The sequence below is a fragment of the Physella acuta genome, unplaced genomic scaffold (assembly GCF_028476545.2).
Source record: "Physella acuta isolate Inbredline_101_S28 unplaced genomic scaffold, ASM2847654v3 ptg001299l, whole genome shotgun sequence".
In the NCBI taxonomy this organism is placed as follows: domain Eukaryota; kingdom Metazoa; phylum Mollusca; class Gastropoda; family Physidae; genus Physella; species Physella acuta.
The window spans coordinates 55328-116275 of record NW_026732814.1 but is presented as its reverse complement, the minus strand read 5'-3'; the positions used below and the strand labels follow the sequence as shown (position 1 = coordinate 116275).

The window sequence follows — 60948 nt, the reverse complement described above, 5'->3', positions numbered from 1 at the left end:
TCATTCGTGTTTATTTTTATACATTGATAAAAAATATATAATGTTTATTTAGTTGTTTTTTTAAATAGTTTTTAGTAGTTTTCAAAATGAGGTACATCAACTTTGTTGAATGTTTAGATATTATACAAAAGCAGTTCAGTAAGTTCATTGCACGAAGTTTGATTTATATCCGTCAATAGAAGCCCTTATATTTAAAATAGTCACAAAAACCTTATAAAGAAAGATGAAACTAACGTTGAGATACGGCTTTTCCATTAGTTTAGTTTAGTAAGCTTCATACATAATCTGTTTAGGTGGGATTTTTTTAAATAGTAAAGTGAATTACTATAATGATTATTCGAGTATAAAGTATAAGTATAAATACTAGATATAATAACGTAAAACTGAGGCCTGCCGACCAAAAGCTGCATACGCTGAAGTATAAATAAGGGTGTTGGCTAAGCTAACTCTGTCTAGCACTAATGAATAGCCAATTTGTCAGAAGCCTAAACCTAAATAACAGGATCCTATTGGTCGCCTTCCTAAATGACGGGGCCGTTTTGATATATATATATATATATATATATATATATATATATATATATATATATATATATATATATATATATATGTATATATATATATATATATATATATATATATATATATATATATATATATATATATATATATATATATATATATATATATGTATATATATATATATATATGTATATATATATATATATATATATATGGTGTGCTCCAACATAAGAGATGTATGGATAGGAGCCGTCAAGAGAGCTGTATGTTGCTTTGATATACGAGCAAAATTTGAGATACGCGGAACAAAAGGAGCGCGTTTCACAATATGTGAAAAAACCCGCAAAAGTTGTAAATGGTCGTGCATAGTAGCTATTTAATGACTCGCATCATTTCCGAAACATGCTGAACGGAAGGAAGAAGCATGTGTCCTTTGATTGTTGAAGGTGAAGAAAGAGTCGATCGTGATAAAGACCAGTGACGAAAAGGTCAGCTAAATTTAAAATGTTGTACAGAATTACTTAAACTTAATTTGTTCAGTCAAGTTTAACTAGAGTTCCATTCAGTTTATTAGAGATTGTAACAAGGGAGAGATTTAAAGTAAATTAACAGTGAGTGAGCTAACGAAGTGACGTTCCCTCGACGGTAATCTCAGAGTTCAGTATAGCATCGGAAATTATCCGGTAATGTGTGTTGAGTTTCGTAAACATTCGTTACTGTAAACCAAGGTTTATTTGACCTTTAAAATATAAATAAAAACAAGTGCATTAAATTAATGTTTTAACTTAATTTTAAGTTCAATTGACAGAAAATGTGCAACAATTACCTCTAGTAGATCTAATCTAGACCTTGAATTAAATATTATTAGTAATAAAGTCGAGTGCAGTAATTAATATTTTTTTAAGAAATAAAAAACACTTGAAGAAGATTTGCGACAACTAGATTCCTAGATCTAGAGCTAGGCCTAGTAAAACAAGACGATTAGATCTACTAATGTAGTAAGAAGGACAAGATAATGTGTCGTAGCAGCAATAATAAGCACATACACATAAAATAATTAGAAATACAAAACGATTAGCAAAACAGTATTTAAAATGCAACTAAAATAAACCTATGCTCATTTTTAAAACATGATGTATTAAAAATAATATGGCGCCAAATAAAAGATAGGCCTAGCTGACAGTACTTCCAGAGGCGTAGCGACCCTTCCCAGCGCCCGGGGACAAACTTTTCGATTTGCACCCCCCCCCCCCCTCGAGATTTCGATTTGCACCCCCCCCCCCCTCAAACTTTCGATTTGCACCCCCTCAACCTTTCAATTTATTTTTCCAACCCATTTTGGCGCCCCCTAAGGTCGGCGCCCGGGGACATATGCCCCCCCCCCCCGCTCCCCCCCCCCCTCGCTACGCTACTGAGTACTCCCAGTGGTTTCCGGAACGGCGGAATAGAATACGCCATGGTTTTTATGTTGTTTTTTTTACATGCTCTACCACTCCGGAATAATAACCGAAGCTATATCGTTAAAATACCCCCCCCCCTCCATTCACACCTATTCACACGCACACACGTAAACACAAATATTCTTACTCTAACCCGTACATGCACACACACACATACGTATACAGACATACGCACACACACACATACTTACACGTACATGTACACAAGTATTTGGTGCAAACACACTTACGTACATGCACGCGCCAGTGCGTACGTCGCATACATAAACACGTACACGACCTCATATAATAATAAGTAAACGTACACGTGTATGATTATGTACACATACACATTTTCGCTTAATATGCTGGTGAAATCTGCAGTTCATATGTTGATTTTATCTTAACAGCCAGGACCTGTTTAATTTTAGAGACTATCGGCTAGTGACTTTTTGAATGTTGGGTGACTGTATCACTAATATGTATAGATTTACTATGTACTTGTATAAATTTGAATAAATCAATTGCTATGAAAACTGTCCGAATTGCTACAACTACATACTGTAATAGTTTAATAGATTTAAAAAATCAATTGATGGCTACATAACACTGCTTAATATGCCATTTTACGAAAAACTTTTTAATTTGAGTGACTAATTCCTCCTGCTTGTCTATGTATGTGTCAGTGAACACGATAACTTGAATACCGTTTCAGTTATTTTTACAAAATTTTGTATGTAACTATTATATTAGATGTGTAATTGTTTTTTACTTTCTCGTATATACGAAGTATAGAGAAAGTCTTGCAATCGTGCAAAAAAAAAATCGAGATTTTTGCAAATCTCGACGTTTTACACCTCGCTGATACGGAAAAAACATAATTTTGCAATCTTGTCCGTATGTCTGTGTGTCTGTCTGTCTGTCTGTCTGTCTGTCTGTCTGTCTGTCTGTCTGTCTGTCTGTCTGTCTGTCTGTCTGTCTGTCTGTCTGTCTGTCTGTCTGTCTGTCTGTCTGTGTGTCTGTGTGTAAACACGATAACTTGAGTACCGTTACAGCTAGGTTGATGAAATTTCATATATAAGTATTTTATCAAAATCGTAGATCCGTATCAACCGGAAGTGGTACTTTTCCTACTTTGAATTTTTCAAAAGCCTATAACTTGAGTACTATTTCAGATAGATAAATGAAATTTCACATGTAAGTAAAAGATCTAATTCTCTACCTACTGTCAAATTTTGATTAATTTCCGTTGATTGAAAGTACTAATTTACGCTATTTCCGATTTCTCAAAAAAAAAAAAACGAATGTAAATTAATACTAATAATATTCCGCACTATTATGCTCGATTTAATTGGCGTTCACAGGTGTGCAATTCTTTTTCCTACGAGATTTTATTCTATTTTAAAAAGTTTAAAATTCATGTCTATATCCCGAGTTCCCATCCCCTGTTTTTTTATAAAAGAATATTCGAGAAAGTTTAGGGGAGATCGCTCCCGGTTTATTATTTTAAACCAAAGCGCTAGTGGGCCTAGAATCGCACTATTCCTGGGGGACCTTTTAGGAACTCTAACGTGGACAGTTGTTATGATTTTTGTTAACAGGGAAATAATCACACATTTTTAAGAATCCCTAATTACATACCTTTTTTTAAAAAAATCTAATTTTTATCTTTCTTTTTAGAACAGACCGCGCCCATAGAAAGCACCATCTTACTTACAGTAATGTACAGGGAACTGCCAGCATTAACAAATGGCGAGGTCGCAACACCCTCAGTGCCAGCATGGGATGTTGACATAATCCATCCCCCAACACCCGCAGTGCCAACATGGGATGTTGACATAATCCATCCCCCAACACCCGCAGTGCCAGCTTGGGATGTTGACATAATCCATCCCCCAACACCCGCAGTGCCAACATGGGATGTTGACATAATCCATCCCCCAACACCCGCAGTGCCAGCGTGGGATGTTGACATAATCCATCCCCCAACACCCGCAGTGCCAGCGTGGGATGTTGACATAATCCATCCCCCAACACCCGCAGTGCCAACATGGGATGTTGACATAATCCATCCCCCAACACCCGCAGTGCCAACATGGGATGTTGACATAATCCATCCCCCAACATCTGCCACACCACCACTGAACGGTACATTCTTGTCCAATGACTACTTCAGGGAAGAAATGAACTCGGCATTTAATGGTTTCAACTCTCCTCATTTTCTTCCACTGAACGCTGCAACAGCAACTACAGTAGCAAAACAAATCTACAGGGAAATAAACTCGGTATTTAACTCACCTGATTTTCTTCAACCGAACTTAGGCATGTTTCAATCACCAGGGTATGCAGTACCAACCCCAAAAATAGCATCGGTATCGTCTTGTGGCGCTCGTATAAATGAAGAATCAGATTCGGCACATGGGTATTCTAACTCACCGGCTTTTTGTAGACCGAATTATGGTAAGTTCCACTCATAAAATATGAATGACCGTTGATATTCTCAATGGATGCGTTTTTTTTCTGCGATGCACCATGTACCTTGTACTTGGTAATGCCTGATGCCCTCTGCCCCATATATCTTATGTTCCCATTCGATTGTATGCTCAGTTATGATACATATTTTGGTCCACTGTCGATTTCTTTATACCCTCACCCAACCTATTCAATCTGTTACTGTCCTTGTATGGTGCCACAGAACATTTTATAGTCTAACCTGTCTCTCTGTGTTATGAATTGGCCTTTACCATTTTTTTTTTAAATTTCGTTATTTAACTCGATCCACTTCTTTTATACCCCCCCCCCCACGCCCCCCCCCCCCCACTCGATTGGCGTTTATATCGCTGAGATACTCCCCAATCAATCTGTTGTGTACTAATTGTGTTGTGCTGCTATGTGATTGCACAGAGATCATATTCACATAACCCTCCGTTTTGATCAAAGTACTTTGATTTCCATTTGTTCAAAAGCTCGCTAAGACCTGTCCCCTATATAATTGCTTCCTGTACGTTTGTGATATTTATAATCATCCCTCTCCCTTACATTAGGATAATTATAATCACCCCTCTCTCTCTCTTACATTAGGATAATTATAATTGCTTCTCTCCCTTATATTATGATAATTATAACCCTCTCCCTTACATTAGGATAATTAGAATCACTCATATCCCTTACATTAGGATAATTATAATTGCTCCTCTCCCCAACAGTAGGATAATTATAATCACCCCTCTGGCTTACATTAGGATAATTATAATTGCTCCTCTCCCCAACAGTAGGATAATTATAATCACCCCTCTGGCTTACATTAGGATAATTATAATTGCTCCTCTCCCTTACATTAGGATAATTATAATCACCCCTCTCTCCTACATTAGGATAATTATAATTGCTCCTCCCCCTTACATTAGGATAATTATAATTACCCCTCTCCCTTACATTAGGATAATTATAATTACTCCTCTCCCTTACGTTAGGATAATTATAATCACCCATCCCTCCGTCATGAGGATAATTATAATTGCTCTTCTCCCCAACAGTAGGATAATTATAATCAACCCTCTGGCTTACATTAGGATAATTATAATTGCTCCTCTCCCTTACATTAGGATAATTATAATCACCTCTCTCCCTTGCATTAGGATAATTATAATCACCCATCCCTCCGTCATTAGGATAATTATAATTGCTCCTCTTCGTTACATTAGGATAATTATAATTACTCCTCTCCCTTACATTAGGATAATTATGATTGCTCCTCTCCCCAACAAATGAAATTTAAAACCACTTCTCTCACCTCTCTCTTCCCACACAACAAGACAAAAGCCATTTTGTTAAAGCTGGAAACAACAAACTGTTACATAACATTACACCATACCACCGCCGTACTTCACATAACACAATAACATATGTCTATCTTAGACTGTAATTTATAATTTGTTACAGTTACTGATATATTAAATATACTAATATATTGATTTGTTTAAATAAACGTTTGCAGAACAGCATTATACTGAGAGAATGCCACCGTTTCCCAGCAATCAAACGACGTAAGCCATCAGTAGTTATTTGAGTGGTAACTCATTTCATTTGTTTAGTGACTATTTAAGACCAAGTTTTCCCGTTTGGTGTTAATAGCTTGCTTTGTATAGACCTTCAAATGATTCAGATAATTCAGTCACTGGTGTATTTTTCTTCTTTCGTTTCTTTTAGGGAAAATGGTAAATTAAACGTTTTTTAGCAATTGTTTTATAAATAGAAGTTTAATCATCATTAAGCACTGTCAGCCATTTCCCAGGTGTATGGTTGATAAATAATATCTGGTAACTTGACATGCTTGATGAATTGTGGTTTATATAAATAGTAGTAAATAATCTTTTTATTTTGTATTTTAGCGAGATAACTGATGAGACCGAATTGTCCAACGCCATAGGTCAACTAAAGCACCTGTACGGCACTCAACCGACTTTTGAAACATCGTGTGAAGGACCGCCCCACAACAGACTCTACATTTGCCGTGTCACACTACACGGCAGGACGACAGAAGGTACGTGACGTCACGAGCAGGTTGCAAATAGGGAAAGATACAGACGTTATGAGAGTAGTTTCTATAAATAAAAAATGTGTTCTTCAGGAACAGCCAGGACCAGTAAATTGGCCAGCAGAATAGCAGCGGCAAAAATGTTGAAAGTAATGTCACCAGCTAAGGTAGGACTTATTGTCTGATGTCTCTCATCTACGATATCTTACTCTTCTTTCTCTGTAATATTTTAAAGGATTCCTTCCAACACAATTCAGTATTACTGAGTCAAAATGTTATGCGCCCAGTGTTTCTTCCAGGCATCTCTACACGGGGGTGGGGGTGGGGGAGGAGAAGGTACGGGACTCTACCGCCCCCTCCCCCCCCCCGAACGAAATGGAATTTATATAGAAAATATATACTTTTAACAGTGTCCGCCCCCCCCCCCTTCCCGAAAATTTCAAGTGCCCCTCTCGGAGAAAAAAGTTTGGAAGAAAACCAGTATGCGCCAAATTCAGCTTATTTTTCTTTCTAGATTTGCTTTCATAGCCTGTTTTTGTCCACCCTAGAACGATCATGCAAGACAGCAGTTGTTTGATTCTGGAGTTTTCTCTCCTAGATGTGTTGCTGCTGTTCCAGCTCACAAGCCACATCTGCCCGGGGGTCCGAACTGGACTTTTGGAGTCAGCAATGACAGCCTCTCTCGAAAAATTTATTGATTTAAATATTAGATAAGCCCCCCCCCCCTCCAAACCCCGCTCTTGATCTTACTCATGAATAATTTATGAGATAGAGGTAGGGCTAGAGACTAGAGATAGAAAGAGAGGTAGAGAGAGGGAGAGATGGGGAGAGAGAGGGAGAGAGGCTAGAGAGAGATGGAGAGATAGTGAGATAGGGAGAGTTGTTCTATTCCTTGTATTGTTTCAGGTCCCTGACCATACGGGCAGTAAAAGTGGAGCCTACAAGATCAGCTGTGAGCGGACTATAGTGCATGAAAAGTTTACAGTCACTGTGGACACAAGAGAAGAACAAATGGGTAAGGCAACCTTTAGAGCAACCTTTAGGGCAACATTTAGGGCCATCTTTAGCTCGTAATGTTTAAAGTTCTTATTGTTATAAGTTAACTACCTAACGTGAACGGATATACTCAGAGACTTAGAAGCATATTTACTTAGATTTAGAGAAAGACTAAGACTTAGAGATAACTTAGCGACAGATTTAGATTTAGAGATATACTTTGGAGGTAACATTGACACTTAGAGACAGGTTTAGATTTAGAGATAGACTTAGAGGTAATATTGAGACTTAGAGACAGGTTTAGATTTAGAGATAGACTTAGAGGTAATATTGAGACTTAGAGATAGACTGAGAGAGACCAAAGGACTGACTTAAAGACGGACTTGAACTTGGAGACTAGACTTACAGATAACCTTGAGACTTAGAGTCAGACTAACTTAGATTAAGAGACAGACGAAAATGGACTTAGAGATACATTCAAATGTAAAATATAACTGCCTTACTAAAACGTTCTTAATTGTGATAATTGATTTATTCCTTAGAATGTGAATAAGGGAGACAGATCACAAAAGTTCACCTGAATTAAAAATATAACTATATACATTATATATGGTTCACGTTCTATTATTTAATAAATGTTGCTGATCAAAACCACATTGGTGGTTGTGACCACACCCACAGTAGCGGTGTTTATCACACCCACAGTGGAGGTGCTGACCACACCCACAGTGGCGGTTCTGACCACACCCACAGTGGCGGTTCTGACCACACCCACAGCATAGGTACTGACCACACCCACAGCATAGGTGTTGATCACACCCACAGTATAGGTGTTGACCACACACACATTATAGGTGCTGCTCACACCCACAGTGGAGGTGCTGACCACTTCTACAGTATAGGTGTTGATCACACCCACAGCATAGGTGCTGACCACACCCACAGTATAGGTGCTGACCACACCCACAGTGGAGGTGCTGATCACACCCACAGTGGAGGTGCTGACCACACCCACAGTATAGGTGCTGACCACACCCACAGTGGAGGTGCTGATCACACCCACAGTGGAGGTGCTGACCACACCCACAGTGGAGGTGCTGACCACACCCAGAGTGGAGGTGCTGACCACACCCACAGTGGAGGTGTTGACCACACCCGCAGTATAGGTGCTGACCAAACCCACAGTGGAGGTGCTGACCACACCCACAGTATAGGTGTTGACCACACCCACAGTATAGGTGCTGACCACACCCACAGTGGAGGTGCTGACCACACCCACAGTATAGGTGTTGACCACACCCACAGTATAGGTGCTGACCACACCCACAGTGGAGGTGCTGACCAAACCCACAGTGGAGGTGCTGACCACACCCACAGTATAGGTGTTGACCACACCCACAGAATAGGTGTTGATCACACCCACAGTATAGGTGTTGACCACACCCACAGAATAGGTGTTGATCACACCCACAGTATAGGTGCTGACCACACCCACAGTGGAGGTGTTGACCACACCCACAGAATAGGTGTTGATCACACCCACAGTATAGGTGCTGACCACACCCACAGTGGCGGTGCTGACCGCACCCACAGTGGAGGTGTTGACCACACCCACAGAATAGGTGTTGATCACACCCACAGTATAGGTGCTGACCACACCCACAGTGGCGGTGCTGACCGCACCCACAGTGGAGGTGTTGATAACACCCTCTGGCACGCACCCACCCCTCCCACACCTTACCCTCAAATACCTCACAGAAATTACCCCGCCCTCATTCACACCTCGTCATCTCTGACAATAAACCAAAACAAGTTCTTTGAAAAACAGTCCTACCTTGTCAGATTTGGTTTAATATTAACACAGTTGACTTTAGCTGACCACAGGCTTTGTCCAAGTGAGTTGTTGTATGTAAGAACACTATGACACATTGTAACAACCTTGGGCCACTTTAACCTATCGAAGCTTAAATGACCAGGATTTGACCACAGTTTACCACAGTTTTGACCCCGCTGAGTTGTTTTAATACATGATATGCAACCAACAACAACAATCTCGGACCACGGTGACCTATCTTGGCTTAAATGAATAGGATTTGACCCAAGTTAACCACAGTCTTGACCCAAATGAGTAGTTTTCAAAACAAACAACAACAATCTCGGACCACGGTGACCCGCCTTGCGTTGCTTGACCAAAAGTAAATGAAGGCATGTTAGAAATGTTAGCCCACCCAAATCAAAACCATGTAAAACATGAAACTATTAACGGTACACATATCACTGTCTTGTCCCATCATGCACCAGTCTAAGATGTTACTGTAGCGGGCAGTGAACAACATCCACGAGGTAGGGACATACTTGGACCACACCTCTATCCGAGGTTGTCGCATCCGTACTCGTAGAGAAAGCGAGAAACTGGGCTTGTTTCCATTGAAAGCATGGAATCAATGAAGACGGTGGGTGTGGCGCGAGCGATGAACATTAGCGAAAGATGACATCCAGTGGCGTAGCCAGAAATTGGTCATGGGAGGGGTTCAAACATTTTTTCCATATGTATAAAACCATATATATATATATATATATATATATATATATATATATATATATATATATATATATATATATATATATATATATATATATATATATATATATATATAGGGTCATGAGTCCATGGGAGGGGTTATACCCCCTAACCCCCCCCTTGCCTACGCCACTGATGACATCAGTCTCCCCTACAGTGAAGTCACCCGATATTTCGGCGTTTTCTTGTCGGTCTAGATATGAACTGCCAAGCAGAGGCGTAGCGACCCTCCCCGGCGCCCGGGGACAAACTTTTCGATTTGCACCCCCACCCCCCTCGAGATTTTCATTTGCACCCCCCCCCCCTCAAACTTTCGATTTGCACCCCCCTCGAGATTTTGATTTGCACCCCCCCCCCCTCAAACTTTCAATTTGCACCCCCCTCAACCTTTCAATTTATTTTTCCAACCCATTTTGGCACCCCCTAAGCTCGGCGCCCGGGGACATATGTCCCCCTCGCCCCCCACCCTCGCTACGCTACTGCTGCCAAGAAAAACAAAACGCGACATCAATTCTTCTCGATAAAGTGCAATGTGCTGTTTAGATGTATGGTTGAACAGATGCACTGAGATATTAGCGAGCGATTGTACACATGTAATTTAGTTAACCATAAAGTTGTATTCCTTTGACAATAATATTTGTAAATTTTGACTTAATTTTATCATTTATATGTGCAATGTATTTTTTGCGAGATAAACGTCCGTAATTTGCAAAATGGTATAAATTATATTTATGCGACGGCGTGGCCTAGTGGTAGAGAGCTATACTTCTAGCTCGAAAGTCTCGAGTTCAAATTCAAGTCAGTAGAATGTCCCAGTCCACCCAGCTCTCACGTTAGGGAAAACAGAGCCGGCGGGTCATAGTGCTGACCAAACTGTCCCCCATATGTCGAGTTTCTATGAAACAGACGAACTCTACTTCATCTGCCCCTTGAATCTTGGCATGAACGGGAAAAGATGAGATAATGAGTGTTGAAATTTGTGTTTATATGGACCAACTAAAAGGAAACTTGTCACATAAAGTTGTATTGTTTGTACCATAATTTTTAACACTTAGATCTAGCAGGTTTTTTTTTTTAAATTATAATAAAACTATATATGTGTGTACATAACCCATGTGGTAAAACCACAGCTATGGACAAATCTCAGCGGTCAAGCACCTATGATCAAAGCTCTGCTGTGGTCAAACTGTATGGTCATAATACCTTGTTAACGACATTTGAAAACAAAATAAACGTAACTATTATAATGTATACATTATTGTCTGTTTATTCAGATTGTATGCATTTTCTTTTAATCCATTGATCTTAAAATAGCCAATACAAGATTTGAAGAGTTTGGTAGTTGTTTTCTAAATGAGGCATTTCAACTTTGTTGAATGTTTCAATTGTATATAACATCAGTTCGGTAAGTTCATTGAACAAAGGTTGATTTTTATGTCTCAGTAGACAAAACACTGTATAAAATAAGTTGGTATTTTTTTAATAGCTAATTGAATTTCTTGAAAGTACTTATTGAAACAATGATTTGGGTATAAATTCAGAGCCACCTGACAAAAGCTATTGTATGTTGTTGGCACATATAAGCTAACTGTTTCTTGTGGACTAGTATTTGTGATAGTTAACCGCATTTGTGGACTGTAAATACATGAGAGATAACTCAACTAGCATGGGAGGCAATAACTTCAATGAACTCAGTGGCAACATTACACAAGAAACATTTATTGGAAGACAGTAAAGTTAAAATTAAGCATCAGTTCAACATATTTTAACAAATGTCTTTAAAATTTGACATACAATGAAAGTAGCAGATAGACACTAGTACACAGGTAGGGCTGTCACAATCTTCTCCACATGATGAAAGTACCAGGTAGACACAGGTAGGGCTGTCACAATCTTCTCCACATGATGAAAGTACCAGGTAGACAGGAAAGGTGGTCACAATCTTCTCCACATGATGAAAGTAACAGGTAGACACAGGTAGGGCTGTCACAATCTTCTCCACATGATGAAAGTACCAGGTAGACACAGGTAGGGCTGTCACAATCTTCTCCACATGATGAAAGTACCAGGTAGACACAGGTAGGGCTGTCACAATCTTCTCCACATGATGAAAGTACCAGGTAGACAGGAAAGGTGGTCACAATCTTCTCCACATGATGAAAGTAACAGGTAGACACAGGTAGGGCTGTCACAATCTTCTCCACATGATGAAAGTACCAGGTAGACAGGAAAGGTGGTCACAATCTTCTCCACATGATGAAAGTACCAGGTAGACAGGAAAGGTGGTCACAATCTTCTCCACATGATGAAAGTAACAGGTAGACACAGGTAGGGCTGTCACAATCTTCTCCACATGATGAAAGTACCAGGTAGACAGAAAAGGTGGTCACAATCTTCTCCAACTTGATCCAATGCCTTCAAATAAAAGTAACATGAATAAATAAATTATGTGATCAATTTATAACAGTATCATTACAAAATCAAAATTTCATATTTATGAGCTTTTGAAGAGTATAAAGTCAATAAATAAATGTAAATATGTGTAGAGATTGATAAAAAGGATATTGTCTACTGTTACTGCTAATCAGAAATACAAGTTAAAATGTAGAATCTTAAGTATTTACCTGTATATATCAACAGAGCTTATAAACAGGTGGGGAGGTGGAGGGGTGTAGACATTCAACTACAGTTCTGCAGTAGGGTTCTCATGTTAACTGTAAAAAAAAAGTTTTGGGTTGAAAATACTAGCATATTTTATTTTTAAATTTTATTTCAATAATCCTTAGGAAATAAATCATGATTAAATAAGTGATAAATTTTTAAAAAGTTAATCTAACATCTTATTAAGTAACAGTATATATATTACAATACTTTGTCAATGAGTCATCAACTATGTGATAAGTTTAAAGAAATCTGTCCAATAGAAGTGGTCAAAATTTTGCTCGCAAGTTTCCACCCATGTTGGATCATATAGGAGAAAGGAAAATTTAAGGAAAACTTACTTGGGTACAATATAATGTTCCAGTAACAAAGTGGTCTGGATAAAGATGAGTTTCTGTACAGAAGGTTCTCATTGGTTCAGCTTTATGGGATGGCATGGTCAAATGACAATCATCAATTTTGGTTCCCTGGCTCAAATCTGTAGTACATCCAAGCAGCTCCTTAGAAGAGAGTAACGAAAACTAAGACAGATGGAAATTGTGCTTGCCACACAATCTCTTCAAATGCCAAGGTTAAAGAAGTTGATGAACTCTACTTCATCTGCCATATGTGGCTTGAACTCTACTCCAATGGAGTTTCTGTGGGGTTTTTTTTGGTTTTTTTATTTTCTTCTAGTTTGAGAAATTAAATTATAGCAAATGTAATCAAGTAGCCTAGGTTTTTGTAGGCATAATTTTACATGCTAGTAGTCAAAAAGACATACAAATAAAATTAAATAGACTTATTTATTTTGTAATTGGAGTTGGACTCCAAGAAGAGAAAAGATTTCGCATATTTAGGTAGCATTGCCACCTCTGAAGGAGACTGCTTTATAAAGCCGAAAAAGCCTTTGCAACCATGCAAAATACATGGCAATCAAAAAAAATCTCCAAGACCAAATGCAGACTTTTCAAAAGCAATATCCTTAGCATTCTACTGAATGCTGGACAGTAACAACAAGCGGATTACTGGACTTTTTTCAAACTAACTTGTGAAGCATAAAAGGTGTCCAATTGCCTAACACCATTTCAAATGCTAGACTACTAGGAGAGATGGAAATGGAAGCAGTTTCCTAAATAATTGAAAAAAACAATGTGGCACAGGATGGGGCACGTCCTTGAATGAATCCAGAAGGTATTGCAAGAATGGTGCTTAATTGGATGCCTCAAGGAAAAAAGAAAGCAGGGTGGGTCAAGGAGGGGAATGGTGGGGAAGCAGCTGGATGAAAGGAAAAATTGCTGGTGAACAGCAAGAAGTGGAGGGAGGTTTCTGAGGCAGCTCCATGTCTTATGCACAAAAAGGAAAAACTGATATGTAATTGGGATTGAGAGAAAATAATGATCTCTGGTCTAAATTTAATAAAATGTTAATTAGTTTAACCTTTCATACAGTCAACATTATGTTATCCCTTATAGAAATAGTTATGTTTTTTTTTTAATTCTACTACCAGCAATGTTCCTGAGAAATATCTCAAATCAAGTTCTGTATTGCTGAAGGTGAGGGGTCAGTTTTGACATCAGTTCCATCACATTGCAAAGTGTAAACTAGGTGTCACATGATACACATTTAAAGGGAAGAAAAGACATTTTTCTTAGTCATACGACCACACCAAATTATGTTTTCTTAAAATAACGTACTTCATTTGTATTGCTACAACTTCATTATTATATTATAAAAGATGATATATAGAGAGAAAAACTGCACTTAGTCATTGTCACCTTGATAAATTATAAAGGGTTAATTTTTGTACATAAATTAAAATTGATAACTTAAAAATTGTTTTTTAATCAATGTTAGTTTAGAAGTCATTCATAAATGTTAAAATCAAAGGGAATAGATTGAACTTTAGGGTCATGTGTAAACAGAGGGGTAGAGGTCAAAGAGAGTGTCGTCACAATATCTGACTGATCAATGTGACCCAGCATCTATATATACAATTCTCTTCTGGGAGCCGTTAGGAAACAAGCTGCAAGCGCGCCTTACAGTCCCCTCTTTTCCTCTCTATCGCTACCCCCCCCCCCACCCCCTCACATGGTCTGGTGAGCTGTGGTTCACGCTGTTTACATTTTGCAATCATAGAGACGGGTTTGGTGACGGCTATTAGGGGCAGATAATTTAGTTTGAAACTATTTTAAACTTAGAGGAGGTAACTAAGAGGAGGCTGCTTTCACGTGGGGGGGGGGGGGAGGGGTGTTTAGTGTTTTTAAGCAAATATTTTCAGTGGCAGCATTGGTACTGTCGAATTCACAAATTATAAATTACTGAAAAGTAGAAAAAAAAAAACTAAATAGCGGCGTATGATACGGAGCGGGTCGGCTCGTATTGAATATTTTTTAAGTAAGTTGCTGTTTCATAAAACAAATATTGCATTTGGGTGTAGCAGTTTTGTGTGCCATTATTTTTGGACGAGGGTGTCTAGTTTCTTTTTAACAACTTCTTACAAGGTTGATGTCATTTATGGACAGACCCTAAAGGCTGAGTTTTAAGATTTGGGTAAGATAAAATAGTTGCGAACAATGTATTAAGTTTGCTATTATATTAGGATAGATTTTGATTTTCTGATTAAATGTGGGCTCTTCAGAGTTAATGAGGGTTAAAAAAGTAGCAATATTGACAGGTTGGGGTTTATCTAATAATATTGGGTTTTTTAATGTACAAATAAAGCAAATTTAAAAAGAAATTAAAAAAATAATAAAAAACAAACAGACGCAAATGTGGTCTGACACACACCCTCACTACAATAAAGATGATGGATATTATAATTTGACACGAAAACAACAATACATAATCTTTCGACTTAGAACAGGCCATAACAGACTAAATCAACACATGCATAAAAAACTAAAGGTTGGGTGTGGTGAAATGTGCCCTTGTGGCAAGGCCCCGGAAAATACGGAGCACGTCCTTCAAGACTGTTCATTAAATAGCCAGGTACGATCCAAACACTGGCCCCTATACACCCCACTCAAGGAAAAACTATGGGGCACCCGCTGATCTGGAGACCACAGTCTAGTTCATACACGAAATTGGGCTTGTTTAAATCCTCCGTCATATACTAAATTAAGAAAGAAGAAGACCCATAAAATAGTATGGTGAATAGCCTTCTACGCTATGCAGAGAGTTATTGATTGAAAATTCAGTCATTAGAGCTGAACAGAGAGACAATGTGTATAAGGAACATATTTTGGATAATTTAGGGAAGTAGGTTAACTCAGATTGGGGAGGCTGAAGGGTCTACCATTTTGTTTTGCTGATAAATAATCCACAAGTTTATTTGCGAGTCTGTGAATTTCAATTTTGATTACTTATGAGAAAGCAAATTTTATTCATTAACATGCTGAATAAAAATGTTCTTTTACTGTTTACATGCATAGCTTGAGAATTGCGACAAAAATCCAAGATAAATAAATCTAGTGATTAAAGGAAAATAGGACAGAGTTTAAAATTGCCTTGGGTTAAGGTGCATTAGTTTCCATTTAGTCAGTGTTGAACTACAAAGATAAGACAAATATGAATTGTATATTAGTGGTAGATGAAGCTTTCATTTGAATTTCTGACAAAATGTTTTGGATTTCTGCTAGGCTGGTTTTAACTTTGCAATGCAACAGATGTAACAGATGGTTTTCATGTTACTGCAGTGTTTATTTATTGTGTTTATTGTTAGGTTTTTTTAAATACTGGATTAAAATTGACCCAAGGATTTACATTAAATTTACATGTATAATCTTAAATTATCCAACCACTTTTCTTTTTAAATACCAGTATACAGAGTAAATTAAATGAGTAATGTAACTAAAATTATGTAGAAGTATGTCCCTGACATAACTTCCCTTAATTGTTTGTGTGTTGTGTGTTCGAACAACAGCTACACTCTATTTGTGCATATTTGTAGCCCTTGGTTGAGTGAATTTACCTAGAATGCTAAGTGTTCACAAGAGAATTGACAGTTGACAGAGTTGTGGACGAGTGTGCTGTGGTGTTAACTATTGTTGTATCTTATTTTTCCCACGTTTTCTTTAACTTGCTTTCGCGTCTGTTTGTTTGTTTGTTTGTTTGTTTGTCAATCCATCAAATCTTGCGATCGAAATTTCGGGCATTTTCTACTTTTTAGTGCAATCAGAAAACGTGGGTTTTTAAAAAAAATTTTTAATGATAATTATTTGTATTATCTCTTGTATTAAACTATTTTTTTTAATATCAGCATTAGTATTGTCAAGTCTGTTGTTGTGCTATATTTTGTGTTGTCCAGCATTATTATATGAGACAGATGCTAGATGGCTATACATTATTAGTTTTTATCAAAAGTTATGTTGAAAGTAAAAGTAAAAAGTTGATAGCATCATTGCATGTATAGCATTTTATGATGGATGAAACCAAATAAACACAATAGTCTTTTATATGGAGATTATATTGATCTATTATTAGACTGGGGTTTGTTTAATAAGTACCAAGCGTGAATTCTATTGTATTTCATCACTTTATTGACCACTGAAACCTACCTAGATCTATAGTGAATTGATATAATTAAACCCATGCAGCAGCAACTAGACCCATGTAAAAATTTACTTCAATTCTTCTTCATTCTAAATTATTATGTTGGATAGGATTTCCTACACCACAATGATACCACATTTCAGCATTTTATGGGCCATTTTTCCCATTGATTTCAGCCTGATTTTCTTTCTAGATTTTATTCCATAGCCTTTGTCCATCCACAAATATACTATAAGGCAGCAGCTGTTTGATTTTGGAGTATCTCTCTCCTAAATGGGTTGCTGTCTCTTGCTAATGAGCCTCGATTGCATACGGTTTGGAGTAAACTGACACGCCCTGCCCGACCATGCCTATCCTTTATTCTGTCAAACTTCAGTGTTTCTGATGGAATCTAACTTAGAAGCTATTTTACTACACCTCACATAACATTTTAATTTGCCGATATAAAGATGTATCTTCATTATTTCTCTATTTAACATTAACAAATGTGATACTATTAAACCAGATAGCCACCAAAGTAGAAAAAGCCTTTTACAAAATTGTCATGTAATAATTTTATCATGTGCGAAGGATTGGAGAAGACAATACTAAAACTTTCATTCAGAGCTAAGCAGTCTCAATCACAGTTGATTTCTGATATTTATAACTTTTTTTATAAGACTTTTACTGGAGTAGCATGAGGAAAGATATTTTAAATCAAACAAAATTCAAACAATCCCTTTTTGCAACCATGCATCAATCTTTAATAGCGAAAAATTATTACTTAGATTAGGGGTGTCAAACTGATTTTTAAAAACGGTCCCAGAGCTTTTTTGAAAGTTGCTATGTCAAAAACTCATCATTCTAAGATGATGTGGTCACTAAATTTGTTCATATATCTAGTAAAAAGTAACAAGTATGCCTATAACAAGTACGTTTGAAACGTGTATGATCAGAAGAGTGCAGGGGTTTACAATCTGTCGAAAATGCGTCTTTTTAAAAAAAATTTAATAAACAAATTACGACACCTACAGTAGATCTGGGTACACAGAAATAAAGAATAACCATAGCTCTTAACAGGTAAACAGTCTTTGTGTCTGTGACTAATTTATATGCGATCAAATAGTGGTTGGAGCAGTGCTAGGGTCATATAAAAAAAAAATTTTGCTGAAATAATTATAAGTCTCTAGAACCAGTAGTACATTTGAAAGTAAGAACATTTATTTAAAATGCCTCAGTCGATGTATCTTTGTTATAAATTTGTATTTATACATAGCTGATTCTACTATTATTGCGATATGGAAGGGCTACACCAAAATAAACTTGCTTATTAAATACAACTATGTTAGCTAAATATAAAATAGACAATCATGCTAGTCTTGGATTCTCACCCTTAGTACCTTAACCCTTTGAGCCCGACAAGCCGGAAAACCGGCTTCAAGATCAGGCTTACATGTCCGAAAAGTCCTAGGGGCTGGTATACCGTCTAATTAAATATAATTAGCGGGGGACTGAATAAAATGGTGCATATGTCTTTTTAGTGCAGGATTATGATTCTAAAAATAGATTTTGGGAAAAGTGAAAGTATTTGCATTTTGTAAGATGTGAATCATTTCAAGGACGCAATCACTGCATATTTACAAATCGATTCTATACATCTGTCAATTTAGCTGAGTACTTGTTGGATATACAATGTACAAGGTTATGTGGTAGAGCATTGACAAACAGTAAACAGTTTCCAAAGCAACTTGTGACAAAGAAAATGGATCGTGGTACTCATAACATGTTCAATGGCAAAACCGCTACTGTGTGGGATGATAAGAAGCCTATTTACTTTGTATGTACAAAGTAAATCAAAGATACGGAGGTAACTGTGCTATGCTATGACAAAAAAGAAGGGAAAACAATTCCAATGTAGTGTCCAGCATATAATGCTTATGTGGGAGGGACTGACAAAAACAATCAAATGACCAAGCTACAATAATCAAGGCGCCATTATAAATGGCCGCGGCGTTTGATGGTGAAGTTTTTTATGTGGAGTGCCTACTATGCTTACATAATTGAAAAAGTGTACAAACCACAGAATCCACCTGGAAAAAATCATGTAACTTTTCATATGTTTATTGACAAACTCTGCCACGAATTAGTTGGAACATATAGAGGAAGGGTTGTTCAGTTAGGAAGGAGAACTTCATAAGATGAAAGATTGACCAATGAAGGTAATATCCCAGAGCACTTAACTGAGCAACCACCAGGAGCAACAAGCAACAACAGATGTGTGGTCTATTTGGAAATCTACAAGCGAACGAAAAGAGCAAATCCTAATTCCAAGGACAAAGACTTGCCAAAATGAAAAAAACTGTTTACTGGTGCAAAACATGGAAAGTTTTTCTTTGCATTGGTTCGGCAGTGATAACTGTTTTGAAAGTTATCACACAAAAGTGGACTTCTGGCGATGAACTAGTATGGCCAGGTATCAATAATAACAAAACAATTACTAAATGTAAATTTGTTTCTTCTATGTTCTATCAAAACAATAATTATGTGTTCGTTCTATATACATTATGTTCATGCACTGTAAAAAAACAATAAGGAATTTCAGAACCTTGCTGAATTGTTGTTTGATCCTGAGTCTGGATACCAAATTTGGCTTGTTTATCTCAAACGATTCAAAAGTTATAGGCTTTTGAAATTATCCAAGATGCCGGCAACTCGCCATCTTGGATTTGTAAAATAAAGAATTTCTAAATCTTGCTGAATTGTTGTTTGATACGGAGCCTTGGTATCAAATGTGGCTTGATTATATCAAACGGTTCAAAAGTTATAGGCAACGCTAGAAGCAGATAAGAGAAATTGGTTTGGGCCTGGGAGCTCAGGAAATGGGAGAAATTAGATTTCAAGCTACACATGTACTATTTAGTTTAAAATCTTCGCTAAAACCCTAACCATCCATGAACTTGGTGGGGTTTTCTACTTTAAACTATACCCATATATTGTTGACAATGGTGACGAAATGTATGATCATGTGACCTTTAACATTTAACAGATAAAAATATTCAGCTTTTCTAAAAAGATTAGAAAAATATGTTGTTATTAATTTTCAAAGTACCCTCTGTCAGAAAAGACAAAAATATTTGAACTAAGCAATCAGAAAAAATTAGACTCCGATATAAAGTGACGTGGGGTTTAGTTCATCTAACGAAGCTGAAAAATTACGTGGAAGTCTAATCCTTGAAGGGAGTTATAGCTTTAATAATAAAAATATACTGAAGAAATAGACTATAAAAACTAGATACACACTGGTTTATTAAGTACCTACATGTTTTTATTTTTTTACTGAACTATCAAGCCTCTAAAACCTGCTAACATCAATTTAGAAAAGCTTGGTGGTGCTTTGTTAACGAAGAAAACGGCCATTTTCTTCTACCAAGCCTAGAGCTATTTTAGTTATTGCTATAGTGTGTTTTGTTGAGCTCGGCCTTTTTTGACCATGCTCAGAAATGATAAACAATTTTAGTGTTTTAACAACAATAAAAAACAACTTTCTGAAAATGCTAATAAAAATTTTACACAATGTCAGAATCACTTGCTAATTTTCAAATTTCTCAGTTTTTTTAACATTTACAATATTTTTTCTATTATATGCATTTTTTTCATTTAGTAAACCAGTAAAGGCTATTCAATTCTGCAATTTTACATGTATTTGTAAAGAAATATGTTGAACGGTCAAAGAAGGCCAGCGAGTTGAATGAGAGAAGGTCAAAACCTGTTACTCGACTGCCGTTGAAAAATCATCTTAGTGATAGTTTTCAATTGGAAAATGACATATATTGTGTAATATCAGCAACTAAAAAAATTATGCAGAATAAGAGGGCTTAAAACCTACTTTTTAATGGTACCAAGCTTATTACTATACAAGCCCTTTTTATTACAGAAACTATGAAGTGAAAAGCTACTATATTTGGGGGACACGGGCGAAAACAGCGTTTTTTACGGCCGTTTGACATACTACTTAGATTTGGAACAATTTTTCAATGGTGTGTATATTTCAGATTTATGAATCAGTTTTATTCACCAAACTGGTTTGTAACTTCAAACTTGATAAAAAAAGATACAGAAAGGGACTTCTTGTACATCCTAATATAAAATCAGTTGCTGGCAAGGAATAAACACTAGAAAATGAGAGCTTTCACAGAATTAATAGAAATTCTAGCTAAAAATAAAATTCACGGTGCGTAGAAATTTTGGAATCAACATCACTGCTTTGCAGTAAAAATAAATATGAAATTGTTGTGAGTTGACTTGCAACAAAGACATAAAAGATATAGTGGATGTTTTCTTCAAGATGAGCTATGTTAAATGAACAAAATAACCAAGGCAAACTTTTGCTCCATACAGTTGCCTATAAGGATTATGCTGAAAGAGAGGACATTGTCCTCAGAAGTTGAAAGGTAGTGATTTACATAGGTCATCAGGTGGTGATAGGTAGTGATTTACATTGGTCATCGGGTGATGATAGGTAATGATTTACACTAAAAGTTAGGTTTAGATTCAGATTTTAGCTCATGTAATGGCTAGAGAAATAAATTTTACCTAATTACTATCTGTCATGTTTATATATAGCATTAGTTACATTTTCTTAACCCTTTATATAGACTAGCCTGATCATTGTATATCAGAATGTAGTCTATGGTTGTCATACTAGACTGACCACTGCAAGTTAATGTTTTCTCTAGGGTTCACCAATCAGCCTGTACACTGGAAACAGAAAGGCAACATTTGATTAATTCATTGTAAAATTAAAAACCTAAGCTGTTATCTGCTCCATCATACTCATAAGACATAATAAAACTTTCTTAATCATTTAATAAATGTTTCAGACTAGCCTGACCATTTCAAGTCAGAGTGTAGTCTTCAACTTAGTTTTCAACTAATCCCTCTAAAACACACCTGTTACCTGTAGATACATTCCTCAATAAAACACTTAAATTAATACAACTTTCTTAATCATTTAAGACAATGTTTCAGACTAGCCTGACCATTGCAAGTCAGAGTGTAGTCTTTGACTAAATACAGAAAGGCATCATTTGATTGCAGACACACCTGTTAACTGTAGATAAATTCCTCAATAAAACATTCAAATTAATAAAACTTTCTTATCCATTAATAAATGTGTTTCACACTAGCCTGACCATTGCATGTCAGAGTGTAGCCTATGGTCCTTGTAACAGGAAATATTAGGTACAGAATGTGACAGTGACCCTACTAGTGAGAAAGGTTTTGACAGTATCTTTTTACTTGGACATTTAACATAGGGTTAAGAAAAATATAATGCATTCAAATAGGTAATACAGGACAGATAGAATTGAAACAAATGACCGCCTGATTTGTGGGGTAACATGTCATTCTTGTAGCTGGACAAACCAGAATGACAAAGATTAAAATAAAGTAAGAATTACTGACAGAAATGCTTAAAATGTCAACTGAAACTTGTAACATTTATTTTTGAAGATGGATTTGTGTCAGAGTACAGAGTGGATTGAGATTTCAGAGGCAAGTGAATGGAGCAAAGTGATGAGCTATTGAAAGGCCAGCAATTCACTTGCCAAGTAGAGTTGGGATAAATAATTGACAGACAAATCAACAAATCAATGATAAGCATAAGCAGTTTACAGATTCACAATCTGGAAAGGCCACAAATGGTAGCCCTATAAAGTAGGATTCAAAGATTGACTGGACTGAGAATTTTACCTGGAATTTGCTAAGTACAGAACTAAATTCACTAATCTTAAAAGACAACTTACAAATAAGATAAAGTCCTGATGAAACATTTTAAATGAGTGCCAGAGAGCAAAAAGGAATGTGAAGGCTTACACTAAAGTCAAATAATTGTTTTTAATGCCAGAATAAACGAAAAGACAATGTAGTACTGAAAGACAATAGAGGCAATTGGATATTAACTGATAGGTTTAAAAAAGAAAGGATTCAGAGTAAAAGGAAACAAAAGGATTTACAAACAACCTTGCAAGAAAGTCAATTGAATTAAACAGCATTAACTGAAAATAATGTACAAAGTATAATAAAAAAAGTTTGAAGGACAAGCTTTGTTATTTTTTTTTCTTCAAATTCAATTGTGAAAGAGCCAACTGATTGCTGGGTTGAAAGATCGAAAGATACATGATTTATCATCATTTGATATATCAAACAGTTAATAGCAAATAAAATTATGGGTTTTTATACACATGTTCATGTTTTATGACAGTGCATTGAACCATTGAAAAACTGACTTAAATCTAAATAATTTTAGCATTTAAAAATGCATCTAATTTGGTGTTGGTTAGACTGCACTAGATAGTACTATGTTGTGATAAATGCAATGGTTCCCAACCTTTCAAGATTTTATTTGTTTTAAACAATATTACATTTAAGAGCAAAATTAATAAAATCTCATTAACCTCTCAGTTTAAAAAAAGTTTAATCAAGTTGCTTTTGACAAAGAAAAAAAAAAAGCTCTGCAATTAGGAAAACTTGATATTTCACAAAACACAAATGTTATAATGCAAGTTGGAAACTGGTGATACATGTATGAAAGGTGTGCATGTGGAACAAAGTACTGTAAACTGTGTTTGTGTGTGCGCAAGTACGTGTGTACCCTTACTGTTGTATTGTTAGACAGTGTCCAGTGAGTCTGGATTTGCTGACATGTATGTTGTACGGAGTAAACAAGTGCAACAAGGGAAGCGACTAGTCAAGTAACAGCGTGCGCGTTGTGAGCTGGAGAATGGGGCAGATGTGCAGCAGTTAATGTGTGCGGCAGTTAAGGGGGTGGGGAGATCGGAATAAGGAAGAAGTGTTTGATTGATGTTGTCACTTAGAAGAAGTTGACATTGAAACCCTTTGATTCATCCTAACCCTAATGACGGACGCGTATACTTGAGTCTAAAAGAAATAGGCCCTCACAAAAACCATATATCAAAATTTGAATTTCATATGTTACCAATAATTTTTTTTTTAATTTAACCCTTTAAGCCCGGGCCTCCCTGGCCTAATTTCACCCATTTTCTGAGCTCCCAGGCCCAAACCAATTTTCATTTATCTGCTTCTAGCGTTGCCTATAACTTTTGAACCATTTGAGATAATCAAGCCACATTTGATATCAAGGCTCAGTATCAAACAACAATTCAGCAAGATTTGGAAATTCTTTTTATTTTACAAATCCAAGATGGCGAATTGCCATAATCTGGGATTACTTCAAAAGCCTACAACTTTCAAACCGTTTTAGATAATCAAGCCAAATTCGGTATCCAGGCTCAGGATCAAACAACAATTCAGAAAGATTCTGAAATTCTTTATATTTTTTACAATGTATGAACATAAGGTATATAAAACGAACAAAGTCGATGGCTGTGGATCAGTTTTTCATTTCGGCGGCATTGCTTAAAAAAAAAAAAACGATTTGTACAGCAAAAGTTTGCACTAATAAAATATTTATATACCAATAGTTGTTTTATATACTTACTAAACATAATGAAAAAACTTACCTATTTACTGTTATTATAATAATAATTATAACCGAATAATAAAATAACCAATTTTTTTTTGTTGACAAATGTATTTTACGAAATGCAAACACTTTCACTTTCAACTTTCCCCAAAATCTATTTTTAGAATCATAATCCGGCACTAAAAAGACCTATGCACAGTTTGTTTCAGTACACCGCTAATTATATTTAACGAGACGACCCGCGGTGTATCATACGCCGCTATTTAGTTGATTTTTCTACTTCTCAGTAATTCATAATTTGTGAATTTGACAGTACCAATGCAGCCACTGAAAATATTTGCTTTACAACCCTAAAACCCTCCTTTCTCCCAACCACTGCCCCACCCCCTCGTGAAATCAGCCCCCTTAGTTACCTCCCTTAAGTTTAAAATCGTTTCAAACCAAATTATCTGCCCATAATAGCCGTCACCAAACCCATCTCTACGATTGTAAAATGTAAACAGCGTGAACCACAGCTCACCAGGCCATGTGAGGGGGGTGGGGGGTGGTAGGGACAGAGAGGAAGAGAGGGGATTGCAAGGCGCGTTTGCAGCTTGTTTTCTAATGGCTCCCAGAAGAGAATTATATATATAGAAGATAAGGCACTATACCAGCCCCTAGGACTATGATGCTAGATAATCGGGCAGGAAAACCGGCTTTTTGGACATGTATGCCTAATTTTGAAACCCTTTTGTCCAGCTTGTCTGGCTCAAAGCGTTAAAGAAGCTTTCATAACTTCTCTTAGCAGGCAAAAAAACAATTATCAATCCTTTGTCTAAGTTAGATGTCTCATCACAGGAAAGGAAAACCACAGATATAATCACAGATGCTATAATACAACTTGCATTACATATGTTCTACATAGTTAAATTTGTCTGAAATAACATGAATTTGTAACCAAAAAAAACCTTTCCTCAAGTTCACAACAACTTAACTAGAAAAGAAAAAAAAATACTTTGTAAAAGAAAAAAAAGGATATATCTGAGGAATGGAGGGATGAAAATAGAATGAACTGCTTTGAAATAATAAACATGAAAGTTTATAAAGAATAGTTAATAAATTTATAACAGTAAATACTAAATATTTTCGAATGAACAAAGCAGGTTCTTAATGTGATAATTATAGATACATTATGGAAACATTTACATGATAGAACTTAATCCTGATAATTGAAAAGTTATTCAGGTTTCTAGTAGAATTTTCAGACATGTTTTAGAGGGAAAGAAAAAGTAATCTGCAAGCATGAATATATAGAGCATACACACATGAAACTCAAATAAGTGAATACCACAGTTGAAAGTTGTGGCCGTATCATAAGTTCCTGCAATCTTTGATAGCAGCCGACTAAGTGGGTCACCATGAAATAAAATGTATTTTTTCACTTTGGTGGAGGCATAGTATCACATTCAGTAAGGTAACGAGTAAGTAATTTTGAAATCAAATATTTGCAAATAAAAATGTGCAAAATAATTATGGTACACATTTACATCTGATGCTGTGATATCCATGGAATGTTGAAAGATTGTTTTATAAGGCCAGATTAAATAAGTTATGTTTATAATTTAGAGCTGTGATTCTTATCAAGTAATATATATGCAATGTAATTGTGTTGTAGGAAACATATTTAGCTTGACATTTATGTAACTATTTCTTAGATGATAAGGTTAAGTAAAAAGGTCATAGTGTAGAATTAACTGAACATAAGCCATGGGTCTAGCTGCTGGCTACACGGATATGAGAGATTCTTCTAGCCTGGCTTAAGACATATAATTTAAACAAGTTTTCTCACATGTCCGCCAATGGTGGAATCTGTCTTATATAATAATGGGCTTACTTTGTCTGTCACGTCTTTAATAAAGTAACTTAAAACATTTGAAATAGATATTTAAGAACGCTATAGTGTCTCTGATGAAGAAAGGTCTTAAAAAAAATTTATTGCATTTTTTATTCTTAATTTGTTTACTAAATTGTTCAAATTGATAGATTACTAGTTTAATTTATTAAACTTTCAAAGTCTGAATGTATTGTATAGTTATGCTGATATAAATGTATAAAACATAATAATTTAACTTCATATATCAATAAGCCACTATCAGAATAATTTAGTTTTAAAAGTGTCATGTGGATAAAAAAAATTGAAAACAAGATGGAATGACATTAAGCAAAAAAAAATATTTCAATGATTATTAGTGTGACGGAGATGTTTATATAAAGTGTGTAGGCATGGAGAGATTGTGTGTGAGAGTGGCCTCCCCTTGAAAGTGGTGTGCCAGCTGGGAAAAAAGTGTGTGAACAGTAGTGTGTAAGCAGTGTGGTGTAAGCAGTGTAGCGTGAACTTAGCGTAGCCTGTCGTCAGTTTCTACGTGTCAATGTTCACTGTGTCTCTAGTAGTTGTTGGAAATTACACCTGACTGTTGCAATTTCACTTTGTGGATTCTGTTTTTATTTGTCATGCATCATCATTGAACAGACCCAAGAGTGGAACTCATCTCTCTATATTAATTTCATAGATTATGAGAAGGCCTTTGATAGCCTGGATAGACAGTCAATGTGGAAATTGTTGAGACACTACGGGGTGCCACAGAAAATAGTCAACATTATTATGTCTTCATATGAAGGGCTGAAATGAAGAGTAGTGAATGGCCAACAGACTACAGAGGCCTTCCCAGTACGGACTGGAGTAAGGCAAGGTTGCCTACTTTCACCATTCCTGTTCCTGCTGGCCATAGTAAGGATAGGCAAAGCAAGAGCAGTGAGCTCTTCTTGTCCACCAAGGTGTGCATGCTCAACTAACTCTAATAAAAAATAATTATTTATGGGGCAGAGACTTGGTGGATGATGAAGACACCCAGTGATAAAGTCCAGAAGATGAATACTCAGGATCTGCTGGCCCGACACCATCAGCAACATTCACTGATGGGAAAATGACAGGGCAATTTGCCACTGAAGAAGAAATGAGGAAAAGAAGATAGAGTTGGATAGGGCACACACGGCACAGACCGCCAACCAATATCACCAAGAAGGCATTTAGGTGGATCCCTCAAGGAAAGCGCAAAAGAGGTCAGCCAAAAAACACCCGTAAACAAGACCTTGAGGCTGAAACCACAAGGATGGGCCTTACCCTGGAGTGACAGGCAGTGATGATGTCATCAGATAAAGTTTAGATAATGCCTTGTTTGGTTGAAATGAAAAGTCTCTGGTTCTTGCATTTTACCCTTTGAACCCGCTGTACCACTTTATCGGTCTGAGTCTTAAATCTCCATGCCCCAAGATACCAATAAAGCGGTATTAGACAGCTTACCCTAGATTGGCAGTCTGTACATAAAACTGCTATATTAAAAAGTATGTAACTGGTATTGTTAGACCCATGGTAAGTTCCTGTTATGGCTGCACCCTTGAACCAAATTTTACCACGTTTTTCTTAACTCAGCTTCGCGTTTGTTTATGAATTTGTTTGCTGTTAAAATTGACAGCGAAAATTAGCCCACTTCTGATTGCTCTAGAGATCTGAAATTCGGCCTGCAGGCTATTTTCGCCTAACAATTTCAGATGCAATCATAAAAACTAGCAATTAGAGACCTAAATTAGCTTAATTAAATTACGCCCCTTCTCTGTTTAAAGCGTATCGGTCGCTCAAGATTTGAAAATGGGCCTTTCAAAAAAAAGTGTGACGCGCATTGTGAAGACCCCTTAGTGAAAAAAAATAAACAACACCGTGAAAGTGAGAAATTTGCGACAAATTACTAAAATATAATTGGCTACTTAGAAAATTTGCGATATCATTGGGAAGGCGTTTATCTTGAAAGATGCTATTAGAAATCAGTGAAGTTTAAGTTACGAGTTTTAACTTCAAAACACACCCACGTAGAAAAAGTACTTTTGTCCTTGTTTTACGTTTTGATCACCCACCCACTCTGCCCAGCGTACCAACCGTGTCACCGTTAACAATGTGTTACCGTGTCCGTGTGTTTGTTGACAACCCCAGACCATCAGTAGACTTCTGAAAATAGTGATAGGTTTTTAGTATTGTAACATCGTCTAGCATTATGGTAAGAAATTACGGTTAGGCGTATGGTAGGACTAGGGTTGCATTTAGGGACAGGGTTAGCATTGAAATTAGCGAGACGTGTATTTTAGCATGCCCAGCGTACCAACGTGTCACCGTTAACAATGTGTTACCGTGTCCGTGTGTTTAGCTTTCCAGCAATGTCGAAAACGCGTCAACAAAAAGAACGTCAACGAGAAAATGCTCGCTTGAGGCGCCAAAGAGATCGTTCGCTTGAGACCGAGGAAGAAAGAGAAGCTAAAAGAATACGTCGACAGGAGCTAGCCAGTATTGAAAGCGAGGAACATCGTCTTGAGAGATTATCAAAACAAAAAGAGCGTCAACAAAAAGTTCGAGCTTTTGAGTCTGCTGATGAGCGGAATTTGCGCCTTGAGAAACAAGAAATTCAACAACGAAATCTGGCCATTGAGTCCGCGGAAGAGCGGAATTCGTGCCTTGAGAAAAAACGAGAAAAACAACAACGAAATCTAGCCGTTGAGTCCACGGAAGAGCAGAATTTGCGCCTTGAGAAGCAACGAGAAAGACATCAATGAAATCTAGCCGTTGAGTCCGCGGAAGAGCGGAATTCGCGCCTTGTAACACAACAAGAAAGACAGTCTCAAGCTCGAGCTGCGCAATCTGCCGAGCAACATGAAGAAGAGTTAAGACGTCGTCGTGAAGCCTACAATCAACGTTCAGCACAAGAAGAAGAATTTTCCAAGGAAATTAACACACATAGCACCGAATCTTGTGAGATTTGCTTGAAACAATGTTATCCTAAACAGGTAGGAAATTATCAAAAAGATTCAACACACTCGACGTACACTCGAGCTGTGCAGGTTCTTGTGATGACTGTTCATACATTATCTAGTCTGTTGTATATGTTGTATTGTCCATTGTATATTCTGAAGAACCCAACATTTGGAGGCTTGTATGTGTAACATGGTAATGCTTACGGCATATACTTAAAATAAGATAGCCAGAAAAAAATATCAAACAAAGACCTGCGGCGAACTTTAAAGCAACAGCCAATAGAGACAGATATCAAGGCCCGTAAATGGGGATGGATCAGACACATATTAAGAAAAGAAAAAGAAAACATCGCAAAACACACTTTGGACTGGAATCCCCAGGGAAAAAGGAGGTTGGGCCGGCCAAGGAAGACATGGAGAAGAACGGTTGAAGAAGAGGCGAAAACAGCTAGGCTCACATGGGCACAGATAAAGGGAGCAGCCAAAAACCGAGTCCGATGGAGATGTGTGGTTGCAGCCCTTTGCTCCCCAAGGGCCACAAAGGAATAATGATGATGATGTTTAACATGGGGAACATGACCAGGAGTTCGAGACTAAAACTCATCAACGGAATGAGGGAGGAAGGGGAGTTGATTGGGCTGAAGGATGACAGTTTTGCAGACAAAGGTAAGTTACCTTGCTGTACCCCGCTTAAGGGACGTAGCAGCAATGAGAGAGGACAAAGACTTGGGGAACATGTGAAGCATTTCAAAAGCCAAGCCAATAGGCAGAGTATCGCCTCCAAGGATTGGTCACTCATGCTGATGGACAAAATGAGTGGCCACTTGAAAATGTTCCTCAATGGGCCAGGACTAAACTTGGACCATGACTTTGAATTTGTAAAAGTAAAACTCATGACCCATGCAGGTTTTAATGAGGAAAAATATAGAATCAAATTCCATCAGCTGATTCCAACAAATGATGACTGCAAGGTTTTGCAGTCAACGTGGCAGCTGCTTTGAGAGCGTGGGTCAGGCAGTCGAAAACAAAGGAAACTTTTGATGACCTGGTTCTACAGCAGATAAGGTATCCTGGAAAAACAAGGTCCCGTGGTCCCTAGGGCACCATCCTAGACCACATGGCGTGAGAGAAATCACCTTCCAAAAGCCAGGTATTTCCCAGTCGCAAAGACCAGGCTTGACTAGCCGAGGTACCATCTATAAATGAACACCAAATTACTATTCAAGAAGTCATTGGGAACAATTAACCTCGAAGTCGGTAAGCTAAATGGGAATACAGCCTCAATGCTTAAATACACCAGCTGTAGTATAATTGGCTGTAAAGCTAGCCTAGTAGAGAAGACGAGACTTGCCAGGTTGTATCACACTGAGGCAAATACACGGTCAAACGTGTCAATACCCTATGGCCTAAGCAGATGTTGAGACAAGCTACCTCCAAGGCACATTCGTTATGGCATTATTCAACACCCAGTTGCAGACTTGATCGTGGGTAATGTGGGCAGCTCAGGGTGATTTTAAGCTAATGCAGTAACCAGATCCATGGCTAATAAGGAAAGTATAGTACCCATCATACAGGGCTACACAATTGTTGGCACAGAGCTCCAACATATAGACTCTGATACATTCAGGGCAGATCAAGAGAATGACAAAACACTGAAGATATATTGGAACAAAGCCAAAACAAATTAGGTGTCATTAACAAAAGGTGGATGTATTTCATTCATAGTGAAAAAAGGGGTTGCTATTTAAGTCACATGAGAATAAGCAAACTGGGCTGGTTTAAGCCCAGTTACCTGTCCCAGAAAACATGAGATTATTAGTAGTATCAAATGCACATTCCACCCTTGGCAGGCCACATGTCCATCAGAAGAACGAGAGCGCGAGTATATTCTCAGTTTTCCTGGCCCGGAGCAGACAAAAACATCAAAATGTATTGTAAACTTGTGATGTCTGCCAAAGAGCAAGATACCCAGGCCGAGCAGGTAAAGCTGAATTAGGTAAAATGGATATCATTAGGACACCATTCACTAAGGTCGCAGTAGTCATCTTGCGTCCCATGTAAATAACCAATAGAAAAAATAGATTCATCCTCACAAGATGGCCAGAAGAGATCAACTCAGAAACAGCCATTGAGGCACTAAGCACAATTTTTCTCAAGAATAGGCTTCCCGGAAGAGATTCTGTCTTATAATGGACAGCAGTTTAACTGATTTGTATACACAAGTTAACATTCTTCGGCATAAAGAGGATCAAAACTATAGCATCCGAGTTCAAATGGAATAGTTAAATGATACTAAGTTTAGATGGAGATTGAGGGAGTCTAAATTAAATTTTGAAATAATTAAAAGTAGACTTAGTTAATCATACTACATTATGATGTTTAGCTTTTAAACAAAATTAGGTAAGTAATTTGTGGCAATTTTTATTTGTTTATTCTAAGGGGTAGTCCATAATTGACATCAATCTTGCAAGGTTGAAAACAATTTGTTATGTTGCGTGATTGGTGGTGGTGGTGGTGGTGGGGGGGGGGGGGGGAGTATAATAAAGTTTCAGGAGTAGGACATTAACAACCCATCAATTAACCCCCCCCCCCACACACCATTTCCCCCCTACCCACATTAACAAATCTCGGGTCAATTATCCTCAGTACTTAACTTCAGTCCAAAAATTTTATGGAAAAACATTCAGATAAGTACAGGTATAGACAAAGGGATAGGTATAACTTAAGGATAAGGAATTGGATGTTAATATGGATTGGGTTATGATTAGGGATATAGTTAAGGGTAGGGTTGTTGATAAGGATAGTTTTAGCTAATAATCAGAAATAGGTCAAGGATAAGTTTCAGGTTAGATAAGGTAAGTGTTATGATTCATGTTCTCAATATAGGTTGGTGCAAGTGAATATTGGTGTGCACGTATGTTGAGCGAATGAAGATGTGACGTACAGTGTGATAGTGACCTTTTGTGTAGAGGCGGGATGCTGTGCATTGTGTGAGAGTGAATTGTGAGACGTTCATGTGGATGACGGTTATAAGCAGAACCTATGAGTCCAATACTAGAATAAATACCAGAAGAGAAAACCTATAATCGTCTTGCCAAGTTATTGGCACCTGTGTCATCTAGATGTGTAATAGCACAATGACTGATATTCTTGCATGGTAGTGAACCAAGTGGTGCCACCCTCTGAGTCACAACACTAAGGTAAGCCATTAGTCAGTAGGTAGGACCCAATAGAAAGATGTATAACCCGACCAATGAAAAACAGATGTGACCAGTCACTGACAGTTGAGCAGTAGATAGTAGCAGTAAGATTTAGGTGTTAATCTAGAAATTATAGAGCAGTTTAGTTAGTAGTTAAAGTTAAGAATTTAAATAATAGTTGAACATTTGAGATCATAGTTAAAGTCTAGGATTAGAATTGCAGTCAATTAGGAAGTAGTGTTGCATAATATTGGTTAACAGCTGAGTTAGCTAATCATAGAATTTGATGCTTTTTTGTGAGAAATAAAGTATGCACAATATTGTTACAGATGGACTAGTAATTTTTTAAGTAAACACAATAGAAAGCTCTTCTTAAGTAAAGAATAAGCATTTCCTTACACAAATATATATTCTCTCTCTCTCTTCACAGATATGGTTATGGATAGGGATAAGGTTATGGTTGGGATTTTGGATAGGAATGGGTTTCAGGGACATTGTTTAGTTAAAAATTGTTCAAGAGAATAAACTTATTGACCACTTTTATGTTTCACAAGTAAATTCAGCAAAAGAAGCATGATGTAATTTATTCCCTAATCCTGATAGTCATTTAACCCAATACCTCCATCTGTACTTGCATGAGTACACTTGACTCCCACGAGTACACTTGTTTAAGGCGCGATATCAATTTTCTATAATGATTTTCCTGGAAGTAATTACCCATTTCAACAATAGATTGCACTAGTAGTCTAAAAACAATTCAATATGGCGACAGTGCAATGATAACTGTCATTACTGATAGTTCATTTATCCTGCTCACAAGCATGTGTATACAGGTAAGATGTATATTTTTTTAAAAATAATCGAAATTTATCGAAATATACAATAAGACGATAGTAAAACATATGGTGTTATTTTTTTTACAGCCTGTTTATATTATAATGCAGTAGGCTGTATTTTATAGCACTGTACTTAAGTGAGTACAATGGGCAGATCTGTACTAAAAATAATATTTTGTAGCTACAGTTTCTACAATGGTATCCTGTCACATCTTTACAAGTCAAAATAACTATATAGGGATAGAAGAAGCTCTTGAAGCGATAATGGCTGATGATAGTGATAATGAGAAGATGTTCTCTTGGTTCCACCAGATCCTGCTGTTGTGAATGATGAAGAAGAAGAAAATGATGATGTTATCTCTTCAACTCTTCCAGTAGATGTACCAGGTACTATGGAGGGAATACCTCATCTGGATCTCAATTATTCAAACCGAAACGGAGAGGATGATATACTATTTTGAAATCAATGAAAGATCACAACCCTGTTATGTTGTTCGAAAATGTTTTTGTTGAAAATGTAATGAACATGATTGTTGAAAAAAGTATTGTGTATGCAAATCAAAATAACAGACATAATTTGGAAATGAATCAAGCAGATTTAAAGACATTTTTGGCAATATTAATCTTAACAGGTTATCATAAATTGCCCACTAAGCGGGCTAATTGGAGTTTGGATGAAGATTTTAGAATGCCATTAGTGTCAAATTGTGTGCCATACAACAGATGCCATCATTCAGCAAAACAATTTATTATAGGAAAACCCATACAATTTGGTTATCGTAATTGGGCTTTACAAGTTGAGATGGCTACTGCCACACGTTTCATTTTTATTGTGGTAAGTCCGAAGAGGTTTCTGTTGATCCTCTTGGTGCTAGAGTAGTTAAATCTCTTCTGGAAAAAGTTTCCTATTGTCCCAAAAAGAACATACCGTATACTTGGATAACTTTTTTTACAAACCTGAAGTTTTTATTTGAGTTGTGTTATTCGGGCTACAGAGCAACTGGAACAATACCAGATAACAGAACTAAGAAATGTCCAATCACAGATGTGAAGGTAATGAAGAAACAATATAGAGCTGAGTATGATTACCAATTTGTCACAAAAAATGATATAATTGTACGTTTGAAGGATAACAATGCTGGTGCTATTGGATCCAACTTTGATCATGTAGAGCATGTGGGAAAAGTAAAAAGGTAGTGTAATGCTCAGAAGCAAAAGGTTCATTTCAATATCCCGATACTTATAATAAAATATAACAAAGGAATGGGTAATGTTGACCTAACAGATCAATCTGTACTGGGTGTCTATAAGAGGAAACAAATGGTGGGTTATTTTTACTTATCCACAGGATATGACCATTTCTAATGCTTGGCGGCTGCATGTTTTGATTAGCATGACTGATTAGCTGACATATATGGATCAGTTAGCATTCAGACGAATGATCGCATAATCGTATTTTCAAGAAAATAGTTTAAAAAGTCGTCGCACATCATCAACAGTTCCTACAGGGGATAAAAAAATGGTCATAATCCAGAGCAAATTGAAAACCAAGTGCGTTGCATTATTTGCCATAGCCGGATACGCTGGCGATGTGAAAAATGAAAAAAAAAAACTGTTGAACAACCTTGCTTTGGCAATTTCACTCCTGATCTGCCCAGTGTACCCGGCTGAGTAAACCCCTTTACCATTTTGGCTATCAATTTCTCTGTATTTTGTGTAATAAATGTTCTAATCTACCCAATATGTCATAATAAATAACAATTAAAAGTAATTTTTAAATGTAGTTTTCTTTTTGGCGTTAATGGGTTAACTAGAGAACCCTGTTTCCCATTGGAAAACGAACTGATGCTGCACTTGCGATTGAGACAGAACAAGAAAGGGCCTCTCGTCTTGCTAAGCAGAAAGATCGAACTGATGCTGCACTTGCGATTGAGACAGAACAAGAAAGGGTCTCTCGTCTTGCTAAGCAGAAAGAACGAACTGATGCTGCACTTGCGATTGAGACAGAACAAGAAAGGGTCTCTCGTCTTGCTAAGCAGAAAGATCGAACTGATGCTGCACTTGCGATTGAGACAGAACAAGAAAGGGTCTCTCGTCTTGCTAAGCAGAAAGATCGAACTGATGCTGCACTTGCGATTGAGACAGAACAAGAAAGGGTCTCTCGTCTTGCTAAGCAGAAAGAACGAACTGATGCTGCACTTGCGATTGAGACAGAACAAGAAAGGATCTCTCGTCTTGCTAAGCAGAAAGAATTGCTGCTGGGCTTGCGATTGAGACCAAAGAAGAAAGGCCAAAACGTTCGACAGCAATGAAAACATTTTTCGACACGATAAACACTTTTTGCAATATAACTTTTGAATGCAAACAAACAGACAAAGACTAAGTAGAAATTTTTTTTTTAATTTTTAAAAACCCACGTTTTCTGATTGAACTAAAAAGTAGAAAATAAATGCTATACATCACAATAATGCAAGCCATCACTCTACTATAAGCGATCGCAAACTGTGTGCGCATTATGACAAAAAATGAAAAACGTGGGTTTTTTTTAATTTTTTTAATGATAATTATTACTTGACTTGCCTATCCGCAAGAATTTTAAAGGGAGACTAAAGAAAAATTCAGCCAAATATTCTAATTTAACCTATTCCATTGCTAGGTATCAGATATAAATGGATAATTTAAGACCTGAAATAGTTTAATAAAAACTGTATTCCTTGCTGTTTTTTTTTATTTATTTTTTATAAACTAATTTAGAATACTATTGGCCAACAAAAAATTGTTGGTTTCAGTATTCAAGATGTGTGGTCCTAGTAACCTAGCTGATCAGAATATCTGTCAAGTAGGCCTATATCCTACTAGCCATCGGTACCCGTTATATGGGCTATTCTGGTGAAATTCAGCTCTTTATCTCCGGGGTGTGGCACTTAAAACTTTCCGGTCAAGGGGGGGGGGGGGGGAGTAGTGGATACTGGTTTTTCTATATTTGAGAAATATATTTTATAATTATTTTATAAAAAATGTATTGGTCAAAACGCAATGTGCTTTACTACACACTGAACAATATTAGTGGCAAAGCAAAGAAATAACCAAATAATCCGACACATTTAAAATAGAAACTTAAAATTAAGAGATTTAAGTGATGTTTTTAAAAACCCGGCTGTTAAATGGTAGTTGTGTTGTTTTTGTCTTTGAAAAACACCTATTTTGGCTGAGCATGGGTCTGACCACACAATCGCTTCATATACTGAGAAGACAGAAACAGGTGAACTCTACTTCCCCTGCCTCATGTCAGGCCAAGTCCCAATAGGCAACCTTATTCACATCTAAAAGAAAAAATTGAAAAAAAAAATTTAACATTGTTAAATACTGTGTCTCAAACCTGTCCCACCTGCATGGTAACTATTACACTGTCATCTCAGCTATTTAGGCACGTTAGAGTAGATGATGAATAAATGGGATATTTAGGAAACTTAAGTTACGCGAACAAGTCCTATTATTTCAAATGAAATTAGCCATTTCCATAGCTAAGCAAACAAAGATTTATATAAAATAATCAAGGCCTGAAATAGTTTAGTATAGAAACTCATTATCGGCGTACGTCTAGATAAGTAGATCTTAATCAAATTTGAATGAAATAGTCGTGACTCAATAGACACCATAGAAAAAAAAATCTGACTATGATCAAGAAGAACTAAAGAAAATAAACAAGCACATTAAGGATCAGTACCCCAGCAATACCTGGATTAGAGTATTCACAGATGGCTCAGCTGAAGATGCCACAAAAAATGGCGGGGCTGGCGTCCTTATTGAATGGCCAGCGGAGAAAGCCTGGAAAAGTCAATAGCCACAGGCAGCCTATCCAACAATTTTAGGGCAGAAAAAGAAGCTTTAGAGCATGCAGCAAACCTCCTGTCAGAACACCCTGAATCTCCAAATAGTCAGATAGTATTTCTTACAGATGCCAAATCTGTCCTGCAATCCCTGAAAAATCCAGAGTCCTATACTCAATCACTTAGGACAGCACTAGGAAGGCTAATAAATACCTGCAGCAGAATTGTGCTGCACTGGATCCCGGGCCACTGCCAGATCCAGGGTAATGAGATTGCTGACCAGCTGGCAAAAATTGGGGGAGAGAAAAAACAACCAGAAATCTCACTACACCCAAAAGAAATAAAAAGAATAATAAAAAAACAAACAAACGCAAATGTGGTCTGACACACACCCTCACTACAATAAAGATGATGGATATTATAATTTGACACGAAAACAACAATACATAATCTTTAGACTTAGAACAGGCCATAACAGACTAAATCAACACATGCATAAAAAACTAAAAATTGGGTGTGCCGAAATATGCCCTTGTGTCAAGGCCCTGGAAAATATGGAGCACGTCCTCCAGGAAAGTTCTTTATATAGCCAGGAGCGTGTCAGACACTGGCCCCTGCTCACCCCACTCAGGGAAAAATTATGGGGCACCTGCTGATCTGGAAACCACAGTCCGGTTTATTCACGAAGTTGGACTTGTTGTCTAAATCCTCGTACCATATTCTGAATTAAGAATGAAGAAGAAGAAGAATGAAATAGTTCATTTCTGTATATTTAAACTTGAAAATTTATCCTTCTGAAAATTTATAATATTGTTGAACCTATTGGAATTAACATAAATATTAATGATTGCCAAAATATAATCATAAAATTTTTCAATGGGCACTATCTTTTTGGATGACATTTTTAGTGCATGTTGTAAAAAAATTCTTGTCTATAAATAATTTTTGTTCATACAGGTTTTGTAAAATCAAAATTTCGCTCTACGCAGGTACACATACTCTACACATACTGCACATGTTCTGATCTAGGGTTTCAAAAAAATAAAATGTTGCACATGATTTGGATTAGGTTAATATTTGGTTTCAGTTGCTAACCAAAGTTAGCTGTTAGTTTGATTTATTTACTTCAGTTTGGTCCAGTTCAGTTAACTGTAATAAAGTATGTTCACTTTAGATTAGTATAGAAGTTTTTTTTAATTGTTTAGTCTTTATAAGAATTTTGTTTAATTTAGCTAATTAATTTAATTTAGGTTAGATTGTTATATACATTAATGTTAGATTAAAATTTTGCTAAATTATGGTTTGGGTTAATTTATTTTAAGCATTAGACATACAATTTAAAATATGGGAATGGGATAATGTTGCAATAAATGTTGTGGTTCAATTAAAAGTACATTTGGTTTCTGTAGGTGTGCAATAACTTACATTTAATGTTAGGTTTAGAGTATAGACATAATAGCCTAGGGGAAGATTTGGTCCTGTTTATTTTATTACATAACAAAGTGGCAACATTTAGTACAGTTTGAAACTATTTTTACTTAGTCACCAGTCAAATCTTTAACCTGCTATACATACAACTTAGGGAGGAAGTATGCATTGTAGGTTAAACATATTTTATTTTAGCTTGAGCAAGGCAATTAAAGTGTTTTCTAAGAAATTATTCCATGTAGGGCTAATAGATTATATAGCTTTTTTCAACCACAAAATTGGGACATTGAGATTAATTTGATACATCTTTACTTTGTCACCAGTCAAATATTTAACCTGCTATACATACAACTTAGGGAGGAAGTATGCATTGCAGGTTAAATATTTTTTTATTTTGGCTTGAGCAAGGCAATTAAAGTGTTTTCTAAGAAATTATTCCATGTAGGGCTAATAGATTATATAGCTTTTTTCAACCACAAAATTGGGACGTTGAGATTAATTTGATACATCTTTACTTTGTCACCAGTCAAATCTTTAATCTGCTATACATACAACTTAGGGAGGAAGTATGCATTGTAGGTTAAATATTTTTTATTTTGGCTTGAGCAAGGCAATTAAAGTGTTTTCTAAGAAATTATTCCTTTAGGGCTACTAGATTATATAGCTTTTTTCAACCACAAAATTGGAACATAGAGGCTAATTTGATACATCGCTATACATACAACTTAGGGAGGAAGTATGCATTGCAGGTTAAACATATTTTATTTTGGCTTGAGCAAGGCAATTAAAGTGTTTTCTAAGAAATTATTCCATGTAGGGCTAATAGATTATATAGCTTTTTTCAATTACAAAATTGGGATGTTGAGACTCATTTGATACATCTTTACTTAGTCACCAGTCAAATCTTTAACCTGCTATACATACAACTTAGGGAGGAAGTATGCATTGCAGGTTAAATATTTTTTATTTTAGCTTGAGCAAGGCAATTAAAGTGTTTTCTAAGAAATTATTCCATGTAGGGCTAATAGATTATATAGCTTTTTTCAACCACAAAATTGGGACGTTGAGATTAATTTGATACATCTTTACTTTGTCACCAGTCAAATATTTAACCTGCTATACATACAACTTAGGGAGGAAGTATGCATTGCAGGTTAAATATTTTTTATTTTGGCTTGAGCAAGGCAATTAAAGTGTTTTCTAAGAAATTATTCCTTGTAAGGATAGTAGATTATATAGCTTTTTTCAACCAAAAAATTGGGACGATGAGACTAATTTGATACATCTTTTCTTTGTCACCTGTCAAATCTTTAACCTGCTATACATACAACTTAGGGAGGAAGTATGCATTGCAGGTTAAATATATTTTATTTTGGCTTGAGCAAGGCAATTAAAGTGTTTTCTAAGAAATTATTCCTTTAGGGCTACTAGATTATATAGCTTTTTTCAACCACAAAATTGGGACGTTGAGATTAATTTGATACATCTTTACTAAGTCACCAGTCAAATCTTTAACCTGCTATACATACAACTTAGGGAGGAAGTATGCATTGCAGGTTAAATATTTTTTATTTTAGCTTGAGCAAGGCAATTAAAGTGTTTTCTAAGAAATTATTCCATGTAGGGCTAATAGATTATATAGCTTTTTTCAACCACAAAATTGGGATGTTGAGATTAATTTGATACATCTTTACTTTGTCACCAGTCAAATCTTTAACCTGCTATACATACAACTTAGGGAGGAAGTATGCATTGCAGGTTAAATATTTTTTTATTATGGCTTAAGCAAGGCATTAAAGTGTTTTCTAAGAAATTATTCCTTTAGGGCTAGTAGATCATATAGCTTTTTTCAACCACAAAATTGGGAAGTTGTGACTAATTTGATACATCTTTACTTAGTCACCAGTCAAATCTTTAACCTGCTATACATACAACTTAGGGAGGAAGTATGCATTGCAGGTTAAATATTTTTTATTTTGGCTTGAGCAAGGCAATTAAAGTGTTTTCTAAGAAATTATTCCTTTAGGGCTACTAGATTATATAGCTTTTTTCAACCACAAAATTGGGACGTTGAGACTAATTTGATACATCTTTACTAAGTCACCAGTCAAATCTATAACCTGCTATACATACAACTTAGGGAGGAAGTATGCATTGCAAGTTAAATTTTTTATTATGGCTTAAGCAAGGCATTAAAGTGTTTTCTAAGGAATTATTCCTTTAGGGCTAGTAGATTATATAGCTTTTTTCAACCACAAAATTGGGACGAAGAGACAAGTTTGATACATCTTTACTAAGTCACCAGTCAAATCTTTAACCTGCTATACATACAACTTAGGGAGGAAGTATGCATTGCAGGTTAAATATATTTTATTTTGGCTTGAGCAAGGCAATTAAAGTGTTTTCTAAGAAATGATTCTATGTAGGGTGAGTAGTAGTAGATTATATAGCTTTTTTCAACCACAAAATTGGGATGTTGAGACTAATTTGATACATCTTTACTTAGTCACCAGTCAAATCTTTAACCTGCTATACATACAACTTAGGGAGGAAGTATGCATTGCAGGTTAAATATTTTTTATTTTGGCTTGAGCAAGGCAATTAAAGTGTTTTCTAAGAAATTATTCCATGTAGGGCTAATAGATTATATAGCTTTTTTCAACCAAAAAATTGGGACGTTGAGATTAATTTTATACATCTTTACTAAGTCACCAGTCAAATCTTTAACCTGCTATACATACAACTTAGGGAGGAAGTATGCATTGCAGGTTAAATATTTTTTATTTTGGCTTGAGCAAGGCAATTAAAGTGTTTTCTAAGAAATTATTCCTTTAGGGCTACTAGATTATATAGCTTTTTTCAACCACAAAATTGGGACGTTGAGACTAATTTGATACATCTTTACTAAGTCACCAGTCAAATCTATAACCTGCTATACATACAACTTAGGGAGGAAGTATGCATTGCAAGTTAAATTTTTTATTATGGCTTAAGCAAGGCATTAAAGTGTTTTCTAAGGAATTATTCCTTTAGGGCTAGTAGATTATATAGCTTTTTTCAACCACAAAATTGGGACGAAGAGACAAGTTTGATACATCTTTACTAAGTCACCAGTCAAATCTTTAACCTGCTATACATACAACTTAGGGAGGAAGTATGCATTGCAGGTTAAATATATTTTATTTTGGCTTGAGCAAGGCAATTAAAGTGTTTTCTAAGAAATGATTCTATGTAGGGTGAGTAGTAGTAGATTATATAGCTTTTTTCAACCACAAAATTGGGATGTTGAGACTAATTTGATACATCTTTACTTAGTCACCAGTCAAATCTTTAACCTGCTATACATACAACTTAGGGAGGAAGTATGCATTGCAGGTTAAATATTTTTTATTTTGGCTTGAGCAAGGCAATTAAAGTGTTTTCTAAGAAATTACTCCTTTAGGGCTACTAGATTATATAGCTTTTTTCAACCACAAAATTGGAACATAGAGGCTAATTTGATACATCGCTATACATACAACTTAGGGAGGAAGTATGCATTGCAGGTTAAACATATTTTATTTTGGCTTGAGCAAGGCAATTAAAGTGTTTTCTAAGAAATTATTCTTTGTAGGGCTACTAGATTATATAGCTTTTTAAACCACAAAATTGGAACATAAAGGCTAATTTGATACATCTTTACATAGTCACCAGTCAAATTTTTAACCTGCTATACATACAACTTAGGGAGGAAGTATGCATTGAAGGTTAAACATATTTTATTCTGGCTTTAGCAGGGCAATTAAAGTGTTTTCTAAGAAATTATTGCATGTAGGGCTGCTAGATTATAGAGCTTATTTCAACCACAACTTTGGGACGTTGAGACTACTTTGATGCATCTTTACTTAGTCAACAGTCAAATCTTTAACCTGCTATACATACAACTTAGGGAGGAAGTATGCATTGCAGGGTTTTTTTTTTTTTAAATTCTTGGCCTTGAGGCTACTATACATATGTATCTTGTATATATCTTGTATTTACTAGATCCAATAAACTTCATCCTCTTTTAACTCAATTATGATTCGTTATTTAAAAGTTAATATAGATATAATAAAAAGAAGATCTAGTTTAGGTCCTTTTCTGTTATTTATAAATTTTACCTTAATTTTAATTTAGCTAGTAATGGGCTAATTATTTTAGTAAATGTTATTAAGGTAATAGAAGTTAGTATAAATAAGTCCAGGTGTACTCTTCTCCTTTGCACTCTGCTTTTGGGTTACAGTGACCTCATCAACATATTTTATCAAAGCCAAGAGATCAGAATCTTCAGCAATATGTGTAGAGCATTTAGACACAAACTTTTAGTGAGAAAAATTAAGCTGGTTATACTGAATGCATAAACTAAATTTTATTTAAAGTGTGTAATAAAATATACAAGACATAATATTCCAATGTAAAAAAAATAATTAGAAAGGAGTACTCTCTCTTTACTTTTCAATTCAAACAAAGTCAAAACCAACAAAAGTTCCAATGAGAAATTTGGAATGCTGTTATTTGTTTTTTCATCTACAGTTTTAATGATATAGGCTAAAATTTTTTGTTACTTCTAGTAAGTTCCAACAATATCAATTTTCATTAGATCTTCCAATTTGAGAATATGAAGAAATGAACATATCAGGATAGAAAGAAAGGATATTTTCACCTTTTTTTTGTGAGGCAAAATTATGACTGTTTAAAAAAAAATTCTAATGAATAACTGAGTTGTTAACAGAACTATTGAAGGCCTCTAACCAGTTTGGACATTTAATAAACATGCTTTGTCGACGTGTTGATATTTTGGTTTTCATTTTTCTCATTGTTCTTGTATATATGAGATGAGTATTGTTATATTTAATGTGCTGGAAATCTAATCTTTCACACCATTTACCTTTATGGTACAATTTCAAAATTTTTTCAGCCACAAAATGTGTTGCTGAGTATTTTTTACTGTGATTATTTAAGAACCTAACTCAGTAATATATATATCTTTGTAACCTGGCAATGGAATGTTAAATTAGGAAATATTTTTCATATTAGCTAATAGAGTGACTATCCTTATTGGCAGACGGATAATACAGTTCATACCAATTATCCTATGCCAATACATATTGATTTTTAGAGACAATTTTATGCTGAGCGCTGGGAGACTTAACAATACACCGTTACTTTAAAGCAGAGTCAAATGACTTGAACTTTAAAACTTAACTCATCAAAAAACAGTTCCTAGACTAATCTGTTGTTTTTTTTTATTGGAAAAGCATAATGACTTGGCAGTACCTGGTCGTAGCGTGATACTTCTTTCCACTTAAAATTTTAATCAGCTAAACATTGCAGCATCAGTACCAAGATGCAATGGCCATCGAAGGTTTGGAAAACCAGATTTTTTTTGTCACAATCACAATGACATTCAACCCTAAGTTATAAGTGGCCAGAGATTAAAGATTAAAGAGTCTTTTACATTTTACTAAGACAGATTTGAGACCTGAGAACCAGCAAAGACAGATTTTTCAATATCATCTTGCATGAGTTGTTGAAAGAAAGCCATTTCAGAAGTGGGCTTGTCACATGATTGCATAGTAATAGAGTGCTATAAAAAGTTAATAATAACTGTTGGAGCTGAATTTAACCCTGGAACTAGTAACAGATTTTAAAAATGTAATACTTTTCCATGTTGTTTGCTCCAACAAGATACATTATTATGGTCCATGACGTGACTTAAATTTATTTTCCATTATGGCTTTTTCTATGGCAAATTAAAAATGCTTTAAAAAGTTTCCAAGTTCTCGTGGGTAACAAAGGTAGAAGATAGTGCAGGAAAAGGCCTTTTTTTTATTTCATGTCTAATGTCTGCAATGTTTATGAATATATGAATGTTTTATTTTAATTTTGTTGATCATTGATGAATTTAATTTATTTTTTTAATAGATCAAGATCATTCAAGATATATCTATATATTATTATATGGCATTATAATGGAGTTTATACAATGTAATATTAATCTAGTAGATCTACAATAGTAGTCTGGCACTGGTAATCACTAATACTAGACTTACCAAATCTGCAAATCATCATTGATTTTGACTAGACTAGATTCTAGATTTCTAGATCTACATTAAGAATTCATTAATCATTAAGATTAGATCTGGATTTGAGGGTCTAGGTCTTGCCAATAATTTTACTAATAAATACTAGATCTATATAGATCTAGAAATCTAGATCTAATAAATAGAAATGTAATCTAGAAGTGTTGATCTTAAGCTTCTTGAGTCGAATCAAATGCCAACATTACAATCATACACTCAACACCGTCATACATGGCACAGGGCGTTTTGTGACCAGTGATCAGTTTATTTACATCACGTGACCAGTCCAAGTGAAAACGTGATCATAGTAGTTTGTAGGCTACAAGGAGTGACAATCGACAATCCACACCCCGGTCTACAAGAAGTCGAGATCTAGAAAATCTAGATCTAGTCTAGTAATTTGTTTTAAAGTAATAAGCTAAATCGTACACGCCGATAAATAACACTGAACATATGAGCAGTGTTTCTTCAGGACTTTTTTCCCCGGGGGGGGGGCGGTAGACTTTCTTCCCGGGGGGGGGGTCACTGTTACACTGTTAAAAGTATAACTTCTATATAAATTTCATTTCGTTCGGGGGGGGGGCGGTAGACTTTCTACGGAAAGATGCCTGGAAGAAACTGTGCACATGAGCAAATAGATTACCAGTTGGCCTAAATAGAAATACATTAAATAAAATTGACAACAATAACTAGGCCTAATTGATAATTAATTAATTATAAATAAATAATAATAAATAATGCAGTATGGATTATAAAATGTAGATCTAGGTCTACCACAATTTTTACCAAAGTAATTTTTTTCAATAACCTAGATCTACATAACAAATGGGATCTTGTCCAGATAAGCCCCGCCAAAAAGTTAACCCCCGCCACTAAAAAAAATATTACAAAAAAAGAGGATACTAGGTCATTAATAATTACAATGAAATAATTACAATGAAAAGGTCTGTATTTTGGCACCTTTAACCCCAACCCTCTAACCCTATCTGGACAAGACCCAACAAATGTAACTGAAAACAATATTTTAACATTGTTTGATTATTTGTTGCCCATATCAAGTTTGTGACCACCCCTCCCCCCCCCCCCCCTTGACATCCTGGATGATCCTGCTACACCATATAGATCTCTTGTCCTAAATAGTTAATGGGGAGACCTATTTATAATTTTATATTATAATTTTAAATCAGTTTTTGTACTAATTACGAAAATGTGTCAACATTAAATTTAATTTTTGTGAAGCCTGAAATAGATTTTAGAAACATTTTCATAATAACACATTTTTCTATCAGGCTAAAGTAGTCTACCTGTGGTTATGATTATTGATTGCCAGCTTTATTTTTTCTTAAAATGGTTCTTATGTGTTTTTTTAGACATCTACCATTTCTAGATCCATAATCCAATTCCACATGATTTTCCATCCAAACCTTAACTGTGTTTGGCCATTTCCACTATTGTGTATATATCTTCTGTATAATTCTTTTTCAGTCGGGAGGGGGGGGGGGAATCTTGTCTACTTGGGTGTGCGTAGTTTAACTGTAGCCTACCATTGTCTAATATGCAGTCTGCACATCTAAATAATATGTAGTCCGTAGACAACCTTTCTAATTAGGTTTATCAAATGTTAGCCCTGTTCCAAATAACATCCCATACATTTGTCAGATGGGCTACACATCTGAATTCATACCCTCAGCATGGTTTCAAATTTCTAGACATTCAGGCTACTAGGGTTAGATTTGAATACTATTAAACTTCATATCCTGTGGATGTATGGGATATGTAGACTACTAGGGCACTACTAGAACACCCTTTAACTTCATACACTGCATTTGACACTTGCTTGGTTTAGTTTGAAATGTACTAGCCAATGCAATTATGAGGTAGGCCGAGATCTATTTGTTTTTCAATAAGCTGATGTTTAATAGGCACATGCAAAAAAAAAAATAGACACAAATGATTTGCACACTGTATTTTTAATGTTGCTATAAATATGAAATCATACAAAGATAAAAATAAATCAGGACAGTTAGGTCTGAGGGGCATAGGACTTCTTTTAGTCCACCCTTGTCAATTCTTTTTACATTTTTAAACAATTAGCCTCAGTTTATGTTTCTAAAGATGTATCAATATCAGTTTTTACTAGTTACATCATTGGCCTGTAAGGAATGTTTCACATATGAAACATTTGTCATTTAAGTGTACAATTAACTTTATCCTACATCGCCATAGTCATTTCAAAATGGCTTAAAATGATTCGGGGCGAGTTAAATTTATAAACCCACTAACTACTAAGATAAGAGACATTTTTTATTTGTTTCAGCACTGACAAAGAAATTACAACTTTTATCCTAGTTCTTCCATGTTTAACATGAAAAAAATTGAACTGGGTATATATGAAATGACCATGACGTAATTTACAATGAATTCCATTTTCAAGCTTTACATTGATTTGAATGAACTTTCATACATTTTATCCAAATTGCTTAGTTTTTCTAATGTGAGAAATACAAAGTTTAATTTATTGTTATTACATAAGATTGACAAAAAAATAACCATGCATAAAAAATATATTTTGAAAAAATATAATATATGAAACATTCAACTTTTTGAAAAGATACTTAACTGATATTAGCTAAGTTGGTTTTTAAAAAACAACTTCTGGAAAAGGAATCTGAAGTGGCAAAGCAGATTTTGCAACTCATTAAATGTGAATGATAATTTGGCACACAAAAGTAGGGAGCGATTTCAAGTAAAATAGTAATTAATAAGAACAAGAACAATTAACTTATTACACATAACAAAGAGAGGAATACATGTATACACAACCCTTACCTCCCCAATCCCACCCTTAACAACCCAAACACCACCAATCCCAACATGGGCATGCTGGTTTCTATATGGTATAGGCTTTACCAGTAGATGTGTTGGGACCTGCCCCTCCGCTGACTTGGTGTTGACAGAGCTGTGGACCTGTCGGCTGTACCCATTGTATCATACCAGACGTTAGCCCTAATTCCTAGCACAGGTCAGTGTCGATAATGCATCACATAAAGTTGTGAATATTGCCATATCTTTCCTAAGTCTTTGATGAAAGTGCCTGATTTTGAAAAGTCAATTCATTGGTTCAAAATACAAAAGACTATTTGACATTGTTTTTCCTTTAGGTATGCACTAAAAAGGAGAAGATTGATAAGATTAAGTTTGCTCCCATTTAAGAGTATATTAAAAGCGACCTTACAATCTTCTCAATTCTATTTATCAAAGTAGTAGCTGCCTAGACTAACTGAGAATGATAGAACTACTTAGCCTCTCAGATAATTTAGCAAGTAAATAGGAAATTATGATGTGCTATTGTTTTAAACCTAGAAGATTAAAAACAATTCTTGACTTGCAAACAAAAAAAAATTATCTTTTTTGATCAGTACTGAGGGCTCATGGGGCTGGCTGTGAAAGTGGTTTCCATTTTTGAATGTCTTTGGCAACATTTTTTAAGACAAAAATTCAAAACAATATCCCTTCACTACAACCTACAGAATTCAGTAATGAATAATTACACTAGTCTTAATGTACATCTTGAATTCTTTTTAGTATACACCACTCTGTGCAAGTGTGGCCTGAATAATGTAGTTGTCTCCGGCATCCCTAAATACCTTCACAACTAGAGGCCATGAAAAAATGTTAGAGAGATTAAACTTTAGATTTATCCAACATTCATGCCCTAATGCAGTCATATCTTAGTCTTAAGTGTTATGGATCTCAATAATAAATAACATTTTAAGGAATTTTTTTTTTAAATGGGTTTGATAATATAGACTGTTTAGTGTCTGTTTGGCCTGAAAAATGTAGTTGTCTTCAGCATCCCTAAATGCCTTCACAACTAGTGGCCATGAAAACAGCTGATTAAACTTAACTTTAGATGTTTCTAGCATTCCTCCCCTAATGCCAGAAATATCAAAAGTCAGGTTGTGGACAGTCTATACTATTTGAAACCATTTCTGTTAAATTTGCATTTTTAAATATTTTTTTTAAACAATGAAGTTTCAATTGTTGGACAATGCTTTAAGTCATGATTTCTTATAAATAGGCCTATTTTGTTGAGTTAAAATTTGACTATTTTTCTTCCTATCAAAGCAAACTAGAGAATCACTGGCCCGCCCCTTCCCCCTAAAAGCCTAGTATTCTAATTCTAGTTCTGCAGTGTACTAGGAAGTTATGTCACATTGCAAGCACATTGTTAAACAGGATAAACTATTTACAACTGATGACCAGTTCCAAATATATGATCACGTCTGCAAGTCAAGACGATTTGTTCTTAAATTTTACATACAATTTTTTTTTTAATTGTTAGCACCTTAAATTCCCCCAGAACAATAAGCCCTTTTTGGCTTGTTTTAGTAAAAGAGCCAAGTTTTCTATTTCTAAAACTACATTGTAAAAAGAAAAAGTATATGAAATAGCCTGTACATTGCCAATGAAAAGACTCGTTTACAATTACATAGACAAGGAAACTGCAAGATCGACAAATGTATGACACATTATCCAGACTGACAAGGCATTATCTGGTAATCAACAATGGGCCAGCCAAGCAGGCCACAGATGTCAACACACTCACAGCGGAGGTTGGCAGGCGGCCTGCTCTATTGAGCAGACCTCTCCAACTGTTCATCTCCCTGGTGTGCCACCATTACCAGCTGCCCCCTCTTCCACACCCACCTTCCGTCAGGATAACCCTCCCCTGACCCACAAAAACCATACCCTGCATCCCCACCATCCATCTAATAGAAAGAAGAATGACAGTGAGACAAAAGGAAAAACAAAAGGTGTAATAAGTTAATTGTATATCACCCACCAGATCCTCCCCTTTAAAACATAACTAAATGTTACTTGAGTTTCCTCCCTTTACAAAAAATAAATACAATTACATTTTCCAAAGTATTAATCTTGAACATCCACAAGATTGTTGAGATCCTGGCTTCTGCTTACAAATGTCTTTTCTTGAAGATTTCACACTGGTGTTCTTATGGACTGTACCATTTCACACAAGTGTTGTGGACTGTACCATTCCACACAAGTGTTGTCGACTGTACCATTTCACACAAGTGTTGTGGACTGTACTATTTCACACAAGTGTTGTTTACATTGCTGAATGTTTTTTCATAATCATCTGGAAGATTGTTGACATCCTGTTTGTTTAAAATATTTTCCTTGTGTGGATGCAATTTCTTTTAACTGTTAACATCCAGAAGATTGAGATCCTGGCTTCTGGTTGAAAATGTCTTTTCTTGAAGGTTTCACATTGGTGTTGTGGACTGTAATTTTAAGGAATACAATGTTTAGATTTTTTTTTTGAAGCAAGCTAGTCTGAAACTGGAAACTATGGTTAAAACATTTATGAACAAAAAACTATTATTAAAAGTAATAAAACCGAATCAACCTACCTAGATTATAGGGCATCTTTTGGTGAGGAATCTTGCACTTGCACTAATCTGCACTAGAGGGAAGTAGGAACTACTTGCTGTTGAGGGAAAATAGAAATCAAATATAAAGCCAGAGAAACATCAGAACAAGATTAAAGTTTATTTGTAAGTAAATTGTGCATCAAAGTTTGAATATCAAAGCCCTTCCCCACCTACATTCAAATCTAATGACTTATTTTACTTGAATTTTCACTTCTTAATCCTGTCATGCCCAAGACACATGGGGCAGACGAAGTAGAGTTCATCTGATTCATTGACCTTGGCATAGGAAGGAATAGTGTGGTCAGCACTATGCCCAGCCGCCTTTGTACTTTCACTTAAATGAATATATCTACTTTTTAGCAGGTTTTTGGGAATCAACATTAAAAGCTAGAAGATTTTTGTTTCCCAGGTTTGTCATTTACATCTTTACAGCTCCATTGTTGTTGTGGACTAATATTTTTTTAAATACATTTTTTTTTTAATTTTGAATGACATTTTTAAACTAGTTAGTCTGAAGCAAAAATTGAAGCCAATTTTTAAAAGAATTATTTTATATTAATTTTAAAAAGAAAATCTGTCAATTGATCTAAATTTATGGACATCTAGCTGTGTGGAATTAGATCTGATTTAGGACTTTATTGACTTGACCTAGATGTGAAATGATGGCTACAGGAAAAATTTCTGTGCCAGGGGAAAGACAAATGTGCTGAACTAAAAATGTGGCATGTATATTATTTAAGTAACAAAACAGCAGTCTCTTCAAAATCCAATGCCAACATTGTACTTTAATTTTAATCTCTTGAATTTATAGAAATGCATACCATTTACTTTTTCCAAACTTCAGCAGAACATCAGCTTTAAAGCTCGAACATCCAGAAGTTTGTTGCCATTATTGCTTGTTTGAAATGTCTGCACTAAGTTTGCTGTTTTTTTTAAAGTGCATGCTTGATGAATATTTAAAAAAATAAAGGATTGATTTAATTAAATTGACAACAAATAGTAACTAAACCTTTTGTTTTTAAATTTAATGTTTTTTTTTTAATTTACCTAAAAATGAATAGACATCTTGGAATACAGAAAAGAAGCTAGGATGCACTTAATGTCTGCTGGGGAAAAACTTGTAAATGATAAAAAAAATACATAAAGAAACTAAACCTTAACCCTTAGTTCCTGGCTGGTGTCTGATATTGACTTTATCCTGAGCTTGTTGCCACTTTAACAGACTCAATGCTGTAGACTGAAAAATGTTATGGAAAATTAAAAACAATGGAATATAATGTGATGAATTTTATAACAAAATAATACAAATTTTCTAAACATAAAACCAGCTAGTCTGAAAGAAAACTAAGCAATAGGGCTTTAGACAATGAATTCTGATGAAGTTGATTAAACATGCCTAAAGTTACTGTCCCCAGCTGACGAGCCTCATCTAACTATCTAGGAGAGAACTCTAAATCAAACAGGAGTGGAGCCCCTTTGGCGATAATATTACCTCCTTTGGTTTCCTTTCAGCAGCTCCTGTGACATTGCTAATTCCAAGCTGTACAGTTAACCCTTGCATACATCAGCCTGATGCTTGGGAAACATCTAGCTCTTTTCAACTTAGGGCCCAGGCTTTGTGCTTGGATTTCAGATGCGAGATCATACAATGGAGTCATAACCTAACTTTTACAGGAACCAACAACTTCAGCATGTAGTCAATTGATGACATCCTGTCTCTGTGCTTGAAAATGTCTTGAAATTTTTTCTGGATCATTGTTGTAGACTGAAACTTGTAGACTGAAATCTTTAAAAAGATATAGCTTGAGAGATGTGAACTTTGTTTAAATTTTAAGCAAATGATTCTGTGGGGAAAATTATAGAAAAAAAAACCTTTGTTTTTAAAAAAATGAAAAATGTTAAAACCTATCAATGTACCTAAATAACTAGGCATCTAGTGGAGAGGAAGTAAAACTGCTATTGCATTACACTTAACACTGGCTGGTAGCTTACTAGTAGTAGTAGTGGTGTTGCCTGCAGTAAGTGTACTACTTGCTATGTACGGAAACCTGAGAAATATAAGAACAAAATCATATTGTAATAATAACTAACAAGTTAAATATCAAAATATTCATTCCACTCCCCTCTTTTTAATTGAATTAAATGTACATGCATTTTCAAACTTTTTAAAAATAAATACAATTACTATTTTTGTGGTGTTAAATTGAAGCTGCTTTGGAAACAATGCCAAAAGATTGTCAACATCAGGTTCTGTCTTCTGTTGAAACATGTCTTGAGATCACAGCTGCTTACTACAGGTGTATGTCTGCAGACTAATTTCAAGAAAAATTAACAAATGATTGATAATGCTATTTAAAAATTGAGATTATTTATGCAACTTGCTTTTTAAATTACAATTTTAAAGACCAGAGTTATTCAAAGCAAACAGCATTTTTAACAGCTTTAGAAAGAAAGAATACTTCCACTTACCTAAACATTAATGGACATATTAATGTTTGAAAATAAAATAGCTGTTGTCTTTGATGGTGTGTGCTAGATTTAACTTACTTAAATCTACAATCTACACCCATAAATTATTACCCAAGCTTTAAGTTTACCAACTAACTGAGCCACCAACTCAGTGGAATTGCAGATAGGTTATCCGGGTCTATAAGCTTTTCCACTTAAGTAAGTGACCAAGTTAGCGCCAAGCATTAAGTTTCTCCACTGAACATTGTGTCAACCACAAAATGGTATCACAAATGGGTTGTCAAAGCCCTTGTGCGTTTCACATAGTGGGTCACAAAGTCAGTGGATGCACAAAACGCTGGCATAAAAGAATACATAACTTTTCACTTTTTGAGTGAAGAGATAGAATCATAATATCTTGCCAGTAACATCTGAAGACAGCTAATAAAATTTGTAATGCCTAGATATTAGATTATAGGCCTACATTAAAATAAAATTAGGCCTGCTTCATAAAAAGTAGCCTAAGTAAGCAGAAAATATAAGATTCAAAGGTGTTTTGGAAACACTTCACTCCAAAAGATTGTTGACATCAGGTTCTGTCTTCTGTTGGAGAATTTCTTAAGATCAGAGCAGCTTACTACAGGTGTATGGCTGCAGACTAATTTCAAGAAAAATTAACAAAGGATTGATAATGCTATTTAAAAGTATAGATTATTTATGCAACTTGCTTTTTTAATTAAAATTTTAAAGATCAGAGTTATTCAAAGCAAACAGAATTTTTAACAGTTTTAAAAAGAAAGAAAATTTCTACTTACCTAAACATTAATGGACATAATGTTTGTAAATGAACTAGCCTGTTTGTCTTTGATGGTGTGTGCTACTAGTGCTAGATTTAACTTACTTAAATCTACAATCTACACCCATAAATTATTACCCAAGCTTTAAGTTTACAACTAACTGAGCCACCAACTCAGTGGAATTGCAGATAGGTTATCCGGGTCTATAAGCTCTTCCACAAAAGTAAATGACCAAGTTAGCGCCAAGCTTTAAGTTTCTCCACTGAACATTGTGTCAACCACAAAATGGTATCACAAATGGGTTGTCGAAGCCCTTGTGCGTTTCACATAGTGGGTCACAAAGTCAGTGGATGCACAAAACGCTGGCATAAAAGAATACATAACTTTTCACTTTTTGAGTGAAGAGATAGAATCATAATATCTTGCCAGTAACATCTGAAGACAGCTAATAAAATTTGTAATGCCTAGATATTAGATTATAGGCCTACATTAAAATAAAATTAGGCCTGCTTAATAAAAAGTAGCCTAAGTAAGCAGAAAATATAAGATTCAAAGGTGTTTTGGAAACACTTCACTCCAAAAGATTGTTGACATCAGGTTCTGTCTTCTGTTGGAGAATTTCTTAAGATCAGAGCAGCTTACTACAGGTGTATGGCTGCAGACTAATTTCAAGAAAAATTAACAAACGATTGATAATGCTATTTAAAAGTATAGATTATTTATGCAACTTGCTTTTTTAATTAAAATTTTAAAGATCAGAGTTATTCAAAGCAAACAGAATTTTTAACACTTTTAAAAAGAAAGAAAAGTTCTACTTACCTAAACGTTAATGGACTTAATGTTTGTAAATGAAATAGCCTGTTGGTCTTTGATGGTGTGTGCTACTAGTGCTAGATTTAACTTACTTAAATCTACAATCTACACCCATAAATTATTACCCAAGCTTTAAGTTTACAACTAACTGAGCCACCAACTCAGTGGAATTGCAGATAGGTCACCCAGGTCTATAAGCTTTTCCACAAAAGTAGGTGACCAAGTTAGCGCCAAGCATTAAGTTTCTCCACTGAACATTTTGTCAACCACAAAATGGTAACACATAATGGGTGGTGGAAGCCCATGTGTGTTACACATAGTGGGTCACAAAGTCAGTGGATGCACAAAATGCTGGCATTAAAAAAAATACGTAACTTTTCACTTTTGAGTTCAGTGAAGAGAGAATTAGGCCCTGTCAGAAACATAATATCTTGCCAGTAACATCTGAAAACAGCTAATAAAATTTGTAATGCCTAGATATTAGATTATAGGCCTACATTAAAACAAAATAATGCCTGCTTAATATGTAGCCTAAGTAAGCAGAAAATAGATTTATTTTACATAAATGTTTTAAGACTTGCCAGTCTTCCAAGATAGATAATCCTGCTTTTGTCCATTTTTTCTGCTCTCTGCCTCCAAGTTGCCCTTTGTTATTCCTGCTTTCTTTTACCTTGATTGCAACTGTTTGTGTCAAAATACAAAATGTCAGTAAAAAGATTCTAGATTTCGATCTAGAGTAGTCTAGGGACTTAATCTTTACATAAAATCCTTTTAAGGACTAGAAGATCTAGATTCTTCTAGGTAAACATGACATACAACAAGCCTTACCTTATATGTAGTAAAATCTAGGCTAAATCTATTAAAAAATCGAAATAACTAACAATTTATAGGCATATATATATATATATATATATATATATATATATATATATATATATATATATATATATATATATCAGTAAATGACTATTTCAAAGTTAAATAAATGCATAGAGAAACGTACATTTTATTATATATATATATATATATATATATATATATATATATATAGGCCTATATATACAAATCAGTAAATGAATAAATGACTGTATTTCAAAGTTAAATAAATACATAGAGAAACGTACATTTTAAAACGAAGCCTACCTGTGACCGATCGCAAGAAAAGTGAACACACTTTTCACGTCTAACCATGTCCGATTCACTATTTTTAATCACGCACCAAAACTGAGTGAATACTCAGAAACCTGAGCGATTACACCGTGATCAAAGGTTCACCATCCACACCCCACCCCACCCGAGACAAAAATAGCCGATATCATTCAAACAGAAAGTAATATAAGCTTTCAAAAAAAAATTCCCCGGGGATGGGGGAGGAATTAAAAGTTTAGGGGCAGGGGGGTGTCATTGTTTAAAGCACAAAATATTTTTTTGTATATAAACAATGTGTTCTTTCTATCTCGACCGGGGATGGGTGGTGGTGTATTAAAATTTGCCCAAGTACTTTTCAAAGAGAGGCAACAACAATAAAGCTAAGTTTTATATTTTCCGACAAGGTTGCACCCCTTCTTTCTCGTTCTCGAAATAACATTTTATTTTTAAATGTTAGCATTTTTCGCTAAAACAAGAATAAAAACGTTTATGATTATATATATATATATATATATATATATATATATATATATATATATATATATATATATATATATATATATATGTATGTGTGTGTGTGTATATATATATATATATATATATATTTAAATATATATATATATATATATATATATATATATATATATATATATATATATATATATATATATATATATATAAACGGTAATAAAAAAAAGTATATTGAAATTCAAGTGTTATCATTTTATAACATTCATGTGTAACAAGACAGCTTTCACGTAGGTCAAAAACAACACCAATGAAATTATAACAGTTCATCGTGTCATATTATTGCTGTTGTTTGCCATCATGCACTGACTGAACAAAATTCACTAGTACCACGACTGTACCAAACACAGGTCAAATCCAGGTAATTTAAACCAAGATAGGTCACGGTGGACCAGCGTTGTTGTTGTTGGTCATCTTGTACTCACTTAAAATAACTTTCAGGTCAAGGCCGTGGTCAGTTAGGAACAACGGTGTTGATATTAAACCATCCCTGGCCAGCTTGGTTAAGCTGGAACTTAAGTCATTACCTAACACACCTGGTCATTACCTTCTTGTAAAAAGTGATAAACCGTTGTCGTCTTCTTTCGTGTGGTGGTGTGCGAGGGACAGCGAGATGTGATGTTGTGTGGTGGGAGAGGTGTGGCGTTGTGGGAGAAGGCAAGAAAAGATGTGTCTTTCTACTGGTAAACTAACACATGTGTCGTAAACAAAAGAGCATTCGGTGGACAACTTTTTATAAACTATCGTTTCACTGAAACATTGGTATCAAATGGAGCCACTACTATTTCTGTGTTCGTTGGATTTGTAGGGAACGGATAGAATGTACATGTAAGTAAAACCCTTTTTTTTAAATTCATTGCTATAAGGAAAAAAAGTATGTATTTGGTTATCCAACATAAGAAACAAGGATGTTGTCTGCATTTGTCGATTATATCTAGAAAGGACTCAAACCACGACACTTACAAGCAGTGTTTCTTCCAGACTTTTTCTCCGGGGAGAGACTTGAAATTTTCGGGGGGGGGGGGGGCACTGTTAAAAGCATATATTTTCTATATAAATATTATAAATTCCATTTCGTTCGGGGGGGGGGGGGGTGGCGGTAGACTTTCTTCGGGGGGGGGGGGGGTGGGACTTCTAAATACAGAGCTAATAAGCATTATGTGAAAAGAGATAAATGAATTCGTGTAATATCCAACACAGTGGCGTAGCTACCGTAAAGCTAGCGTAAGCAAGGCGCAGGCGCCCAAGGCAAATAGGGGCCCTTTGTCGAAAGTTTGAGGGGGGGGGGGGGGTGCAAACGAAAGTCTGAAGGGGGGTGCAAATCAAAGTCTGAGGGGGGGGGGTGCAAATCGAAAGTCTGAGGGGGGGGGGGTGCAAATCGAATGTTCGTCCCCGGTCGCCGGGAAGGGTCGCTACGCCTCTGAGGGACCCACGAACACTTTTTGCATAGGGGCCCAAAAATCCTCGCTACGCCACTGATCCAACACCGTGGTCATTGGTTTATTTTAGTCCCTGACATACTCAAACCTTCCCCGTTTATTGGTCACCGCTGACGTCACAAGTCAATCTAATGACCACATTAACCTATCACATCTAATGACCACATTAACCTACCACATCTAATGACCACATTAACCTATCACATCTAATGACCACATTAACCTATCACATCTAATGACCACATTAACCTATCACATCTAATGACCACATTAACCTATCACATCTAATGACCACATTAACCTATCACATCTAATGACCACATTGACCTATCACATCTAATGACCACATTAACCTATCACATCTAATGACCACATTAACCTATCACATCTAATGACCACATTAACCTATCACATCTAATGACCACATTAACCTATCACATCTAATGACCACATTAACCTATCACATCTAATGACCACATTAACCTATCACATCTAATGACCACATTAACCTATCACATCTAATGACCACATTAACCTATCACATCTAATGACCACATTAACCTATCACATCTAATGACCACATTAACCTATCACATCTAATGACCACATTAACCTATCACATCTAATGACCACATTAACCTATCACATCTAATGACCACATTAACCTATCACATCTAATGACCACATTAACCTATCACATCTAATGACCACATTAACCTATCACATCTAATGACCACATTATCCTATCACATCTAATGACCACATTAACCTATCACATCTAATGACCACATTAACCTATCACATCTAATGACCACATTAACCTATCACATCTAATGACCACATTAACCTATCACATCTAATGACCACATTAACCTATCACATCTAATGACCACATTAACCTATCACATCTAATGACCACATTAACCTATCACATCTAATGACCACATTAACCTATCACATCTAATGACCACATTAACCTATCACATCTAATGACCACATTAACCTATAACATATCGATTACTTACAATTATTGTGGTTGATAGCCCCGATGACATAGAGGGCAGAAACCTTGTCAAACTCATAAAGAAGGTTAGCCACGCCCCACTGTGTTGTAAGAATCGTCAAGGCCGGCTAAGTAATTAAATAACTAATTTATGCATTAATCTAACCTCTTCCTGGCCTCGAGCGATATATGTTAATTGTCTTCCGGTGAAGCCAGCCATGTTTTATGTATTTTTTATTTTATTCAAATTAAGCAATTAGAGAAAGTGCATGGTTTTTTAAAATGGCAATAGGAAATGACGTCAATGTGATTATACAAACGGAAATAAGATTCATCACTAACTCCTATACGTGTCTCCGCGCTGTAACATTGATTTATATTTTTACTTTTGATTTCATTCAAAGCGTTTCGTGCAATAAAGACTACCCTACCCCACCCCCCTCTCGCAATTATATTCAGCAACTCCTCAACGGTTCGGCACTTAAAGGAAAAATTTGATTCAACATTTTTTTTTTGTTTCCACGTCGGCATTCATTAAATGACAGAAACACAAATGAGATTGCATGAGTGGGTTTTTTTTTTCCTGTGCGGTCACCGCTAAAGGATTGCGAGCAGTGGCGTAGGCAGGGGGGGTTAGGGGGTCATAACCCCCCATAGACCCCTCGGTATATAGAAAAAGTATGAGGGGGGGGGGGTGCAAATCGAAAGTTTGATGGGGGGGGGTGCAAATCGAAAGTTTGAGGGGGGGGGGGGTGCAAATCGAAAGTTTGAGGGGGGGGGGCAAATCGAAAGTTTGTCCCCGGGTAAAAATTGGACCCCCCCTTGAGACGATCCTGGCTACGCCACTGATTGCGAGCAAGTGGAGAGTCATTTAGGGGGCAATGGTGGGCCAAACGGTGTCCTGTGGAAGGTCAGCGTGTTCCCTTGGGGATATGTTATTGTAAGAACTGAACGGAAGCAAGGCATGATAAGACGACACGGTGCCAGAAATACTCAAACATGCCTGGTTGCTGTATTGACTGGGTGGGCTGGATGGCGTCGTAAAAAAAAAAATACCACTCCTATTCGCTAATGCCCACTGTTTTTGTATCGCATGGCTGTGTGTTGATGCCCACTTTGTAAAATTAGCAGTGTGTCAATGCCACCTTTGTATAAATGGCCTAGTGTGTTAATGTCCACTTTGTAAAAACGGCATAATGTGTCGATGCCCTCTTTGTAAAATTAGCAATGTGTCAATGCCGGATATGCCCACTTTGTATAAATGGTATACTGTGACCTTAGCTGTATAAAAATATATTATGTCAGTTTCCACAAGGAGAAAAATGAATACAGTGAGCCTAGTGTTTAATTACTAATAACTTGCTATCCGCGGTTATGCAGCATTTTGTGAAGACTACTGAAAAATGTTTCTTCTAGACTTTTATCTCCGGGGGGGGGGGGGGGGGGGGGGGGGAACGGACTAAATTTTCCAGGGGGGGGGGGGCGGACATTAGTATATGTTTTCTATATAAATTCCTTTTTATTATGGTGGGGGCGGTAGACTTTCTTCGGGGGGGGGGGGGGGGAGGGGTTCTCCCCTCGAAGATATTGCCTGGATAGAAACTCTGCTACTGAAGACCAAGGGATGTCACCTCTTGTTCATTGAAGAGTTGAAGAGTCTGATAAGTTTCTTCTTTCTGAGACCGATTGAAAAAGGTTTTGGTTAATGAAATCAATGGGGTAAAACAGTTGAACACTACTTAGTTTGCCTAATAGACCGCCAGGTCCAAAAATGTAACTGTAACTTTTTTATTGTTTTATTTTACTGCCAATTTCTTTCTCATTGCTTTACAACTCACTTTTTAAAAATAAAATAAAAGATTTACCTCCCTTGGTAATTAAAAAATTAAACCTCACATATTTTCTCTTTCACTCACGATACAATATTTACAACTTAACAAAGACATATATCAGCACAAATATTTTAAAGCTTTATTGTTTAGTCAAATACAAAAATATCATAGTACAAACGAAAGGACGCAAGCGTTTAAACAATGAATATATCACGGCATTTGTTAAATGTATCTCTGGTGTGAGAGAAGTAAATCCATCCCAGCCTTGGCTATTTTGTTTCGTTTACATGTAAACACAAAAGAGTTGGAGAGTAACATTTTTATAAACCAAAATATCGAACAAACAAAATCTAAAATTTTAATAGATTTTTAACGCTATTTCTGTAATAAAATGTATTGTTAAGTATAGGTTGATATTTTAACTTATTTTATTAGTTAAAGATAAAAATGATGTCGTAACATTTGAAAATAGTTTCAACATATTTTTTTTTTTTTGCAAA

The 60948-nt window shown here is 35.7% G+C and overlaps 1 protein-coding gene and 1 long non-coding RNA gene across 2 annotated transcripts; one reads left to right on the top strand and one right to left on the bottom strand.

The window, feature by feature from the left end:
* Positions 1-913: 913 nt before the first annotated feature.
* On the top strand, positions 914-8098 carry LOC131958199 (uncharacterized). Its single transcript, XM_059323077.1, has 7 exons — positions 914-1010; positions 3642-4421; positions 5959-6007; positions 6353-6504; positions 6592-6665; positions 7405-7513; positions 8037-8098. Exons 2-7 carry the CDS (start codon positions 3683-3685, stop codon positions 8045-8047), a joined length of 1134 nt encoding a protein of 377 aa, XP_059179060.1. The 5' UTR covers positions 914-1010; positions 3642-3682; the 3' UTR covers positions 8048-8098.
* Positions 8099-11409: 3311 nt separating this feature from the next.
* Positions 11410-45250, bottom strand: LOC131958198 (uncharacterized). The gene is made up of 4 exons (XR_009389206.1): positions 44954-45250; positions 13078-13236; positions 12700-12789; positions 11410-12490 (listed from the first exon to the last, which is right to left on the bottom strand). It is a non-coding gene; the product is annotated as an uncharacterized LOC131958198 (long non-coding RNA).
* Positions 45251-60948: the final 15698 nt, after the last annotated feature.

Coding starts and splice junctions, on each gene's coding strand:
- LOC131958199 (XM_059323077.1), top strand. CDS start 3,683: ATGTACAGGGAACTGCCAGCATTAACAAATGGCGAGGTCGCAACACCC. Junction 6,505..6,591: donor ACACGGCAGGACGACAGAAG/GTACGTGACGTC, acceptor TGTGTTCTTCAG/GAACAGCCAGGACCAGTAAA. Junction 6,666..7,404: donor AAGTAATGTCACCAGCTAAG/GTAGGACTTATT, acceptor GTATTGTTTCAG/GTCCCTGACCATACGGGCAG.